Genomic DNA, 72,089 nt, shown 5'->3' on the forward strand with positions numbered 1-72,089 from the left:
GGGATCCGTCGCGACTAAGCTTCGGGAACCCTTTTTTCCGTCTTCGCAAATCGTCGGAGATTAAGCCAGAAGAGCTCACACCTTCTCGCCAATATTTTTTGTGGTTTAACCGCGGGTAAATTGCTGTGATACAAAGTGTTTTGTTGGGATCGTACTCTTTAAAAAGATTTAAAATAGAGATATGTTTTTTAATTCATTCATGTTTTAGTTTTAAATTTTTCTAGTATCATTGTTTAGTTTAGCAGACTAGGCAATTGAATAAGACACTTATTACCAAGTACTAACTTAGTCCATACAAAACAAGAAGTAAGTAAAGGACAGGCCTTCGATTAAATTAATCAAGGTCGATAATAATCTACTATAAGATCTAAGAATATCTTTATGTCCTTTGGTCCTGTAATTATAAAACATAATATATAAAGTAATTCAAATGATTAAGGATGTATTCTTTATAACAGAATAATTATTTAAGCACGTGACAAAAAGCAGAAGTGATTTAAAAACGTGTTAAAAAAAACCGCACAATCGTAGTATTGACGACATTTCGCGCGAAGTGAAAAAATTGCATTGTAAACATTTAGAGAAAATCTTTTTACACGCGGCGAGAAGAACGTTAAAGTTTGTTCGTTTCAAATTCAATATATTATGGCGAGCGTGCTCTCGCTCAGCCGACACCGAAACTCACTCGAGCGTTGCTCACAGAAAATTTATTGTTTTTCTAAGAAAATTTTCTTCGCACAATACTACATCCTCACTGAGCCCTCGGGAAAAAGTCGGAAAAGCTTAATGACATCAGTGTTTCCATAGTATTTGATAGTCAAGAGCTATAAGAGAAGATAAAGAATTCATAGACAGGAATACATTATTATTTTAGTTTGAGTTGTGGGTTATAAAAACAAATGTTGTATAAATAATTGAGCATACGAATGATGAGGTTGAGACAATATTATTGGTAATGAATTAATGTACAATAAATTTAGAGTACAGATACGATTGTTCAAATATTTTCTCGTTATAAAGCTAATCTCTACAAAGGTTAAACATTCAATAAATAGAACATCATGTATACTCACAAAAAGGGTCCATACGCCAACGGCACAGTTTCCAGATAAAGTCTTTTATCGGACACATAATAACGTTCTGTGAAAAATCGTTAGCCCGTGCTCACGTCGCGGGGACACGTGCGCGCAGGGCACTCCTGAGACTGATCCCTCCATGTGCTTAGATTAAATTTGTTCCTATAAAAATGTGTCCTCTAGTCGATAACGTCGAAAATGTGCAGATGTCGCCGGGCAGTGTATGAAGTTCGCGATAGGGTACACGACGTGCCGTGCCTACTGACTCACGGGTCCTATCCCAAACATTGCTGGTTGAATAGGAGAAATAAAATAGACTTGCTGAATCTTTGTTCATTCGATTACGGGAAAATATGCCTCGGAGGCTATTACGATGTCACGTTGCTTTCACTAGGTTAATATTATCTTAATTGAAATTCCGTAAATACATTAATATTAATTTATTAACTTTTTCATCAGACAATGATAAAGCAAGAAAGTAGATAGATGAGGTACATTTATCGCATTAAAAAGAATTAAGCAAAGTGCTCCGACAAAAACTTTTATTTTGTGATCGCGAAAAGAAACTTGCACATTTAGGTATGAAAAAATGCGAATCACTCTCTGAAAGCAAATCAATATTCAAACATAAAAAGTTTGAAGCAGGCTTCTTAGGAAAGAAATTGTTTAAGATTTTTTTATATAAATTTATTACATTGAAATAAAATTCAGTAAAGTAAATAGCTAAGTAATAGATTGTGAAATATGGTCCGCCGGCTGTTAATGACTACATCTCGTAAGAATAAGCGTAATCCACCACGCTACTATACAGTGGATTGACGAATATATGTACATTTGTTAGATTACTTTGTTAGATTACTTTGTTAGATTTTTTTTATATTAAACGTATTTAACTTATGCATTTATTATATAACCGGCAGAAGAACCGAGATGGATGGATAAAACCCATCAATGTTAAATGAATTTAAATCCATGTGGTTGTATTGTTAATATTTCTGAGGAAATATCATGAGATCAATGACATATGTTTATGTCACCATCTTGGAGTAGAACAGCGTTGATTATATTATTCTTAAGGAGCGTCCAATAGTGGAACATTTATAAGTTGCTTTGTACATAACGTATAACTTCAAACTAATTTGATAGTTTGTTGATTGTATATTGCAATAAGTTGTAAATTCAATTTTTTTCAATGTATTGGGTTACTACATATCAGTGTAGAGTAAGCACGCAACTTTGACGTTTGTGTCAGAATATGAAATATTTTTACTCTATTGAATATATTAATATGTAAACTGCAAATATGTCATACATATAAATAACGCATGTATTACGAATACAATGCACAAATATATATATTTTAAATAAATATATTATTTTAAATTTCAAGAAATATCATTTCTAAAAGTCTTAAACATCTAGAAAGTATTTTAATTCAACAATCTGTTTAGAATTGCGCGATTGTTATTTTCAATGAAAATATTCTTTCCACGAACTAATAATAATTAGATCAGAATAGATTTTCTACGGCGTCTATTGTTTGGTTTTGAAAGTAGGCGCGGAGGCGGCGAAGGCATTGCGGAGGCACAATGCCTTCGTCCGATAATGCTTGCAGCTCGAACGATCAATCTTTGGGCTATTACGATGTTTTAGCGCCTTGATGTATTGTTTCAACTTCAATAAAGTTTTGATGAATTTTCTCGTGTTCTCCTCAGGCCTTTGTTAAATGTAGGCCTGAGATATTGATCAATAATTTGACGGCTACGTAATGTTGACGTAATTATTTCATATCTTTAATCTTGTGAAATAAAGCGTTTTAATCTTGTTCGATAAATATACTCTGGATAATTTTGGTTAGGTAATGACTTATGCGAGAATATTTTACAGGATTATTACAATTACAATGACATAGCAGAAGTAAGCTAATAGCTTACAACTGAACAAATAATTTTCTCCTATTAATTTTATTTCATGAGATGCAGGTTTAATCGGAATGTTTTTCTTTATCGCTTACTTCAAGATAAACTTACTACTGTTAGGACAAATGAAGTACTGATCAGTTTTATTCGTGTGAATTTGAAGGTGTGAAGTTCCATGAAGGTTCCATGTTCCATGTTTCACTGGACCATTCCAGAAATTATTATTAAAAAAAATCATATTATATTATCGCAGTATTAGTAAGTCGACACACAACGGGAAGAATGAAGCAATAACATTACTTTGATGACTATTGAAATATTATATTTGAAAAAATATGCTAAGCAATCACTGTAAATATACCTAAACAGTTCTAAAATATTTGGCTGCAACCTACCTCGCTATGTTTTATAAATTGATTCACGATAGTATTTATTTAACAAAATTTTACCATTACTATTTAATTTATTTTAATGAGGACTATAAATTATTGCGTATGGTATAAATTGGTCTTCGTTATCTTTCTGATTGGGATGAAATTCAATTAATTTTTTTCAGAACGTACAGTACGTTTTGAATGATATCAGTTAAATTCCCCTTCACATATAATCAATACCAATAAATATATGAAAATATTTGACGAAGAAACAAATTTAGCTAAACTTCTTGTTAATAGGAGAGGATGTCTAAGCTTAATAGGACATTAAAAGGCTGTTTATCTTAACCATTCGCTTATAAAAATAAAATAATCAGATCTTTTCTGTATAATAAGCTACCTTTTTTAAAATAAACAACATAGAAATATACCGTAAAGCCTCCGACCGTAAGTAAAAACTAACATTATGTAAAATTAACATGTTAATTGGATTTCTTGAATTTTTTTTATGAATCCATTATAAAACAAACAAAACTCACTTCTTTGTAGTAATAGTAAAAATATTATGATTCGATTAGCATAATATTAAGAATTGTAATATAAAACAGAGCTAGAACAAAATTACTTAGTTTTCGTCGAATAAATACATTAATTATTAGAAGTTATTAGATATTATTAGAAGATTGAATAAAATATACGTTTATTACGTTTGAAACATAAACATATAATATTTAGACATAAGCACCATCGAAAGCAAATGGCAACAATTGTAATACCATTCGTTTCTGTAGACAGCCTTTCTCTTCAAATTTTCTTATATAAAACGGCGAGGTAATATGCGTTTTATTGGCCCGTTTTTCTTTTGAAATAAAATGGAATTGTTGTTATATGAAAATGTATTTTCACAACAAGCTGCTAGCCGACGATAATAGCTTTTGCGTAATTTAAATACAATACCTGACGGTGACCTTAAAGTAAAAGTCATGCGAGTTCATGAAATAAAATTGGGTTCTATTGGTATTTGTATTGGAAAATAAAAAAATATTTTCATTATTATTTTAAATATTTTAAGCGTTATTGTACTTATAAGAGAAAAACCCAAAATTTCAAGCGTATATATATGGTCTAAAATTATATATTAGCGGAAGCATAGCTACTTATATCATAATATTATAACATACTAAAATGTTTTTCGTACCACATGGTACAGGACCATCTTCTGAAAGTTTTGTGAACTACTACAGTTTTTTAGTTGAGAATTAAAAATAAAATCTCATTGATTAATATAAATGGAAGATAAATGTTATACGATTTATATAATATATTTTATTGCATAGTATTTATATTTATTAATATTTATAATATTTACTGACGCAGCTATATTGCATACATAATAAAAGTAAATCGGATTGAATGTATGAACTATTGGACATCCTTACCCCAGCACTTAATAAAAAAAACAAACATCGCATTTTTACGTTACAGCAGGACAAAGAGCAATTTTCCATTTCATATTACAAACCAATCGATATGACGAATGAAGATTCGGAATGTCAGAGGCTTTTCGTTTCCCGTGGTTTTCCTATTTTCTCTTAGCATACCCGAATTGATAGATCACAACTTGTAGAATAGTGTTACGGAAAAAAGTAGAATAAAATCACAGTGAACGGTGCAGGGTTTCGTTTCCAACCTACGTTTCGCTTTACGCTGTGGTTGTGAGCCCCTGACAGATCCATGAATCGTGTGGCCGAACACACGATAGACTTTTCAATAGAGCCTTCTGTTTCCGAAAGAAACAAATTTTTATATTTATGAAAAGAAAAGCTAGCGGTAAATTGTGTTGCCGTTAGCCTAGTATTCAAAAGCTTATTCTATTTCAATATTTTCAATAGACAAAAATTTTTACTAATAATAATATATCTTATATATGTAGCAGCTATGGTCCAGTGGATTGAATACGTGACCTTAACCGATAATTCTTGGTTCAAACCACTGAATTGTCATATGCCTTAATTTGATCTTATAATCTCATAAAATCTAATGCTCGGTGATCGTGAAAGAAAACATCATTTTAAAATCTGCTACGTTTGTTTTCAACCTGCACTAGAGCAGCGTGGTGGATTAAGCTCAAAACGTTCTCATTAAAACGAGAGCAAGCGTTAGCTCAGCAGTGGGACGTTTACAGGTGTTTTTTTTAAACATGTTCATTGTGCATACAATTACAATTTACAAATATTTAATGTTAGTAATTGACCATAATTTAGCTGACATAGTCCAGTGGTTAGACCGCGTGCATCTTAACCGATGATTGCGGGTTCAAACCCAGGCAACCACCACTGAATTTCATGTGCTTAATTTGTGTTTATAATTGATCTCGTGCTCGGCGGTGAAGGAAAACATCGTGAGGAAACCTGCATGTGTCTAATTTTAACGAAATTATGCCACTTGTGTATTCCACCAACCCGCATTGGCCCAGCAGTGGCTGTTAATGTAAAAATGTATGTATGTATGACCATAATTTTATTATTATAATAAAGAAAACCTTGCGATGTAATCTGTACGATTCAAAATCAACTATAAATATATCAGTCAATAGATATATATTTCACTTTATGCATCATGAAAACGATAGTCCTGTATTTGGATTACAAAAAAGTGAAGTTGAAGTTAAAACACTATTTGGATAAAATATCTTTCAAAATATTGTAATAAATTCAATTGCTGCTTCCAACTTAACCAGCATTAGCATTTTTTTTAGCATTAGCAGCCTGTAAATTTCTCACTGCTGGGCTAAAGGCCTACTCTCCCTTTGAGGAGAAGGTTTGGAGCATATTCCACCACGCTGCTCCAATGCGGGTTGGCGGAATACACATGTGGCAGAATTTCGTTGAAATTACACATGTAGGTTTCCTCACGATGTTTTCCTTCACCGCCGAGCACGAGATGAATTATAAACACAAATTAAGTAAATGAAAATTCAGTGGTGCCTGCCTGGGTTTGAACCCGAAATAATCGGTTAAGATGTATGCGTTCTAACCACTGGGCCATCTCGGCTCAACCTAATCCTTAATCCTTAACCAGCATTATATTATTATTGTTATTCTATATTTTTAAAAAAGAATGGTAAGTACAAATCATAAACATTGTTGTTGAAAGACGACTAATTAGATTTAAAAACAAATAGAACGTCTTTTTTTACGCATTATAATACTTACTACGTATTAAAATAATAATTGCCCTCTCATTCCAAATTATCATGAATATTTAAGCTAAATTTAGTTAGTTACCGTATCTAACATTATTTCGTTTCGATTTTTTTCTATATCGGCTGTTTAAATAAATTGAATATTCTTCGATGCATTAGCAAAAAACATAGCAAAGTTTTTCATTTTTAGTACCTACGTGTCGCTAAAACCAAATATGAAAATGAAAATCCAGCAAAGTCGTAAAATTCACATGGAACATAGATGAAAAATATGAGCTTCGGGCGTGATAAAATAATAGGTATCGCGAACGTGCGACTTGAAGAACGGCTAACAAATGCTTCTGACAATTGCTGTATTAATAAAAATTTGGTACTCAAATAACTTTACACTCAGCATGTCTACTTTAGTTAGTTGTTATTTATTAGATTTGTGATTAAGTTTAGTATAATGAGTTATGTGTATACATCCGTACATTAAAAATGAGTACTGTGTTTTAGTTTTCCATTTAATATTATTACATTAGCAGCCTGTAAATTTCCCACAGCTGGGCTAAGACCTCCTCTCCCTTTGAGGAGTAGGTTTGGAGCATAACATTACTATTGAGCTGTAAATCCTTTTCAGCGGCGCTACCTCATGTAATAAAATATTAAGCTTTTATTTTTAAAATTAACGGGTTCGATAATGTTGTCTTAGATTTTCGCGATTATTACACATTGAAATAAAAACTGCCGAAGCGAGTACTCGCTTCGGCAGTACATATACTAAAATTGGAACGATACAGAGAAGATTAGCATGGCCCCTGCGCAAGGATGACACGCAAAATCGTGAAGCGTTCCACATTTTTGGGATGTTAAAATAATTAATATACGCGATTAAATCCGTTAAAAACTAGTTTTATAACGGGTTCGATTCCTGAATGATTAAATCTGATGGTTAATTTATTTATATTACAGTTGTATACATTAAGGACTTGTAACTTTAATGGTGTTTGTTTTACTTCTAGTCTTGACTAGTGAATCGTTTTATTTGTATTTTTCTCGATACCGTACTTTCAGAATCGTATTTTTTTTATATTTGTCGTCGCAAAACTTAAACGAATACTTGATTTTTTTTTCAATTGAAATTTTTCTTATCGGCAGTAATGTCGCCTGAATAGTTTAGTCTATATACAACTTCTGAATATTTTTTTCAATTTGACAAAATGTATATTTATATCATTAGCTTCTCGCATGTGTGTTCATAGCCACGTCATTTAAATACACTCATATTTTTTCATAGACGATAAGTATGGTTGTAATAATACGTAAATTGTAAACCGAATTTTTATCAAAATCTCTCTAAGGTATATAACGTAAAAAAACTATGAATTAATACCAGTCAAGTCTACTTTTTTAGAATTTTAATATAATCGTATTATGGAAACAAGGGTTAAATATGTACTATCTGTAATTTTTTTCCCTGTAAAATATTGCGAACGCAAAATCAACCTCTATAATCCGCAATAAAAGTAACAGTAAGCAATACACGAATTACAAAATGACGCCCGATATTTTGTGAACGGTACAATGCACGCGAATTGAAATACCGCGTTCGCTTTGAAAATGTCGAGATAAAGACATCAATCACTTACCTGAGAACATTCAATTCCCCACCGACTACAACTGAAAAAGAAATAAAACTCTTTAATAAATGGCATAATCGTATCGATAGCAGTATTTACATATACGTAAACATTTGTTTGCATTTATTCTTTTTTCGTTTCCGTTCGAGCGTGAAACGAGTATAATTATTAATAAGGTGGAAAAAAATCGAATTTTCTGCAAGGTAAATTTTTGCGTAAAGTAGCACACGTTCAGTTTATTTCACACGTCATTAATATCGAGATTGATTTCGACGCAATCCCTAACGATACATGAAATATTCTCACTCATTAAATCACGTGGCACGGGAATGGAGAGTTCGCGAGGGCTCTCATGCAATCACGACCCAATAAATATATGATGCTCAACATTTAATAATTAATACAACTTTCAGGCTTGATAAACAAAACGCATTCAACGCAAACATCCGGTTATACTTTATAGTTCGCCAAATTGGTTAGCCGATGTATCATAATGTATTGTATTTTGAAATTACAGATATATACATAATAATCAGAAATAAACACAATAATTTAATTTAATTTAAGATACTTGAGTTTAGTATTTTATAGCAAACTTTTACAAGAGTCTCAGACATGAAATTTACAATTCAATAGAAACTGCACAAGGCTTTGCATGCCAATACGTCCATTTGGGGCACACACGATCGACTTCCCAATTGAAAGATGAATGAAATCATTCAAATAGGATATTCCATTCAATTTGGAGAGGAACTATTTGTTTATATAATGAGAATTTCTGATACAATTTTTAAGTACACGTTTATAAGTCTAATGTGTATTGAAGTGTTTTATTAGGTTAGGTTTAGGCAACATAAGGAATATTTTATTCATGACTTCCAAATTATACGACTACATTTTGTGGTAGAAAAATTAACTCTTCAGCTTACACCAGTTTCTTCACTATTGCAATAAAAATATGTCACAAATATTAACTATAATATACAATTTTAATGATTTGAAATACATTAGATAATTAAACGTTTCCATTTAATAACTTTAAATTAAAATACATTGAATCGCTTGCTAACGTTTTTTGTTAAGAATGATAGCCAGCCTAAATGAAAGGATGGGCAAAAACGCAAATGCCATATGACCATTATTCAATCGAAATGATGTGTCTCGATCGTAGCTTCGAACTGGAGCGTAGCGATAGCTGGCTCTGCAAAAGTTGGCACGACTGGCGTACCAGACCACTGCCAATTTCCATTAGCCATCATCCAAAACGAAAAAATGCATAGACGATCACTTTTTCATTCAATTAAAATTGGCTTCCAACCAAAACGGTTACACATTTTGAGGGATAAGCATGACTGAGTTTTAGAATACGTTTAATTGTGTTTCACGTGTGAAGCTTGGCAGGTGTATTTTATTTTACGATTTCGAAACCGTGAGATATCGTAACGATTCCTATTTTCGATCATTGATTACAACCAAATTGTTGCTGGGAACATTGAAAATCCATAAGCTTTCAATATTGCGAAGTTAACTGGGGTTTTGTTCTCAGTGGTTGCTCGATCTGAATATCAAAAATGTGAAAGCAGTCGTCAGTAATCGAGACACGTATATTGGGACCCTATCACTTCGCTCTTTACTTACTTACTGGGCGCCATCTGCACATTCTACGTAATTCAGCTACAAATTTGATTATGTAACAATATAGCCTTGGTTTTTCATACTTGAATACGATTTGTTAGGACAATACAATACTGAAAGTAACCGTATAATATTTGTAGATGATAATAGGCAAAGAATCCGATTAACATCTAAAAAGGTTAATATATTATTTATTTTATATTTTATTATTTTATAATATTTTATGTTTAGAATAAGACAAAAGTATCGTTATTGTAAAAGTTAGGTGTGGTACTCAGGAAGATGGGCACGCTGGAGGGCGTTTTAATGGCCTCTCGACAGGATCTCGCCGAGTGCTCCACGTCACTTCGTTGATCTGATTGTACAGGCTGTTATGTGCACAATGAATAATCTAATATGGTCTGTAAATCTTATGTTCTCGTTTTACATATATAAAGATAAATTTAAATGTATTATTCGTGCATAAAAATATTTTCCCAGAGTTTTAGTAGTAATGTCTATATTTTTACAAGGAATATTTTTTTTAAGTAAGCGTCGAAATGTGGGCTGCCTATTTAACGACAAAGTGTGGAGCCGGGTGAGGGCGACCATTTAACTTGATTCAGGAAAATACTTTAAGGCCATTAATTTACTTAAAATGCCTGTGGATCTTTCCTTGTATCGACATCAACCATAATGCTTTCTTGCCACTTAAGCGCTTAAAGTGGCTTTGTGTGTGCAATGTATTTTAGATGTAAAACAATTTAACAGATTGCCGTTATTATCAGATAAATGATTACGTAAAATGTATACCAGTTTTTCATATGTAATTGTAAATACAGGATGTGAAAAGGGAAATTAAAGTAATATCAATTACAAAATCGAAATATTGATTCAATATTTTTCATGCAATAGCAAACGCCTGGCATTCGTTACAAAGCCGTTTTATTTATTTTTTTAAACAAATATCGAATACAAATCGAGCGCTTCCTATTGTTCATTGATGGTACTATACCTGAAACCTTCATGCAAGAATCAACAACAATTTTACATAGTTTCAACTCAATTGGATGAATGATTTAGGAACGCATACAATGCAAATCACTTTGAAATAAGGTTTGTCTGCTATCACGGTAACCTAATTATCAAAACCATGGACAATTAATTTGGATTAAATGAGCTCTATAACATTCGCTTATAGCTAGCTGTTATGGCTGTTGTGTAGCTTAGTCATTATGTCGGGCTCGCGTTAACCGCCTCGCTCGTAAACAATATCGAGACCTATCGAACAATGTTATATTAATTTAGCTAGCACTAATATCGTAAACACACTAAAACACATAATTTTATTAAAATTTTATACATTGTTTACAAAGAGCTTACCGGTGTTATGTCGTTTAATCAAAACACATTAATATTTGCGATAGTGCAATATAGTCCGGTTCCGTTTAAATTTTAATACAGGAGATAAATTTCCGTGATTCTGTTACAGATTTCTGCGTTTGAAGTTTTGGGGTTATATTTCTATGTATAAACAGTATGTTAGCGCTATAATGGTTTCCCTTTAAATAAACTCACACAAGGTTAATTAGAATTATGTTTTCGGATTTGGGTTTCAAAATTAATTCTCAATTTAATTAGAAGAACATAGTGTACTTGATGAAACTTATTATACTAGGTTTGTTTTATTACAACTTACAAAGTTTTATGTTAATATCAGTCAAGTTAACAACAAAATTATATATACATATGAATTAGAAACTCCACCTTTTTTGAAGTTACTAAAAATAACATAAAACTTTGTAAGAAATAATAAGTATAAGTAATGTTATATTATGTATGTTTGGATGATTAACATCCAAACATATAGATATATTTAGCGGCTTTGATGAGCAATTTCATTTGTTTTGGGCAATGGATATATATATTTATTTGAAGAGCACTTCCAGCTATTTTTTGAATTTCGTTTTAATTGTATATATTTTTTTTAAATAAAATATATCCAAAGTAAAATGTCGTTATCAGTAGCAACGTGAAATTTACTATTAAATAAGTTGCATTGCGTTTTGTAAGGCGGAATTGGTTTCGTGATTGTAGTGCACAAAACTCGAAACTCGGGTCGTTTATTAAGAAAGTTTTTTAAAATGATAATAAGTTCGTTTGTTACCTAGCAACTTTGACTGATAAATAGGTATGTTTATAATAAACTACGACAAGATCCCGAAGTTTACAACATTCGATCGTTAATGTTATAAACTTATAATGAAGCAAAATAAGTTTAGGTTTCAATTGCAATTCTATTTCGATAAATTAATCTTTAACACAAATATCAAATAACTAAACAATAAATGAGGAAACAGTATTATTTTAATATCAAACTGTTTATAGTATATTCTCGATTTAGAATATATAAAGAATCATAAATAATATAAAACATTTATTGTCATTTAATTGTTTAGTTTTACCTCCATAAAATATATTTATTAATAGTTCAATATGTAAAAAAAAACACTCCATGCTATATTTTCACGATTGTTTTTCTCAATATATCAATGGATAATTAAAAAATATCCATGACATAACATATACAAAGGACATGTCATATAATGTTATAATAGCATAGAATTTCATAGCATTCATATATACGATTTTAATACATCGTGATGATCAACTAGAAAATTAGAATTATCATACGAAATCATCATTTCCGTGTAATGTGATATATGTGCGAAATAGGTTGCTTTAAAATTAGAACCGTAATTATAACGTAACCTAATTTATACAAACACGTTAAACTCAACATAACATATCATAAAAACATTTTTCGGATTTGTAAATTATATTCTTTTAAATGAACATTCAAGTTAAAATTAACACGATGAATATTCTTCACAGCGAATGGAATTTCCCGGCGTAATGTTGGTGTACGAATGAAATTGCGCATGGTTTTACGCGTAATTAGAACATAGCTGCGTTTCAATCGAACAGCCTTACTATCTATACAAAAGTAGCGTTCCGATGTAAATTGCCCAGCCAATGGGCGCAGCAATGGGTGCTCGTATCTCAATGGCCCATAAACAACACGACCGTGAATACAAATCGCATATTAGAGCATTCACTGTATAGACAGGCCTCGCAATATTATCACTATTATCGACTTAGGAATGAGTGATTATTGCCATTGGATCACATGCGACGTTTGTATGCCTTGGCTCTACCCACCGTCCCATAAACTTTATCACTCGTCGAGGTAACAAATGTTCGCAATTATGTACTCAACCGCTGTGTGTTATCTGAGCAGATTGCTTACTGTGTAAGCTAACTACAAACTACATGAATCATTAAAACGTACAGAGAGAGAGATTGATTCGAAATATGTTCAAAAGTCAAATATTATTCAACAATATACGTTTCTTGCTATTACTCGTATTTTGCGTCGAAATATATTAATAGACATATAATAAAATTAAACTTATATTGGAAGTGTACTTTATAATTCTGGACTAAATGGGTGCAGTCATTCCACATTATTATAATCTAGTGGTACGGAAAGCAGGCGCAGGTCGCACATCATATTACTTTGGAGGGAAAACAGATGGCTGGATTTCATTACAATATCTCAACGGTGCGGAAGGCGAATCGCAGCCGGCACTTGTAATGTTCCTAGATTATACAAGACGTATGGATTTGATAATGTGGACTTAGTTGGATATATATTTTTCAAGCAAATAATATTTCGCGCGTCCCTTACTTGACTTTATTCTCTCTATATACACTTTATCGGTCGTCTGTATCTTGGGTATTACGTTTGATAAAAAAAATCTCCAAAGTATTCAGTAGATCGACATCAACCTTATCAAAATACTTTTACATCGTGTCTATTTATGTCGGTTTTATATATTTTCCATTAAAGTGTTTTTGGCGAAAACAACATAATCATGGAAATAAAGAAACGTGATATTATAGAGCCATGGCCCGATTAGCAATTCCCCGATGTTTTTAAATGTCACCATGCTATTTAGTGCTTTTATCTTTGTAGGTTATGTTACTTAGAGTATTTATTTTAGTCAAATTTTACCTTTCAGAATCAAACGAAACGAACTTACTGTATTCATTATCAAGTTGAAATTATAGTCATTAACTAACGAGAAAATGAGCAGAGCCTCTCAATACGCCTTCAGTTTTAAAGACAAGGTTTAATGTTTCCAACACTTTGAGTAAATAGAAACTCAAAAATTTAATCTAAGCGTTTAAATACACACTTTGGAAAGAACGAGTTACTGTATTTAAGTACAAAAAATATTTTTTATATAATTAAAGTCTTAATTCACTGGTTCGCTCATTCGTAATTGGATACGCAATTAATATAAAGTAATTACTATTAGTGATATTAATAAAAATGTATCAAATCGTGTTTTTAGCTCAGTAGTGTCGCTTAAATGCTTAAACTATTTAAAAATGTCAACAAAAAACTGTTTTCAAATCAATTAGTTTGAAAATAAGCTAAGACTATAACAAATGTAAACTTCAATAAAATGCTCTGTTTACTATGGCTCGTACAGCCATATAATAAAAATTGAATAATGGCAACCTTTAATAAAGTAATGTACGCATGTATCACTATAAAAGCCAATATCGAAGAATCAATTGCGTAATTTATCTCACAGCCTGTGCTATACGTAACATCATTCGGGTAATCTATCTTTTAGCCTGTGTTTCACGTATTACCTATTTTAATCGCGTAGTGACATACTAACCACGCAATTTGCCCTACAAAGCTGTTTAAATTGAATCTGTTAACACTGAAAGTGGTGAGTTTAGCAGTTTTTGTCAGCCTCAAATTTGTTCATTAGCATACACAGCGATATGAATATGAGGCGAAAGGTCCACGGCCAGTAACGCATGACAATATCGCTGCCGTTATTTATGTAAACTACGGAATGTAAATGAGTTTATCTTAAAACACCTTTTCAGTATTTAAAACGTGACGTATCCAATTTAAGTTAATGCATGCATTGGTTTTAAACGGATGGTGTTGAAGAACCTCAAAAATAATAGAATATTTAAAAATGGGAGATTGTAATTATTTTTTGAAATTCTAACAAAAATCCATTTTAATGTAGTAACCTGGTTTTTTTTATTCGAAAATATATTAGTCATATCACTGGGCTGAAGTTGGATAGCTTAAGGGTTTTATCTAAGGATAAAAGAGTTTTGAAACTTTTAAATGTTACTTTCTTTGTTTAAATTCTTTTGCTTAGGGGTATAAAAATCTTGGTAATCTGTTGCTCGTGACTTCTCTCAGGTTTCTCTCAGCTGCTAAGCCTTTGGCTGACTCATCTTTAAACCAACCTTTCTCCTTGCTATAAAATATTTATGAATAAAAAAAAAAACTTTGTGTTATTTGCAATTTCTGCTGCAATTTTTTTTTGCCAAAGAAATTAACTCTATATTGTAAAAATTGGAAATGTTTTCACAGTTACAACTTGTGTTTGTTTAGCGGTATTGGGTAAGTTTAATTGATTTAGTTATGAATAGTACGCACTATTATTATATGATTTGTCAAAAATAAAATATATAAAATACCATTTGGTATGAGTCTCCAAAAATGAATCGAGCTGACATTAAACGGCTATTTCCAAACTTTGCTAATATGTGCCCAACCTCTGTCATCTCATGAAATAATGGAGGTAATATTTGAAAACTTTCCCGAGGTAACCCCGTTCTAACGCCTACCGCAAAGAATTTCGTTTTCCACAATAAAATCCGAAGTTTCTAAATCATTGCCCTCCGCATAGTAAATTATATTTTGTTATTACATTTACAACGTTATACTTGCTTTGTACGTAAGTCTCATTACAGTTCAGAACAAGGAAAGAGTAAATAACTTTTTGATTTATACGCAGGGAGTCATAAATATTTGTATATAAAATGTAAGATAATTCTCTCTTTATAAACCACTGTGCAATATAATTAAATAAATTCTACAAATGAATACTGTTCTAGCTAGAATATAAAATGAAAGATTGTCATAGGAATCGGCGGGGCGTAATAAAGTCGGATTCAGGCAGCGGTGTTAATAAGCGCGATCATTTTTTATCAAGCTGCCGAGTGAGGTTTCGCAAAGCCAAAACAATAAATCACTAAGGCGGGTTGTGGCTTATTATTTCTGGCCACACAGTACCGTTCCTTCCCACTAACTAACCTACGTTACGATATTTTTCTTTCACGTCGTTTCCGACTATTGAACCTCCCCGGTTATTATTAATTAACTCTCTTGGACGTAGTTCTTACTTCACCTGTACCTATGTAGTTAGTCAGTACGGAAGTTGAATCCCGAGAGATAAGATCGTTATTTTATGCAAAGGTGATAAATATATAATACTTATGAGTAAAATTAATAACATTATTTTAATAGTAGATCTTGTAGTTTAGCTATATATATATTTTTTCATTGATTTCCTCAATAAAAAGTTTGATTGTTTATGTCATATTTTTGGAATTTATATGAATAAATTTGATAAGTAAATGAATAACGACGAATACGTAAATATATATTAATAACGACGCGTACAATTTCGTCGTCTACATAATTTGGTTAATGAGGTCGTTATACAACGGTGCTGAGGTGGTCATATTTTAACGTTTATTATATTTAATTCGTTAGGAATTCGATTCTTTTGATGGTCGGAGTGGAGAGGAACAAAACCAATATATTTTCCGACACTTGAGCTCCCAGGTAATTGTGGCAGAAAGTTTTGGAACGTGCGCGCAATATTGATGAGGAACGCCGCAGCTTGCGGTTGGTGGTGTAGCTGACTTACTCTCCACTACTTGTTCGTTATGTTCTAATAGAAATATCAGAAATTGGGATAACCAACTGAATGATATCGTTTTTAAAAATATTCCCTCAATTTTATATATACATTATACCGCTTAGATGAATCTTTATGTATTGTATACAATGAAATAACATTCACGCAAAGTCAATGTGATTTGATGCGTATTGCAGTAGATTAATAGTGTTTGATATTTATATTTTTTGTTATGAAAGAAAAAAATATATTTTATTATATATTATTTAATATTTTTAATACACATTTTTATATTATTTAGTATATTGTGCCATTTAATTATGATGAATGAATAATCCTGAACAGTCCCTTGACTTTAATGAAACACTATTAATTTATTTTGCAGTGGTCGTGATTCCATATGTGTTCACCTGATTCCGCAAGATTTGCACATAAATTAAGCATGGAGCCTATACGAAAGGTCGAAGTAATTTATATTATTCCCCGTACAATTCCATTTTCCTATCAGAAATTACTGACGGTTAAGGTTTCGCATAACTTGCGAAAATTGCGCGTCTCTAAATTTACGGTCGTTTTGTTTCAAAACCGTTACCTAGTGTACGTGAGAGGTCATAAAAAATCTGATATATTTTACCAATTTTTTTTTTGTATTCATTTATTGTTAATAGGCTTGCTTCAAAATTAAATGGCTCTTAAATGCATTAAAACAAGGACAAAAATGCTGTAAAAACGTGCTAAAGTATTACTGACATCCTAGTGAAGTAGTGTAACCGCGTTAAATGTCCCACTATTTGGTATATGAGGAAAATAATTGGAGATTATTTCACCATGGAGCACGCTCCAGTGCGGGTTGGTGGTATATGGCAGATGTGGATGTGGTATCTCTGGAAACTGCATGAGTTTCCTCAAGAGGTTCGTTATTAAAAATACAAATTTTAAATGGAAAAATACCATTATTGCGCGGATTTTTACCCTGCAATTCACACTTGGGCATTTATTTTTATTTCGCCTTATTCGCCTATTTGTAATTATAAAAGTGTTAGCCCCGTGGATTATTTACGTGTAACTCTATGTCTTATATAAATCTAAATCTTATTTTGGCTGAACTGAACAGTACTTGTCCATTTCTAATTTTCCAAAATTTCACAACACACTTAAGTCTTGAAATCGTGTACCGATAACAGAGTTATAAAATTCTTATAATCAGTTTATAAACGTTATAAAATACTGTTAATACTATTTCTTATTTCTTATATTTGAACACGTTTGAAGTGTAATCAATAAAAGGATAAAAGTTTTAACACGAACAAAATCTTTTGGACCTATTTTAGTAATTCCAAGACCCAAAGCTAAGTTAAAAAGCCCGTTGGCATACACGGAATAAAAAGCTTGTTTTCAACTTTACGACATCCCTTTTCTTATCTTAATACTGCGATAGGTGCCGAATGAACGATGTTTAGGTGGAGGACGGATTACGACGGATAAAAACAACAGCAAGTCGCAGATTTCGTAAACAAAAAACTTAAGAACAAAACAAAGCAAAGAATCAAGAATCAAGAATTGTAAACAATTTTTTGACATTAAAGTTCAGTAAGCAACTTTTCTAATCGAGTTTTTTTTTCAATAAAGTTTTCCAAAAAGTTACTAAAATAACGTTTTCTAATATTATTCATATACAGCGAATAACTATTGTATATTTTTAATTAGTTATTGCCTGCGGCTTTGTTCGCGTTTTAAGGGTTGGTTGTCAAGTATTTCTAACCGGTATAAGAAGTAGCCCCTTGTGGAATTCAAGATTACTAAATATATTATATCATCAAATTCAGTTAGGTATTTAGCAAAAAAAGAGCAATAGACAACGAAAAGTAACTCTGTAGTTACTTTCGCATTTATAATATTAGTAAAGATAAATACAAGTTATCGGTAATAAATAACATTGCGTTACATTAACATAATACTCTTAAAAATCGTGACAAAAACAATTTAATAAAACTAAATAACCTTGATATACTTAGATTACATCTAAATTCTAATTAAGACAACGAAGGCTATCATATATATATTTGTTTGCTTGAGTGTTATACTTAACAAACTTATTAAAAAATTTACAAAGTTTAATTAACAGTAAGAAATAATTCAACAAAAAATTGTAAAACAAAATTAAAAATTATCTCTCACGTTTTGTTATTCATATCGTAATTCTTAGAACGTATTTTAATATATCGTATTCCTTTTTTATTGTAATGTTTATGATAATAAATTACTCCTATAAGGCGTTTACGTTGGGACATTTAACGATACACAAAAATTTAAAAATGAGTAAAACAAAATGAAAGTGAATTTATTGTTCGAAAAACCAATACATGTACGCATTTCCCACGAATAATTTTACTTAAACACAAGTTGTTTTCCGCAAAGGGCATCTGGTACAAAATCGCCCCCGGGCGCTACAAATCACACGAGAACCTGTTGTAGGTAATTTCTGAACCCGTGATCTCTAACGCGCAAGATAGCTGCGCTTACAAATTGCGTTCGATCTTAACCGGCAATATTTCATCGGTTTATTTATTGCCGGTATCTTTATTCACGTTTTCTGATCTGCTAAACACATTTCAATACCCGGAGGTACTTTGGTGGTTAATATTTGTTTTCGTTTTTCTAATGACAGTAATTCTTGTGGCGAGCTATAATTTCTTTTTCAACGAGGTACTCGTATAATAATAACGACCATTTTTAAAGCACAAAATGTTGTCTTAAATTGAAATTTAAGAATTTTTATCAATACAACTAATTCAATTGAATTCAATTGAAAAAAACAAAATTAACATACCAACAACTTCCTTTTATCGACTTTTCTAGATCTCTATTGTTTAATGTAGATCGCACGCGCTTGTAATCTTTTAATACGTACAATGTACATGTTTAATAATCTATAAACTGGCCATCTTGAGAAAAAGTATGAATGAAGAATAATAAAGATCTATAATTTAATTGGATAAATATATACTTAGTTTATTATATGTTTATTTATTTCTTGGCGTCTGACAACATGTTAATATGTTAAATAATAATAACTTAAATAAGTTTTATTCATAAGTCAATTCATTAAGTGAATACTTTATACTTGATAATTCTGTTAATACATTTTACCTGATGTGTTTTTTTCAAATATTCATTTAAATAATGTTCATTGATAAAATATAATTCATTCGTACGTCTAATTTATAGGTAACGTTTTTATTCTCAGAAATTTCAAATTAAGAATCTGTAGCGAACACTAACGTTTAGAACAAATATCTAAAGGTATTTACACACCGAGCAATACGGCGTAGGCTTAACCATTTTATCTCGGGATTAGTACATATCCTAGCCAATTTACGTGACTCTGTGTTACATGATGAGTCCTTGTTTGCAGAATCAGGTGCGAATTTTTTGTTTGTGGAAAAAGTATTTTGATTACTATTGCGGCCGACGATAATACAACGACCTATGCTCATAATGTAGTCGGAATATTGTTTCTTTTGATTAAACTGGTAATTTTTCGTATAGATAATCTTATATCATCAATAATTATTTGACTAATAAATCCAAATTATATTTAAATATTAGAATTATTTTAGGTTAAAATTTAGTACATATAAAACGTGCTCGTGAAATTTCATTTTTATTCTATTTTCTCTTTATGTCACGCTCTATTGTGTAAGAGCTGTTAACTGCCATATGCATGGCGGAGGCAATGTATTGCGGCCCACATATCGGATAAGCGCCACCCTTTTTAAACTCGCCTCCATTTTTTTGCTTTACCATTTTGTGCACTCATTTGTGGGCTTAGATGCTTATTATATTATTTTTAACAAAAGTCAGTCATATTCTTTTCCATTCCTTCTTGCTTGCTGACTTTGCTTATTAAGACTAACAACAGCCACTCTCTTTTTTTTAAAAAAGCGGACTGTAAAATTGCAGCGCACGATGACTTTGCTTTTTAGTTTTTTGTTCAAATTGCAATTAGTGAGGAGTTTGCGAATCCTCGGCGTAGTGTCAGAGATTGATGACAATGGAAATTTTATACATCGTTAGTCAGGACCACGTTAGGTGAGTGCGCTCTTTTTTCAGTAATCCTAGCTGTTCAAGAACACCTTCACTTGCCACGGAACTTAAATGAATTTCTTACTACTCAGAATAGTCAGAAAACGATGCCTTCGTATGGCGCAGAACGACGTGACAATTTTTAGTTTTATATTTCGTTAAATACCGGCTATTATTTTTACGCATTATTGTGATTGCCAATTAATGCGCAGCTAATAGCCAATAAATTTTGTCACCGCAACAATATATAACGAAAATCGAAAGCGATTATTCATTTTTGAGAAACGCTTGATTTTAAACAATAAAAACGGAAAAACCACCTATTCGATTGCGCGCGACAATCAATTTTTATCCTGTGGATGGGTATTATTTCGTTGGACTGTGTACCCGAACTCATTCGTTTGTGTTTATCAGGGAAACCGATAACCCTCATTCCGCTCGGTCTGACGCAATGCAGAGATTAAAGGCTTTCACTCGTAGTGCCGTACCGGTGGATATGGTGCTGGCTGGATCTAACATAAGTCCATCCTGACGTACTCTTGACACTCTCATATTAAAATCTAATCATATCGTTAAATATATTTAATAAACGCAGATCACCGACAAATACATTTTATTTATTTTTATTATAGGTAATTAACAATTTGACTAATTGCTTTTAAACAAGAAGGATTGTATCTGATAAAATACAGTGTAGATAACATTTCTTTGTGCTTGGAAAATAAAGAGGAATCCTTTTAAAGAATGAAAACAAAGGCGTAAATCTTTGTTGGTCGACTGGTTGACATACTGTTACAGGCAGTTAATCCGATGATCCGACTAAGGTCTTGGCTCAGCTGACATCGGAACGTTCCTTTGTGTCACGCGGCGTTAAGTCGCCCTATCATAGGGACATTTCAATCATAGCTTTAGCTTTATTGAAAAAAAAAAATCGGTGTATATCTATGATATTTTATCAATATAGATCTACGCTTCAAAATACAATTTTTCTTAATACAGCTAATTATATTCTTAAAATTCTTTACTATGTTTGTTTATATTAAGAAACTAAAATCGCGTATATCTTGTATAGACGACATCAAAATAAAAGAAAAACTAATGTACATATTTTACGATGGCCTGTATTGTTACTGGTAATATTTGTCTTATAAAGAAAATAATACACGACGGTCAGATCGTATATTGATGAGATAAACAAACGTTTCAATATTGGTTCATTTTATCATCCCGCTACGAATATTTGTAATTTATTGGCATTGATACTGTCAGTGTTCCAGAATCCGCATAATAAGTTAAATCTCCCGTCGAGGCCAGGCTATGGCATGATTAAGTATCTACTAAAACATTCAGTTAAGATAACGCTGTAAAAATGTCGGACAAGGTACTTACGTTTATGAACACGACTAAGTAGGAATTAAGTAAATCACAAAAATTAGAATAGTTAAAGTGTAACAAAAGCGCATGAATGATTGCTGAAGTGGTCGAGACGTTTCGATAAGTGCTCGGACAATCTTTTAATTTAGTTAATTGCTAGTCACATTGGAGGGCTTCAAGTTGTTCTTGAGAGATCACGAATGTCTTTATCCAATTTATTTAACGATGGAAGCGCTCTCATTAGAGATCGTAGTGGACGAGCCCGGGGCGTCTCGACCGTCGAATGTTGGCTGCCTTCGCTTCGCTAACATCTTCTTCGTTAGTGCCGAAGACGAGTGCTTGGTATCTAAAATACCTACCGTACCTTGACATCCGACTAATCCACTCAGATCATTACCGTTTGCCGATCAAATAATGAGCTACTAAATCAAAAGCTACTGTTATCAATACATGTAATAAATACATATATAAAAAAATTCAAAAAGTAATTGTTAATATCGTAACGATAAAAACTTTGAAAATACCGTAAGAGTTTGTTTACCACAAATCGTTTAATAGTATAAAGTTTTATTTATATTCATGGTTTTCCTCAAAATGTTATTTGAATAACACGAAACATCGTGAAACATTACAAAAATAAACTTTTATCTCAACGAATGTCTTTTGTCGCCACGTGCTCCTGACAATATGATATAGACAATGCCTTAGAAAAGGGTTGTGCTTTGTTTAAACGCACTACACCTACTGTCCAATATATTTTTCTTTAGTAGTATGGTTTTATCTACAAATCTGGAAGAAGCTGTATAGTCCAGTCTCTCGTAGTATGGGTGGTTGGTACGGTAAACGAGGCTTAAGAGAGTGTTTTTAGAAAATAGTAAGCTATATCGTCCTCACGTTCCTGAAATATGATTTCGATAAGTTGTAAGCTATTGGATATGGTACTCCTTTTTATAAAATAGTTTATGTCACATGTGATTTAAGAGAGAGAAAATTGTGTTGCGATGGCGTTTTCGTCCAGAATAAAGGGTCAGAAGTAATAGGTTACCGTATTATATTAAAAGTTACTTAGTTTTAGATTAAAAAATATATTTTGCTTATGCAGGACGTTATAAGTATATGAGAATGTAATTAGCTATTACGGATTTGGAATGTAAAAATTTCAAATATTTAAGTTTCGTTATGTAATAAGAAAAATAAATATACTACTTTTCTATCTACACTTCTATCGTCTACTGTTGTAGATCGTCCAACTTCTACCGATGATAAATTTATTATGTGGTTATTATTAAAAACATCAGTTAATTATACACTATATATGCATAATTTAAATAAAAATATATTATTAATAATATCAATAAAAAGCATACATGAAATAATTATCTGCCTTCAAGCGTTCTTACTGTACAACATAAAAACGCTATTAAAATATTTTATAATATTTTGTAGTAAAAAATATTGAATCATTTATGCAATACCTAATAAAAGGAAATGTTTGAATTTGTATTAGTAAACGAAACCGCACTTTCCTGATATTATAAATATTAATTAAATTTTTTTGTGCAAAACATTACCAACGTATTTAATACTGACTTTATTATAAATAGCTATTTCATCTTCCGTAAATATTGAAACGTATTTATATATTTGTTTTATGATTATATAAATGATAAAATAATCATAACTAATATTTTAATAAAAGGCAGAAATTATATAAAAACGTGACATAAGAACCATAAGGAATACGTTATTAATTACTCGATATGATGCCGAGAAAAATAATACCGTCACATGTTTCAGACACTCTGAGATTAACACGTCTATTCGTTAGTCGGTTCTCGCCTACGTTTGTGAAGCTATAGATAATAAGTACTTCAGCGCTAACTTGTGAAAGTATAAATAGAAAAATGTATTTTTTCTTTAGTATTTTGTTATATGTTTTTGTTAATAACGTAGAAAGCTTAAATATAGAAATTAACTATTATTATATTGTTAGCAATATCTACTACGACTTTGAGTACTAATAAGAACTACTATTAGTAAAAACCTTTTTAAAACGATTATTTGTATGTATACAAAATTTCGTAACTATGCTATTAATCGTTGAAGAGTCCCTTCATTAGGAGTTAATCCTGGTTGATATCATTCAGCTTACAAAAGTTAACCTAAACAAACTACCAAACAAACAATGCAAGTTAAATGAGCTTGTTAGATTTTTTTAATTAATAACATAATTTAACAAGCAATAACAACTATAGGGAAATATTAGTATCATTTTTATACACAAATATTTTAAAATAATAATTTACTAACACTAGCAAAAATAAAAATACATTACGTATCTCGTAGATGTTGACACTTCAGATCGCCACCAAAAGAGGCCGGTAAAATACTTACAAGGGGTATTTATACAAAAATTAAGTGTCAAAGTTGTCATATTACGTTTTTTAATTATGTTATTAAAAACTTTTTATCTTAAATAAATACTATACTGAAAAATAATATAATTTTAATAATAATATTAAGTCACAATAATTAATTATATTGATAATTTTATACAACTATCTATCAAGCTCGTAAAAATAGTTGTATTGTAGGAGCTTGGATTAAAATGAAGTCATAGGAATAGTTGATAATGTCTAACTGAATACAACATTTTAAAAATAAAGTAAATAAATCTAAGGCCTCAGAAGGTTAGGAATTTATTCAGATTGAATAGACGAAGGTTTCCTCATGATGTGTTCCTTCACCGCCGAGCAAGAGATCGATTATAACCATAAATTAGGTAAATGAATTCAGTGGTGGTCTTGTCTGAGTTTGAAATTGTCGGTAAAGATTCAACTGTTCCAACCACAGGGCCATCAGGGCTCAAGTAAACAAATAACAATACAAAATATAACTTTCTACTTTATCGATTAAAATTGGAAAAAGTTGAAATCGTACAAAAATGTATCGTAAAGAAATGTTCTTATTGTTAAATATTAAAGTTCAAACAACTTTATGTAATGGTTTTGAAAAATATTTTTTGAATATGTTTGGATTGCTTAGTTCTTCCCATTGATGATTAGGATTCAAATTTGGAATGACAACGAACATACTCATAATCTTGTCGAATTATGTCGATATGATAACCAATATGTATACATAATATGCTAGTGACGCGTATCAGATATCAATGCATTGGATATCCGCAAAGCATGAAGTTTAAATATTTAATTATAGTAGTAAAGGACGATTAGCGGATTACCGAGTATATTTGAAATATATATGAGATCTACATACGTACATTTTAGTAATTATGATATTACAATATGAACTCAATCAATATATACTGATAGAAGATTTCTCAGATATAAAAAGCCTACTTGACCGAATATTTCTTTATCCTAGTAGTGTAATTCTGTAAGTTTGCAATTCGTATCTTACTCGTGATTTATGGCGATGCACTATTTCCATATGTGTTTAATAAATAAAAATATGTCGCGCATCACATTCTGATATCTCACGCTCGTGTATTGCGGTGAATTTCGATTTTCTTCTTATAGAATACCTTTACCGAGTCTGTTAGATGATCTGCTATATTTTCATAATTAAACATGTGTTTCGATTGATTAAGCGGTCGGTTAAATTAAATGCATTTTGCGAATAATCATATAGGTTGCAATGTAACGTAAATCATGATTCAATTGTCTTATGGTATGTCTTCTGTGAAACATATCTATACAGTTTGCACAATAATTGAATTTAACTAAATGATGTAGGTTTCTTAGAACGTTTTAAAGCAATTCCATGAAATTTTCTCTGCGTAGCTTAAACGCCGATCAGAGCGTGCTCTAGAGGATTATGACTGCCATGAGGTTTGATCTCGGTCGCTGCATTAGTGTCTCTCATGTTGATGTTGTCTTAGATTTGCTTTGGTAATGCAAATATTGGGTCAAAAATAAATATTCCTTATTATATTGGTAATCGATTTTGGTGCAAATTTATAGTATAAAAAATTTGAAGAAACGAACACTGACCTTTAAAATCAGAACACAACAAAATTAATTGTTGTTTGGCGCCTACCATAAAACCCTTCTACAAATTATTGTTCAGTGTTCATATATAATGCTGTAATCATAAGTTATAACATTGCTATTTTTAAAGATCATACGTGTAAACTTTTAAATCATGAACCGTCCCTTAATGATGTCCTATTGGTTATGTCGGTCATACCACAAATGCTATTATAGAATTTCGTATTGAAGTGTAACTAGTTGATCTCTGCAGTCGAAAATACAAACTAAATGCAGCGCTTAACTCAAAATCTCTGTGGTTTACCACATACTGGTAATAATCTGGTTTTTGTTGGTTTAAGCAATCAAATGTTCGAAGCACGTGCAATGCTTTCATATGCTGATATATAGCGTGATACTCGTAGTTTATAATATTGTTTTTAATAAATGGGCTATTTAATAATAATAACAAGTAAATTTAATTCAAACAACAAATTTAGCTTTATGTATTAGGGTAGATTTTGTTAATACCTATCGATACACACTACCGCCAAACAGCAATGCATGTGTTGTGTTCTGGTTTTTAGGGTAAGTGAGCTAATGTAACTGGGATATGCACAAGCTCTCAAGGTTTGTGGCACATTGATAATGTAAGGAATGGTTATTATTTCTTACAGCACTACTGTCTATGGCCAGTGGTGACAACTTACCATCAGGTACCAATTCGTCCGCCCACCTACCTATATCATAAAAAACACCACTATATATATATATTAGATTATTAGGTATAGATTTCACACTACAGGATTGAGCACTCCACTACAGCTGTAATTTTGAACTTATGCAGAATCCGATACGACTTGGAAAATGGCGTACACATTTCTTAAAGGCCGGTAACGCACCTTCTATCTGCCCGGTTTTGAAATGTCCATGGAGGTGGTTGTTGGTGCACCTTCTGTTCGTTTACCACCTTAAAAAACTACAAACACACATACAAAAAAAAACTACCTATCACACCTCAATGGAGAGAGTTTACATGACTTCGTTCGAAGCCCCAAAGTACAGTATACATACAATAACAATAGTATATGGTTATTACAACATAACATTTGACAACGGTTCTAATTAATGGGATAGAATGGCAATATTTCAATAACATTGAAAAGGAAAGCTGTTAGTCTATCGGTCTCCGTGTTGTATTCCCATTGCATCGGATTATGACTGTTTATCTATATCAGTGTACATACTTTTGAACCATTATATACCTTATGCAGTTTGCTACTATCCGTTGAAAATAGCTGCCATTGCTGAAATTAGTCGGAAGAACATCGTATAGGATATAAAAAAATTTGAAGAAGTGGACGAAGAAGATGGAGATTGAAGCTATGTTGTATAATCTATGTTCAGTTCGCGCGAATATATAAACTGACGGATTTATGAGCTGCATCTTTGTTCAAGACGCCTTGAAATCAACATTTGAACCAAGTTTTAATACTTTTTATACAAATATAAATTGAATTCAGGATTATTATGATCTTGCTATGATTTTTAGACCGAAGCAAAAAAAAAACTGATACTATAAGTTTGTAATTAAAGAGTTCCTTTTCTTTTGACTAAACTTAAAAATTATATTAGCAAGAAAATTTGAGTTTACGTCGTAAAATCTTCTCATGTGTAATATATAATAATTAATTCGTCAAATATCTTTTTTTCTTAGATAAATAAAACTGTAAACAAAATATTTTTAAATTTCTGTACACATAAATAAATGATAATGACAATTTTTGTGTCAATCGAACTATAAAATACAAACGAAAGTGCTCGAATAAGCACTGAAATTTCGCTTTGAATGTCGCCTGTCAACAGACAGAATTTTACGCACCATCAAGTAATTATCTCGTTACCATTAAAACTGGAAACATGGGGTTACCAATTAACCATCGTAGACTATTTCACTGAAATTAAAATAAGTAAAAATAAAATATTTAAAAAATCACGACGCTTTGCTCAAAATACATCCTCTCTGACAGTTTTGACGATCGAACTATTAAACTATTTATAAAAGTATTAATATAATACGAAAAGTATTACTAAATCAGGAAAAAAATATGTTTCTACAAACTTTTAAAAGGTTTGTTTGTTAGTTTGTTTAGGTCGAATCTTGCAATCTGAGTACGATCACTTCCTCTTAGCCGACGGCGTTGAAATTTAACATGTTGGCTCAATTTCGAAGGCAATGTAATTTGAAGGTTACCTTAACCTGATTCTTTAACTAGGTTAGGCTCTAGACGAAGGAACTCCTTATCGATCACATTTTTTTTTATATGAAATAATAAGGCGGACGGGCAAATGGGCCACCTATGTTAGGTCACCATTGGATGCCTAGGCATCCAATGGTGACCTAACATAGGTGGATGGCTGTATCTAGATATTGGAGCCGTAAGAGGTATTAACAATTCCTTAAAAATCCAAATGCCCCACCAACCTTGAGAACTAAGATGCTATATTCCTTGTGCCTGTAGTTACACTGTCAAAGTCATCCTTCAAACTGGAACACAATAATATTGAATATGTGCTGAGTGTGGGTACCTTACCAGACGGGTTTACACAAAGCCCACCAAGTACTAACCAAGCCTACACGAAATTTTGTATACATAATATATAAGTATGTTTTTAAATGTTGTTTATTATTTTAAATTTAGAATATCATATAATGAATGCTTTTAGAGCATTATATTTAATTTCTTAAATGATTTACATTATTTAAACTGTGTTATGTTTGTCAAAATCACTTATTTTTATCAATCTTTTCTATAACTATTAGCTGAAATATGTTTACCCAATATTTAACCATCTAACCATCTAAGTGTAGATAATATGTACGTATACATACATAAGTGAGAATGCAAAAAAGTCAACGAATTTGTAATTACAGTTTCAAATAAACATGTATGTATATATTTTTGTATAACGATCCAAAACCATAATCACTGGGCATCACCCTTCCGTATAATTAAAGCTACAGTATTATAGCTACAAGATACAGGAGTGACTATTAATAATGTGCGTACACATATTATGTATAATTTTAACATATTATTATGTATTTTAGTTAGAAGAATACAATTATCCTACAAAGTTTGTTCAATCAATCAACAGATTACGTGGAGCATAAAAATAAATGAGATAAGTTATGTGAAGATTAGTTTCTTGAACGGATGTTAGGTTTGTTACTCCAAAGTGAGTTTGAAACGGAAGGACTTCAAATGGCGTGTGCAACGTCCTCACTTAGTCTATAAGATTGAAACTTTTATTAAACTAGTGATATTAGGTAAGCTTATAGGTTGCATATACAAACTCTTTTAAAACTATGCTATGTCTCTTTTTTTAATCGCCTCCATATACGTAGTACTCGGCGTCTATTTTATATTTTGTTTATTATTTGATTTACGTTGTTTTTATTGCCAGACAAATTATAGGACTGAAAATTGAAGACAATTAGCGCCAATGGCGCTTTGGTTTAAGGGCCGCTTGGCGATGTAATAGTAGCAGGATCCATCCTGACCCTTGGGCTATTGTCATCTCCACTGAAGTTTAAAGCTTAAATGGAAAGCTAAATAGGAAAAATAGTAATCCTTATCATTATAAGGAATTACTATGTATGTGTGTAATTATGCCCAAATGGGGCATTGCTACTATTTTTTAATAAAATAAGAATGTCGTAATTCATAATATTATACATGTTATAGATGATGAACCAGTAGTAAGAATAAATAACAAAAGGTCGCGAGTTCAGATCCGGGGTAGTTCTACTGAAATTCTCGCGCGCGGCGTTGAAAGGGAAAATTGTGAGTAAACCTGTTTGCATCGGATAGTAATATGCAACGTGTTCATCTACCAATTTCGCATTGGAGTAGCGTGGTGAAATACGATCCAAACATTTTCAAGAAGAAGAGACCTTAACTAAGAATCGGAGACATTTACAGACTTTACTTTCTTACTTTACTGTTTGAAGGATGAAGTTTATCTTTAATTATTTTTGGATTCATATTTTAAAAAAAGAATGAAGAAAATTGCCAAGAAAGGCCTTATTATTTTTATCCTATAAGTCGAGTAGCGTATGGTGCTCCAACATCTTCATTTATATAATATTTATGTATCCTACCTATGTATAGTTATACATTTATCGCCATTGATAAAGTCGTACAGACAACAGTATTATTTAAGGAGGAGTGGGTGTAATACCCTTCGGATTATATGATGGTCTAGGTTACTTTATGTAAAGGTTACGTTATTATACAAGTTAAGCTAGTTAGGTATTAAAGCAATCGTAGAAAATAATAACATAGTAAATAAGCCGTTTACTTTGTTATTATCTTGTATTTATTTCAATTAATTGTTTTTTTGTAGCTATAAATGTAATGAAGTTCTTTACAATATATTTAAAAATGAATAAATTTGAATATCGTAGTTTAATTATTATTTGTACCGAAAGTAATTGTAAAATTTGAGGTTGATTTGATTGGTGCAACTGGCTTCAAATACAATGCTAGGTCGGACCCATACTGATATATTGTCGTTCCAATCGATTAGGTTCACGGCAGGAATTTGAGGATATGTCTACCAAGTTTGTAACAAAAAATATAGTGAAAGATAGATGCATTCTCTGTTTCCTCACTTTCCAAAGCCGATGGGACGACATTTATGGTAAACATGGACTGATTCCATCAGGACTGGCTCCAGGTGAAAAATTCCTCAACAATTAACAGCACTTCAAGAGATTTAATTCCAAAGATGTTTATTTAATATTAATTTTTACCTTTTCGACATACGTTTGTATAGTTATTTTTAATATTGAAAAAATACTTTTTCTTTTACAGTAAAATCGAGTTATTTAACTTGTATCTTAGATACGTTAATGTAACACAAAATATACTTAATTTATTCAGAGAAGCTCTTAATGAATGGAAATGTATGATCAAAAAAGGTTGTAAATGTATTTGCAATAAGGTAACTGTAATGCGTTAAATAACATTTTTATAAACGAGCAACAACAATTTTATAACAACGAAGGCGGCACAAAACTGCAGCAGTTCGGCTAGCGGCCACTTCAAGACTTGTTTGAAATTTGAAATTCGGCACGTTTATAGCTTTTTGACCTTTTGGCCATTCGTCGTTTTAGAAGCCTGTTTCTGCCAAAAACAATAACAAAAATTCAGCAGTTTACTTTTTATAGTTAGTGCTTATACTCATTCTATATTTAAATTTACAAATCGAAAATTAATGAATTCGTTCTCTATACTTTTTCTTTGTCTGTATAAGAACCCATTGAATTAATGTACCTATATCAATACATTCATATCATCTTTATGATTTATTTTTAATATATAGAGTATCTACAACTCACTGTCTGTTGGGGTGTCTCTAGTCCCTCGTAGTTATATTAGCTGAATCATAGTGACGTTACATAAATTATTCAGGCAAGATCTTTTAGGTCACACTAGTGATAGGGTTCCGTTTCAATCAAATTATATACAACAATATTATTAGTGGGGTGACTACCTAAGTAAGCAATTTCTTCCAAGTGCCCATTTGGTCCGATGACTAGCTTATAAGGTCTGCAGATCTCAATATCCTGGTAACAGAACTCGGCCCGGAACCACTAAAAAGTTATTGGGTTTTTTTGTCAGTAACTTTTCAAATTCAACGTACTATACTTTGAATTTAAAAAGTTGACCATGTTAAATTGTCGTGTCACAGAAAGTATATAAGTAATCCTGGTCGTGTTGGAACACCGTCAATTCGGATTAAGGGAATGAGGAAATAATAAGTGCACCTGTGTTTGTACATCTACAAACAAAAGGTTTTTAATTTTTTTGTTCTATGAAAAGTTTATAAATATGAATTATTTAAATATATCAAACTATAAGGATGGACGAGTTGAGTACTAAAAGTTAATTAACTAACGAAATATTTAATGATCCAATCCACGCACTTATACCCTTATACCTCACAAACATGAATAATATAATAGATCCAAGACGTGGGTTTTGGATTACGGAACTCTAAAAACCAATCGATTAAATGGAAACATGTAAATGATTTCCATTTTTCCGCAATAATAAATTATGTTTATTTTGCGCTAGCGTAAAAAAAAGTAACAATTTGTATTGAATGAAGAGGATAGCAACATTTATTTCTGTATTGTGGTCAGCGAAACTATAACTGTTTCAGAAACAACGATCATATGAACTGCCGAACCGTCGAAGCGTGTTTATTGTTTTCATGCGAACAACTCGCTGGAAACTAAAAGAGTAGTCAATAAGTTCTACTACAAAATATATACAATAAAAATGATGTCTGTAAAACCTACGATAGTTCGAAATATGGATGAAGTCAGTAACGTAGTAATTAAATATTTCGTAAAAGTAAATATTTTTATCAATTTGTATACTATCTATTTTATAAATATATGTATATATTTTTGGCAACTTTTATGAAAAACAGCCATACTGTAAATTATAATGATATGCCATGTCCAAATAAATAAAATTCTGGCTATTTTGGAGTTGCATAGAAACTAACATAAAAAAATTCTACAACGAAATGAGAACCTCATTCTTCCAAAGACGGTTAAAAACAGAAGTTAAAATACTTTTATATAAAAATAATATTAAGAACAGTAAGCAAAATAAAAGCCATCAGAAAAATGAATTCTATACAGGGATAAAGAGTACCTATATTAGCTTATTTGTCGGAATTTATAATAATAATTTACATAATGCGAGAGACCACCCCACAAGAAAACACAAACGATGAGAATTTTATTTTCATACTCACATTTGCGCAATTTGTATACAGAATGTAAATTAGAAAGCGCCTTATTTCAGCCAACGGCGTCAGGTTATTTAGCTTAGTGTCGCGCTGGCGCTTGACGAATAAAAATATACTTAGACGAATAAGCTCCTCAGTCACATTCGTTACTTTTCAAATTGCGTCAGCCAAATGAAATGTTGCCTTGATAAATTTCATTGTTATTAACGGGTTTCCGAAATCTTATTCAATGTATTTATTTTCCAATTCAATTGTCTCTTCTTATACAATCTATTTTTTCTTTTCTTTGAATACGATTTTATTTACTATGAATGAATTTATTAAAATATCTTTCATCATTATTTGAAATCAGATAATATTGTACGAGTAAGACATTTTCGATCACTTCGCAGTGCGATTTTAATTTTATTCTACACACATGCTAATGCTGTTTGTGGAATATTTCATTTATAAGAAAAAGGCTTATTATATAAATAATTATTTTTTCTCAAAACAGTAAAATATGCGACAACTTAAAATGCCTGAATAAAGAAGTATTAAAAAACTCTAATACGTATCAAACCATATATACCATTAATTTTTTTAAATAGAAATTTGAATTTATACTTCTTATCTGTTGAACTTTAAAACGTATTTTATAGCATAAATGAATCGCATAAGTAAGATAAACCGAGCGGTTTGGTTTGTAATGTGGGCATCTGTAGGGTGGAGCTGAATACGTTTGAATAATAAAGCGATCAGGAAACCGACTTTCGTTGTTTTAATATTTTTTCGACTTGTATTCGCGAGTTTTCTAAAATGTTTTACCGCACACTGTTTAATTAAACTTCTCGCAAAAAGAACACAACGCGGAAATATTTTTGGTTTTCCAACGACACTCGATTTGTTGTGTGAAAATGGTATATAGTCGGCGACATTGTATTGAATGTACAAAATGGATTCCGCATTCCCAGCGGGGTGAATGGAAAAAAATGTTTTGTAGTGAACGCGTCCCTGTTGCGCTGTCCAGTGAAAGATTTACAACGTTCCGTTTGTGCTATATACTACACGCGTTTTAGACTATCAAACTGATATTTCGAGATATTTTGACAATTTGATTTAAGTATACGAACTCCGTAAGTAGCTCCGTGAACACAAATATTTTCTTTCCTCGCTCGTTAATTAGGAGTTTCAGACTTGGATGGAAGATTTAATGGAAAGTTTATAATAGAATGGGTATTATTTAAGGCAGTTGAGAAAAGGATCTTAATTTGAGGCATATATTACGATATACGGGATTTATCTTAGATATTTTTTATATTCAATTAATCTTCTATAATATTAAACCTGTAACAAATTATACCATAAAATAACCCATAAAAGTATTAGGAATATCATTTAAATGAAACGTGAACGTTTGTGAGTTATTTTTTTATAATTATATTTAAAACGTAATGCATAAAAGATTAGACGTATAATGTGTGGAATATTTTATGTCATGGAAAAATCCGTTCTTAATCTTTAGTGCAGATGAAAGTAAATATACATTTAACATAACTTCCATAGTAAAGAACTTTGTGATCCGTTAACGATGACGACATGTAACCCAATATGTGACGAATTTGAAATTCAAACGTAACGAGGACGTAAAGCAAGCATAACGTTAATGCCACATATATTTAACGTGACGTAACAGGTAATGTCAACGTCAACGTCGATTTGTGGAGGAGAAATTAAAATTAAACATGTTCTTTCTTTGTTTTTAAATAAAGATAACCATATTAACGTAATATGCTAATTAAAAATGTTATTCATTTGTTATTACATTATACTTATTAGACTTGTAAAGCAACGTTCTATTTCCAGTTTTGATTAGAAATTAAATTGCATTTTAAAATAAATAAAGGCGTTTGTTTCGAAATATTGATTCATTGGGTAAAAAATAGGAGTAGTTTTATATAATTAAATATCGATCATGCAACGAATATTGTATTTCTTGAGAAGAAAAAAGAACTCACTCTGTTTAACTATAATTCTTAAAATTTTCAGGTAATCAACTGAATTTCCTTAGATGAAAATCCTGGTGATTACCAGGACGCAGTAATCATCCGTGTCGCTTACGAATTGCTTCGGTTACGATTGTAAGCTATTTGGTCCGAGAATTTTAGGTAATATGTATTTTGTTTATTCAAACAACGACGAACGGGTTTTATTCGTGACCTCTTTATCTATGACAGAGGTAAGTTCGATAAACATTATTTGACTGTCCTATGATATTCCATGATTTTCTGGATTTATAAATAAAATAACCATCTAATAAAACTTATAATATTATAGATTCATTGCAATTTTCCGATACTTCAATTTGGCAGTACAACAAAATCTTATATTGTGTTTGGTAGTTGCCAATTTTATAAAAATGACCCAGTCAGAATTATTATAATAGGCAAACCTTTTATTTTATATGACATTTCAAATAAACTATGATCGAACAAGTATATGTCACGCCAAATAAACAATATAACGGATCGTAAACAAGAAATACTCTGTGTAAAAATAAACCGAGACGAGTTTGATTTGTCGAGGAATGTTGGAAAATAAGAGGCGAAGCAGCCATATCTTGACTGTTCTTCGAAAATATCCTCGGATACGGCTCACTGCGAAGCTTATAATAACTTCAACTAGTTCCGTCATTTCTTTTTGAAGTCAAGACTTTAATTTTGAAGTAATTACGATAAACTTTTCTCGTTGCTGGAAATAGTATAACTTATATAGATAACTACGGTCAATCTAACAGTAACTATTAACTTCAAAAATTAATTTTTATTTTGGTTCTAGTAGTTATGTAATTTATTATAAGCCATTATATATAGTTATAATTTATAAATTATAATTATACATTTTAAAAATATAAAGCTATCACAACACCTTCGACCACCTATTTCCACTAGTATCCTGTTTAGGTCTTCGTTTACCTACCGTTGTGAAAGTCTTGCTATTATGAAACGTCTATTAATTCTTAGACAACCGTGGTGCAAGTTTATTAAAAAATATATTGTCTACAAAGTTATATATTAGGGTACTATAATAATCATAAAGAATTCCTAACCTATATTATTAAGGCAGGTAGATTTTATAAGAAATCTTAGTACTTACGTATTAACGCCACCGCAGCAAAACAAAAATGCGCCATATATTAGTTGGGTTAGGTTTTATTTTATATTTATTTATTATTATTATTATTGTATATATAAATAAAGCCTAACCTAAGTATCCTATATTGTCTCATTAGTAGATGTTTTTTTTGTGCTGCGGTTTCGTTAATACGTAGGTATGTACCGAAATCTTTTGTTATAAACTAAATGAGCTAAAGATATTTTTTTACAATGTTACATAATATGATTTCTCTTTTAAAAATATATTTACTATATATGAAGTATCAAATTTTTTGTAGAATTTTTAGAAATTATAAACCAATACTATTCAATACTAAATCTTAAAGCATTTGTAATAGTTATATTTTTGATTGAATTCGGAAACATATTGAGCAAACAAAATGTTATCTAATAAAAAAAATGTATTATGTTTTTCCATTTTACAAATTATATAATATTATAATATTTTTTGACCTAGGTTACTTTTAAAGAATAAGCTAATTTTCTAAGTAGTGACTACAAATTTTATAGAAAACGTAGTTATTCTATGTCTAACTGATTGTGTAGGCTACTCACGAAGCCAACTCGTTTGTAAAGGTAACAATGTTGAGAGGAAAAGAGTTAAAAGGCTACGCCCCGCGCGGCTTCAAGTGTGCCTCGGGTTTCGGTTTCGGATCATTAAACTTATTTCATTTGCGGAAAACTTCTTTTACAAGTTTTTTTATGTTGGCTTTAGTTTTTCTTCAAAATATGTTTTGTCTTTAGATGCTTGATAAAAATGATCAACTGATATTACACTATTATTTATGATTGAGACAAGAGCCGAGATAGCCCAGCGGTCTTAACCGATGATTGCGGGTTCAAACCCAGGCAAGCACTACTGATTCTGGTGCTTCATCTCGTGCATTCTTTCGAATACAGCGTGACATTTTGTTTATTAATAAATTACGAGTACCTCACAAGTTTTTCAGTATAATCCTTATTTTACCTTTTAAAAATTTCAAATTCAGCGTTATAATAATTTTAACAAAAGTATATAAATACTTCCCATATAAGTTTCACTCACCACACGCAATCACTGCTCCATTTCAACTTATCAATTAAAAGTTGACGAACATAAATAAATTTCAACACATTTGACATTTGCAGATTTTCTTATTAAATTTTCCTATACTATAGCATTTAAAAGGATAAAAATATTTAAAAAAATCCTCAAAGCGTAATCTTACACTACGTCCAATTTCGCAAAGGTAATTGTTTCCACAGGACCATTATAACTCAACGCTTGCAGCTATTTTCTTACTAGTAAATATCCTCAATAATACATGTACTATTATCAAATTAGTAGCAATATTGCATTACAATGGAGCATAAAATATCGAAGCAAAGGCCAAACGTCAACTTATTCATTCAGCGTTTGTCGCCGGAAGGTAAACACAAATGGAAATGGTCGCAACTAAATCGCATCGCAGGTACACAGAGGTAAACAATTGAAGCTTATGGAAATCAGGGTCCGTAGTATTTTACCGGATTAAATATACTAGCAATTAGTGCCACCCCGCCTGCTCTCCCGGCTAGTTATTTATCGCAAGGTCTTAGACTTAATTAAAACATCTTACTTTGAAACTCAAAACTATATCTATTTATACCTTCTCTTTTAAGCTAAATTAAATTAGGACTGTTTAGAGGCTGATATGCTTGTGTCTCGGCGGCACTGCAGTGCAGGCGCAACTCTATTTAATTAAAGTATCTTATTAGTCTCTTGAATTTTAATTCACATATATATATTTTTTTTTATTTACATGGTTTGAATTTTATTTGTAATTAAATTATGGTTCGTAATATTATTTATTCAAATATATCGCAATAAATTATTATACTTTAAGATATTTTTTTATTGAATAAATATAAAAATCTAAATAAAAAAAATTAAAAGAAGAATAAGCTTAGCTTTAATTACTATCGAGTGAGGCCGGATCTCACCGGCATTTGAATGTGCAGCTCCGAAGAACTTAAACGGTATGCAAACCTGAATTAAAACTCACTTTCTAAAGACTGCTCGGAGGATTAGAACGAGTTTGGATAGCTCATCTCTTAAATTAATTAACTAATTTTTCGCTTCACGACACAGTTCTCTCATCGAATATGCAAAATTTCAATTAAGTCTATCGAAACTCTGAAATTTCCACAATTATAATTTCGACAAACATTTGTACAAAACATTTTAGGCGACTGGGAATAAGATGTATAAACGAGTATATATTTTAAATATTATCACAGTCCAAACATGCTAAAGATAAAATTTTCCATATTATCCCGCGGGAATTTAAAGGGTACACAATGATGATGTTATTCGAATTAAATAGAGGTTGGCACGCTTATTTAAGCGTAAGTACGCGTGGGGCAATTCAGCGTACAGCCTATAAACAATTAAACAGTCTGCTTAACTGCGTGGCTGTGTGTAAGCACGAAATGTACGTATTTGGTAATTGTGGCGGTAATATAACGAAGAGCCGCACGTGACTGTAATACGGTCGAAACGAAAGTGCCTGTTTTGTTCTATTATAATTTATGACGAATCCGAAGCTTGTAAAGCCTTAGATATTGCCTATGACTTAAACGAATTTCAGAGGGAGATTCTTGGGTTGTATTTATATAATAGCAGTTAGTTGTAATAACTTTAACGCAAATACATTTTTGGTTTTACATGTTATACATTTTTGCCTTGAGAAAAGTATTAATCAAATTCCTGTTGCTGTTTGTTTGTGTTATAAAAACTAGATAAATGTGCAAAAAACAATAATGGTTTTACTTAAAAAGTATGTGATAACAAAAAGTTTTTACATGACAATTTACGTATACTAGTACGATAAAATTAAAGCTAAGGTCATACAGTGTCGTGTCCATACATTTCATTGAAATATGCTGATTGAAATAAATGTTTTTGGTGATTAATATAAAGAAATAAAACCTTTTTTTCTGGGAAGAAAGTAACAATACAGACCTGGCATTGAGCCAAAGCTAAATTAGATAATGGAGTTTGCGTGCAAAAATATAGGAAACCGAGAACAAAGACAAATGGGGTCGACTTTGACTCTGAAATGGTGAAATAAAATAACAGGAGATTTCGGTTAAGCCAAACCGCTAGGTCCTCATGTCGTCACGCTTTGACGTGCGGTTTCACTCACACATATATTAATGCCTCTAATGGGAGATTACGTTCGAAGATTAACGAAATAATTACCCATATATTCATATGCATTACTAATTTGTACGAATACGTTAAGTAATCGTATCATTAGCGTCATTATCGAAAAACAAAACATAATGTGTTTAGATATTATTATTAGAAATTAATTTTATTACATATGTATAAGGGCTGCAGAAGATTTTAATTAAGCGTGTTATAGGTTTTTAGGTAAAATCAATTTTGACAAAATTTTACAGATTATTAAACAACTTTTAATTAGTTTTGAAGTATAATGATTTTTGTATTATTAACTTCTTTTATCTTTTAAACACCATTTATTAAATAGATATTATGTTATAAATTATCAACTATTTGTCAGAAATCAATTTGAAAATTTGAACAATTTCCATATATCAACTCATGTTTAATTCAATTATTGAATATTAATATTATTAACATTCCATTAGCGAGCTTTAATAACATTCTCATAAATTTATAATCCTCGGTTAGTAGGGAGATGTTATACTTTATATGTGGCAAAAATCAGCCGGACTAAATAATAAGGCCGTGATGTTGGCAACAATGATTTATTATATCGCTTTTCTCGGCCACCCGTATGAACCGCATGAAAAATGATCCCAGTTATTGCTAACAGCAACTCTGCAGTTGACGCTTTGTTTAAGCACAAATGACTCACACTGTGGAGTTGTTATTTGGACTTATGTTTTTACTGGGATAGAAACCGCGTCCGTAGCCGTCGTCGATGACAAATCGTCGTTTCGATCTTGGGACGGACTCATTCATCCTACTATCGCTATGCTTCGTTTTAATAACGTGTACGATTTAGTCCAAAAGTACGATCATGGTTTATTCAAAATAATAATTTTACATTGGTGGTTATTTTTTTTTTACTTCACCTACGAAATATTATTTTGAGAATTAATTTTCCTGTTAGCTAGTTGATGATATTTTATATGTTTTACTAGGTGGTAAGGCTTTGTGCAAGCCCATCCGGGTCATACTTAGTAATTTTGTGTTCCGATTCGAAGGGTAAGTCTAACAGTGTACCTATAGGCATAAGGGGCATGACATCTTACTTACCAAGGTTGATGGTGCATTTGTTATGTAAGAAGTGGTTCAAATTTACGACCACTTACCATCAGATGGTCCATTTGGCTGTCCGACTACCGACGCCATAAAAAATGCTATCGGTGAAGTGTACGATTTTTAGTCAAAAACGAGAGCCGCATTTTTAACGGACGAATTCGCAGCATACTTTTAATTTGATTAACATGTCGGTAGGCTGGCCCTGTTGTGGTCATGAGCACACTGAATACGCTCGGCGGTAAATAGGGAAATGATCCGCGAAAAATTTATTATAAGGATAAACTTTTAAAGGGTTTTTAACGAAAATAAACAACTTTCATTTATTTTAAATTATACCACATGAGTGGAGTTTGTATTTTGGAGGCGTCATGTTTAGTTAATTTAATTACCTTATTAAATTAATTTAAATACATTTTAATGTTATATTATATATTTTTTTTTGCTATGAAATATTAAATTTAATTCAATGGAATATTAATATATTCACACTCAAAATGTAAAATTTATGCGTTTTAATCGTTAAAGTCCGGATCAGAGCATTTCAATGTGCAGCTCCACTACGAAGAACTCAAACGGAATGCATATCTGAATTAAAACTCACTTTCTAAAGAATCCTCGTTGGATTAGAAAAAGTTTGGATAGCTCTTCTCTCGAATTAATTAACCAATTTTTTGCTTCACATCACTGTTATCTTCGTAGAGATATATATTTTAAATTGAATGTTTATTATAATTCATTGATTTCTTTACCTATTATACTAGTTCTATCCTACGGGCTTAACCCTGAATACATGCCTTTTTAATACACAATGAGTCTTTGCCTACAGCTTGTCTGATTGGTTGAAGTTACTGCTTCGCTTCTTAGGATCTTAGGTAATTAGCAAGAAACTACCTTTATAAACGTCAGTGGTGGTAGTGCTTGAATATAATAGAGTTATATACATGATAACATAAGTATAATATTTTACTATTCTTTACTGATTAATGCTATAACTACCTATATAAATACATTATATCATTAGTTAACTATATATATATATATATAGGAAGTATTTTTGTTAATTCACAATTTGTTTATTTATTTCGCCTGATTAGATTGGAAATTTCGGTAGCCTTCAAAAGAAGCCTTCAAAAATTACACTTTGCGTTATAGAAAAAATAACTTGCGCATTGGAATGTCAGTTGTGTTACTATATACATAACCGGAAAAGTAAAATAAACTTAAATTGAAATGAAGTGTTATCAAGTGATAAAAATCTTAAGAATTGACTTGATAAGAACTTATGTTATCTTTATAATAAATTCTATATTTTAAAATGACGATTCAGAGCATACTCAAATACAGTATGTACATATATTGTTATTTTGATAAATTGACTTTTAGATTTGACTACAGATAAAGAATACAGATTCCACTGTAATATATACATTTGATATAGAAATTACTTTATTAAAATATATATTTTTTTTTGTTATAAATTTATCGGATAAGCTTTCATTAAAAAAACGTAAACAACTCCTGGAAGATAGCGTCTGTTCCTTTGAACACAAGTCGTACGGAGAAGTTTAGAAGTATCTCTTATATTATTTACATACGAGTATCGCTGATGCATCGTATTACACTTTTTGTTAATTAATTAAAACCTAATTTGCATTGCTTGTTTTAAAGTAAAATCATACATGAGATAAAAAAATGGCTTCGCTCATATTAAATAACAGCAGGCGAATAATTACCGTGTTTCTTATTTTTAAATTTAGATCCCTACCTAAATATAAATAATAAATTAAAAATGAAACGTTGTAAATTGAGAATTTTCGTTAATTTAATTCTCAGTTTTTGCAAGTAATTGTAATTAATGTTGAGAGTAGTAGAGTGCTGACTCTACTAGTTTCAACCTTAATAACTGATTGTACTGATTTGTTTGTTATTCCATTGCCAAAAAAAATAAAAATCTTATGAAATAAATCTTCAATTAAGTACGAATTCGATCGACCCAATTTGATTGGATTGATGTATATATTTATTTTATATACGACTGCGTACGAATTGGAGACTTGAACCGTGTCATCAGATGGTGCTCACATTGGAGAGTTCAATACCATACCGCACGGTTGCAAAGTGAAAAACTTGTCGTTGAATATTACAGATGTGAAAGTAACTCTGTTTGTTACATTTTTACGCTTAAATCGCTGAACGAATTTGGATTTAATTTGCTATGGAGATAGTTTGAGGCCCGGGGATGGGTATAGGCTACTTTTTTTTTATTTAGCCCTGGCGGGAGTAAAATCAGGGGTGACGGTTTGTGTACTATATTTAACGTTTAATAAATTTCACGTGGGTAAAGCCTCAGGTTTAGCTAGTTTTATATAAAGTGAAAGATCTTTTCAGAGACTAATTAAATCATTAATAATTTACAATATTCAGAATAGTCGTCTTATAGTCTTTAATTAACTATATTTATACTTAATTATTAATTTAATTATTTGTTTTATGTAGGTAGGTAGACGGGCAAATTGGCTACCATAGACATTGACGTTGTAAGAAATAATATCCGTTCCTTACATTACACCAATGCGCCATCAACCTTGGGAGCTAAGATCTTATGTCCCTTGAAAACAAACTGTATAGATGTTTTAGAATATACTTTTCTTATTTTAATTAAGCTGTTTATTTACTAAGTAATATTTAGTAATTAATTTTCTGAATAAAAATTAGCTTATCAATCAGATCAGATATCAATATTTCTTTATTAAAATAAGAACATGGAATTCATCAAAACTGTGAATAATATAATTTATTAAAATCGTCTCCGAAATGAATTGCATGTAGTGTAAGATGTATATTGGTGCAGTAGGATTTTGTCGGTTTGAAATTAAAAAAAAACAGTCCTTATTTATTCTTTACATTTTTAGTATCTTTTTTTGATTGGATTTATATATAAGGTTTTTGTTAACTGCCTGGAGGTAATTTTAGGATTTTTTTATGGTTCAACTTTAACAAATATTAATTATAAAGCAATTACCATAATTAATAAGTACTTATTGTTATTATTACACACATAATTTATTTTTAACCCATAGAAGAAATATATTTTATTGTATGCCCTCTGAAAAGACCTTACCCATGGTTCTTAGTGAATATGCCAGTGTACTAGGGCGCAATAGGCGTCCTGGGCTCCGGTGAGTCCCACATATCTCGTGAAAAAAGGATTCTATCGTATATGAACCGATTTGGATAAATATTTTTATGTTTGCGTATAGAATATCATATAAATTTTAGTAAAAACTTCTACCCTTAAGTGTGAAAAAATACGGGATAAAATTTAATTTAGTTCAAATTTTATTTATAATTTCATTTCTTCGGTCGGCTCAACGCTGTTCTTTTTTGTATTTTTTATTTCTTATTGTCTATCAAAACGAAATCACGTTCTTTGCGAAACCAACTATCTCACCGCCACAGCCGGTAATATTTCTGATTGAAACTTTTCCATTTCACCAGAAATTTTCTAACAATAATTTTAGTTTTTGTTGGCAACGCTGTTTCTTTTAAGCATAGTAAAACATATAAATCGACTAGGCATATGTGATACTAACCAAACCTGCGGTTTTACCTGCGCGAAATTTATAAAACTACCTATATCCCCTCGAGGGGTGAATTAAAAAAGTACGAGTATCCCCTTCAAACAATTTCAATAAGAAGTTTCATCTAAATCGGTTCAGCTATACAGGCGTAAAGAGGTAACAGAGTTAATTTCGCATTCATATCATACATATGTTATATCGGAGATAAATATTGTAAAGGCTACATAACTTCCAACATTGTACCAGTACGAGTATATCAGTTATTACTGAATAGTACTTCAACTACGTTAACAAAATAAGCTATATCTGAAAAAATAAACAATAAAATGTAAAATTGTAATTAAAAAGTTACCTGATATTTTAGTAGAAAGTGGGTCAGCTATAATGAATAAAATGCAGGCTTTCTAACATTTTTAGAAAAAATATTGTTTGGGCAATATATATTAAGGCAATTTATTCAAAGCCATTATCCATCAAATATCAAATATCTAGAATAGATCTATGGTAAATAAACATTTAAAAATTTAACTTAGTAAATAGATTTAAAACTAGAACATATAACTAGTGTGCTATAAAGCTTATACTTTTATCTGTACTAGTATATATATATATATATATAGGCTAATAAATAAGAGGTTGATATAAGTTCAGGAAGCTTTCTCGTCACAAATTGAATTTCTCGTGATTAAAGCCGTGGCTTCAGATATAGGTATAGTAATAAATAAATTTAAAAACTAACTCATCCCGTAAACTTCCTGTACGACCAAGGCCAGACAATCTTTATCTCTGCTAAAGTCAAAGTGCGCATATAATTATAAACATGGTATATCTAAGTTATAAAAATACGTTCGAAAATAAATAGAATTTATGTAAGCAGTCACAGTGTTCTTGACAGAAATATATTGTATTCTTGAGAGCATTAATCTAAGTAGTACCCGCTTCAGGTCTGTATATGAAATACCTACTTTAAGAAAATATTAATTTGCTTGGAACATAGGTATTGATTGATAGATGTGAAAATGCAATTTATTTAAGTTTAACCATTAACTTTACCAGGTCCGGGTTATCCAGACTCAGAGCCAGGTCTCAAAGCCGTCTGAAGCTGGGACTGGAGACAGTGCGTCAAAACTACACCGAAGTCTAATCTTCCAGATTCGTTCACCTCTAATTTGCTGATTCGTTTAAGTGTTTTGATGCGAGAGTACGTGGACTTGAATGTGAGCTACGTTCGAGCTTGCTAGCTAGCGAACAGATCAGTTGCGAGACAATACGCTCCCGGCAATTCGCTTGTTGGAGTTATTTCGTACGCCGCACAACACGGTGTTAAACATGACAACAGATACGTTTATTTCGATTCAATATTTAGTAAAAAAAGACCAACACCATATTATTAGATAGGTAGTGGTATAAAAAAATATTAAGTGACACGTTGTAAAGTAGCATAATCTTATGTTTTATTATACAACAAACACATAAAAGGACATATTTGTTTTTACTTTTAATAATCAATAAGTAAATTATTCAACATTGTGGAATTTATCAACTAACATATATCACAGTTTCATAAAAATGTTGAATATAAGTGTCGATTAAATTAGCATTGTGTTGTTCATTGTTTCATTTCTGAGATTCAAAATAGTTTTCTTATAGATTATAAAAATGCTGTTAAATTATAAAGGCTTTGCGCTGTCTCTAATTACGAAATATTTTTCTAAGCTGTTTGATAAAATGTTAAATTCAGAGAATTATTTTTAGTCACTTAGTAAATAATCGCATGATAAATAAATTTATAAGCTATTTATTAGTTAACTTTATTAAAAGGCCTAAGGATATTTATTATTTTCTGTTAAATACTTAAATGGGACAAAACCTCTCAATTATATGATTTAAGATAGTATTGAAAATATTAACGGCATTAATTATAATAATCTTATCATCCAAATCAATCTGCCAGTTTACTTTTGCTAGTTTAACATGAATCTTATCATAATCAGTTCTATAGTAACATAGTTTGACACGAGAAGGAAGTTTTGGTTTAATCGTGATTTATTTAAAATTTATATTTAGGGTATGTATGTTGAGAGTCTTCGGATCTTAATAGATTCATCATGAAAAACAGCTAATCTAATTTTTATTTCAATATAATATAGAATTTGATTTAATTATTACATACAATTATTATTGTCATGATGATTTAGTAATTCTTATATGGAAGTTATGAAGTTTTCTTAAGATATTAAGAACCTGGGATATTTATATAAAACTTATATATTTATAAATCTTAACGATAAAAACATAATTTACTCGAATTGATACACATATTTAAAAAAATTAAATCATTTTTTTTTGTATGTTGTTCGGAACGTATTGAAATGAAGACAGATGTCATTATTAACAATAATGCACAAATTAAACGTAAATATAGCATACTATTAATATTGATTTACGTAATGTTTTTTTTTTAAACCTTCATTAAATTCGTCTTATCAAACGATTGAATTGACTTTCGATTATATTAAACACAAAAAAAACTAATTTCAAAAGTAAAATAAATAATTAACAAACTAAAAAACAATTTAAGAATTTAATAAATAATTGACAACTTGAAAACGTGAGTGCAAACCAGAAAGATTACGTTTACCTTGAATATTATAAGGCTTTATTTTAAGTAGAAGACAATTATTTAAATATTTATAATTTGGTTTTGTTTCCCGAAACTCCCACGTTACAAGCCTTAAATTTTTCAATTATCGAAGGAATGACGAAATGTTTTTTACGAGTTATTTTTAGATTATTATACGCTTTGTTACGAGTCTGTATTTTCAACATCGGCTTTTGTTTTTACTATTGGAATTATTCTTAACAGCAACTCTTATTGCAAAATTTGAGCCAATCTGCGGTTTTGAAGAGTTGCTTTTTCTGCCAATACTTTAAATCATTGTATTTTTTGAGCCCCAATTCGTATTCGTGCATTAGTTATCATTAAATCTTTGATATAAAAAGTTGAAAAGCAAAATACTCTTTTTGCCTAAATTTAATTCGAAACATTCTTAATAACTCAGACCATTGGTGATGGAATATACGTCTCAATAACTCTGGAGATTTTTTATTTTACATATATTCTAATAGGTATCTATCCTTTCTACGTAAGCCTCTCGATCAAATCGTGGTAAGTGCAGTGGACATCGCTTCGCATTACGCTTTTTGCTCAAATGCAATGAACTTTAAATCAATTTTTGTTTTTACCTTAAATAATTCTAATTGGTTGAATTCTGGTGTGTAGTTCATAACATTTTTTTATAAATGGTCACGTCATTCCGTGAAACCAAAATAAAACAGCTACCACCAACATTTCATAATTTTATTATTTTAGCATAATTGTATTCTATACGAGTATAGTGCTACGAACTATATAGTAAAATTCAATAGCGTGCGACCGATAGATATGAAAGTTTGTGCTGGTAGGGCACAGATTATTTCGCTAAAGTCACGTGCAATGGAGAAGAACTAATACATTAAATTTTTCATATAAAATATTACTAACACTCCCATTGTAACTTATTGCATGACGGCTCTGCAGCACATCGACTTCTAAACCTATCAACTGATCGTCATGACAGTTGGTCTATATACAGAGACAGGGCAACGTCTGTTGGATTTAACTTGTATATCATAAGCTAAAACGGTATCGACATATTCTTGAAATGAAATGTTACTTATGTGTGCCAATAAATAATATTAAGCTATAAAATCACAACATCACGCCGATTATAGGAACAGCATTGGAATAATAGATTGGAACTGCCGTTATTCAGCTAAATCACAAAAAAAAAAGATGTACTAATATCGACAGTGTATAGTGGGTGTTTTTAAAATATATTTATGATAATATATTATACAGAAGAATATATAAAAATATTTCATAAAAGTAATATAGGCACATATTTTGATACAATATATAAAAATAATCTTGTAATTGCATACTGTATAGAGGACGTTTTGGGCAATACAATTTTATAAATATAATGATATTGGTATATGCGTATACCATTATATTTATAAAAATATTGTGAATCTGTGTATTTGAAAATAGCAACTATGCGAGTTTCTTTCCTTTCTTCTCGCTACAGATTCCAAACTGGTAGTAGAGTTGAAATATTGGCGATTTAAAAATACTTTTTGTAAAGTGTACTTGAATAAAATACAATTGATTTGATTTGATTTAACGCATTAATGCAATTAACATCATTTATTGACATTTGAATCAAATGGAATTAAGTGAATCATTCTTATGGCCACTTCCAAAAGAGAGTACGAACGGCTAGTGATAAGGGTTTTCTTTTTCTACTCGCCAACGGAAATTAATTGTCACCGAACGGAAAATAGGGTGAAAGTCCAATTAATTATTAGTCACTTCATTTATTTAATCCAAGGGCCTCAGGGTTCTTTTTGATATTAATGCTTAAAGTGCCAGACTAATCGCAATTGTATTTTACCAGTACTTTATTACTTTTTTAACGTTCTTAAAGAACTCAAGTATTTTATTGTATCAATTAACTGCATTTTTTAAAACTTTTATTTAATTTGCAATGTCTGGTTTGTTAGTTTTTATGTTTCGGTTAAATTCACAAGCTGTATTATTATTTTTCGTGTCGTAATCATATATTTAACATGTTTTTTTAGTTTCGATGTCATTCCACCCAGGATTGGCTCCATATGGAACTCCTAACCGATCAACGGTTATGATAGTAAGTTTAGTATGTCTTGGTTTAAGTGTATTTTAATAAATTCTTATTATTAAAGAAGTTTTATTTTTATCCTTAAATTATGAGATTTTTGGTAAAAAAAGTAACCTAATAATTATTCGATTTAAATTAATTAAACAATTGAAATTAAACATTTTAGTCAATGTCAGGTAGACAAATGTTTAAACGTTTAAAGGTCACCCCCACCCAAGGAACTCACACTGTGAGAAAGATAAGCTATTCTTAAACTGTCAATACGCCACCCACCGCCTACGTCCCTTGTACCAATTATTACAATAACAGGCGCTTCAAATCAGAACACAGAAATACCAAGCTCAATACATAACATTATTTCAGTGTTGCGGTTTATAATGATTTTAGTATAGATTAAATAATAATGAATGGGTAGTACGAACCTTTATCATAATTAGTAAAAAAGTATTTATTTGAAACCTATTTATCAATTGAGGCAGCTGCTTAAATATGTTAAGTTTTTAAAAGATATCTTTATAATTAAACTTGATTATAAAAGTACCATTACCGTAACAACATTATATTTAGTTTTAAGCCACATTTTCAAATAATATGAATAGATTTAAGATGACATTGTTCAATCACAACTATTATTATAGCAGTTCAATTATTTATTTGTTTTACAAGTCATAACAATCTTAATGGTATTAATTAAAATATTTTATATTATTTAATGAACAAGTAAATATGATAGAGAGATTTCTACTTTAAAAATGCATTTTCTAAAAATAAAATTGTATTGATTATCAAATAATAATAACAATAAGGTATACATTCCATATCCGATATTTTAAAATATAATTCTTCTTTCATACGTGTAAAATAAAAAAGAAATATAAAATGTTGCAAGGATATTATTATATTGTTCAAATTTACAAAGTCATTTCCTTAACAAAAACGTCTAAACTTTGTATGTTAACAAATGTTTTGTTTAAAATTGGAAAAAGTTGAAATGAACAGACTTAGCTCGTACCGTTAAATGCCGTCAGCTGCGGTGATCCCATCGCTTCTGATGTTAGCTGATAAAAATAACAATCAGACATGATATGATCATATCAGTTTGACATGAAATGCGCATATCAAAATCAATGCTATGGACTGCGTTTTCTTTTCTATTTTTATTCGATTCGTCTCGACGTTTTAAGCACTTATTTATTTAATAATAAGGTATTTTATTTCTGATGGATTCCTTGATTTTATTGTCCTTTTGATGCTAGCTATTATATTGAAACTTGTAAATTTATTCAGGTGAAAGTTAAGGATGGGGTTTAAACAATTCATCTTATATGATTCATAGGTACTTAGGTAGTAAAATAATATCTTATTTAGTTTGAATACCTATCTAATATATGGAACTAGCTAGTCATCCTAACTTGCACTAGTAAGATAAGGTTTGAGCGCCGAGATATTTTGAAGCTGTAAGGTATACATAAAGATATAATCAGTCGCAATTAATCTGATAGTTCGAATTTCAAACTTGTTTGCATAAAATGTTCAAAATTAATATATTATGATATTGATAGGGACTCGTGGCACAATTTAGATATATGACTGACTTTTCTGTACCTATTTAGTATCTATACCCAAATGTTATTAATATTACTAAGTTTTCTTTCCAAATTCTCGTTTGCTTTAAAAGCGCCTGGAACGAACGACCGTTTTCTTTCCAAATTCGGCAGCATAATAATCTGTCTCAAAAAAAAGTAACATATTAACATACTCTGTTTACTACAACACCCTGAAACTACAAACTAAAATAAGTAAGTAATACTACACAAATTTAGATACGAATTTAAAACATTCTTCTATTTTGAAATTACCTAAATGTAATTTAAGAAGACGTAGTAAATTATCAACATCATTATCAGCCCATATTTGTCCACTGCTGGACATAGGCCTCTCAAATTGCACGCCAGTGTAGTCTTTCTTCGGCAAAAGATTTTTTTTTCTTTCTTAGTAAATTATGTTATTAGTAAATTAGGAATAAATCCAAGTTGACGCAACATTTAAATTATATTTAGTAAATGTTAATAATGTTACTGGCCTAAACTAAAACTTGTCACAAAAGGGTAATAAAAGTAGTTGACTGCGTCACATAAATCAAACTAAAACTACAAAAACTAAGTCTAAATAATAGGTATGTTGTAGCAAGTATTTAAACTACTTATATTTACTTCGGTTTCAAAGTAAATTTAAATTAAATCTCTAACGTTTAGGATTATGATGGAATAAAATTAGGATAACGATGCTTAGTCGTAAATGTAAGGTAACATTAAATTGAGGAAAGCAAAATAACAATCAAAAGATTTGCCCCGAGGCTTATAAAACGATATTCGTTTTTTAAAATCAAGTTTATTTAATTAGAAATGATGTCAGAATGATCGTAAATAAAAAAAGGCAACTTTATTTACGGGCGCCGAGAATTCCTGTGTTTTGACCAAGACGTCTGGAAAGTTAACAAACAAACGATGTTAGCATTGCTTAATCGACGTCATGGGAGCCGTGCGCTGCAAACTCGACAAGCTATTTTGCATTCAGATTCCTCTCATTCAACATACTTTAATCATGAATTTAAAATATATATTATAAGAATTTTACTTCCTTTATATTAAGTTTTTAAAGCTTAGTTACAGTGGAATTACTAGTATTTTATTCCGTTGTACAATAAAAAAATATGTCAGTGTTTTTGTAACGACGTTAATAAGCTATTGTATTACCCAGTATGTCTTCTTATTATATTGTAAAAATATGAAATGTTTGGCCAATATTCAATCACGGACTCTAAGTGGCTTCTGTACTTGTAATAAGTACATGGGGTGATCTGCATTTTACCTCGAAACATATGTATAAGAAATAGTGATTAGCGATAAAATGATAGGTGATGTCTAGTCACCTTTACAATGTCTGTAAATATTTTAAAATGTGACTACCATTCGAAAAGCGTGCATTAAAAATACAGAACCACTGAATTTCTTTAATGGTTCTGTATTACAATTTCTCTTAAGCTCGTTAATGACAAGAAATATCCATTTTTGTACGAAAGAGGAGAAATGAGCGAAACATTAGAATATTATCGAAATTGACTTTATTATTGTTCCTGTATACAGAGGGTTAATAAAAGTGTTCGGTTTATATTACGATTGTTATGCGTTGTTGTTAAATAGAACATATATATCTCAATGACAGATTTAAATCTGGGTAAGCACCAATGCCCTAACTCATCTCATACTCGACGGTGTCAAAAAGTATTTGATACCCATAAAATATTAAACGTGCACCGCACAACTGATAAGTTACAAACGTTATTTTTAACATGAGAGAATGGCATTCCCAGCATCGGGACTTCTAAGAACTATTGCTGCACATGTTATAAACAATATTCTCCACCCTCGTTAAAGGATACGTGCACTTTTAAATATAAAGCTTATTAAAATTTCACAGCAAAGATTGTTTTAAATGAAGGCAATGAGACCGCAGCTCCGTACTGCAGTTGCTCCAGTTTATTGGAGTAAAGGAAACATTTATAACATGTTAAGAGCCTCTTTATGTCTATACGGCTGCCAAGGATCTAATGGGTACAAACGAACATGGAGTAACCTTTCTTTTAAAATATTGTTAGTTTATCGAGCAAAGTAAAATAGAGGTTTTAGGATAAGTATTATTAATAATTCAGTAAATATATTTCAGTATTCATTGACAATTGTGAAAGTTAGTAATATAATTAAATAAAATTCTGTGGTGAAAGACTGTTCGATAAAATGACATAAAAATATAAGCTTTTTCAATTTGATTGAATTTCTTTTGATAAGACGAAAAGTATTGCTAACTTAGAATTATTTATTTTATTAAATTACGAATGAAATGATGTCTCGAAAAGGAAAGGAAGCTTTACACATATAATATTATGATGGTCCTAACGAAAGTAATGTTTGGAAAACAGCTATATCGATGAATTTTATTTTGCATGGCTTTAATACTTTAGGGAAATTTGTCCCCTTCAGGAATATCTTCCGTTTCCCCTACTATTATTGGATTCTCCCATCTGCGTTACAAACTTTGTTTACGTATCAAAAGTTAGAGATTTAAGCGCCCCTTTTCTTTGATAACGTTTTTCTTATTCAAATTTTTATTTTAATAGAATGGTATAGAGCCTAGAGTAGGGTGCATAAATATAATACAATACTACTAGGCTTATTTTGGTAAAAATATAGTATTCATTATATGCAAAAAAAACAGTTGAACAATTTGAGAATAAGTATTAATTTTTATAGTATAAGCTATTCTTTTTTCAAATAGCCAGGCTATTCTTCTTTTTATCTATATTTATATATAAAATATTTTTATTATAATTTACCTTATATGGTCAATATTATCTACTTTTTTTTTTGGAAAAATTTTCAATTATACAACACGTCTCTGTAGACACAGAGTCGTAGCAAGGTAGTAGAGTCAGTTCAATAGATTTTTGCCATCATCATGACCTATTAGATCCAGTTTACTAAGCGCAGGAACATTAATGAACGCAAGAATTATTGTGTTAGGGTATAGCAAGGCACGGGAGGGTGAACGGATGCGAATGTTAAAACGATTTTGCGGCCGCAGGATGGTCATCGCATCCGTTTTAGAAGGTAAATATCCCATATAACCGTCCCTTTAGAAGATTTTCTCTACGAAAAATAGTGAAAATAATTAACTTAAAATTATTAAATGTTGTTGAATCCAATGTTCAAGTTTTTGACCTAGCTCGCAACGAAGAGCATTTCAATAAATTCGCTACAATCGCCCTCAATATTTTAATTTTAGACATTTAGAAATGCTTTTATGAAACTATATTCTAAAATCAAGTAATTTTCATTCAAGCTATGGTGAAAATTATAAACCAAGTTAAGTCATATTAATGACATAATTTATTATGTCGCAATCAAGATAATGTCAAAAGAATAACAAATTAAATATAAATTAATCTATTTACGTAAATTGAAATGTCAAAATTAAATATGCATACAGAATTAAAAAAAAAATACATTCATACAGAATTTATTATATGAATATGTTAAAAATTATAGAATTGATTCTTAACAGATAGTCGGTGTTGAAAGGGAAACACAAAATATAATCTATGATCCTCGTATTTACCGAGTTTAAAGTTTTTTGCAATTTTGAGGTTTTTCTATCTATTATATCTCACGGCGTACTATAAAAGCGTGTATTATTAAAGCACTGGCACTAGTTTGACGGTTATGGCTCTGGTCTGACACAGACCGAGTACAGTTTGTATTACGCTACATTCTTATCCTCAACACTCGATAATTAATTTCACCATCGAATATATTGTTAATACCTCTCCAATAGATTAAGTAATTTAAATATTAATTGTTGATATTTAAATACTGTTCTAAATGTCTGATTATAGATTATGTTACGCTTACGCTCTTAGTTGTAGTGTTGATATATGCATTTCAGACCAAAAATACCTCGGGACTTATAAGATTAAACATCACAAAATCCTTGGAAGAAGAAATAATTGAGAAATTATATGATTCACGAGTATAACACTTCTATATAATATCAGTCAGTACGTTCAAATACATTAATTTATAACTTACCAATTAAAACAACGATCATTTGAAGTTTTCGTTGAGAACGTAAATTACGGTAATATCACGTTGTAATTTCTACACAAAATTACAATACATAAGCATTGTAATATCAAGTTAGATTACGCGGAAGCGTTTGGAAACCGATATATTTATCACGTTTCACGGTGAAGTCAGTTGTTGCGGCTGGATATTTTAGGTGTAATAGGAAAATCGGCGGCATCCCCCTGCGGTTCGGTCTTGCGCCTCGGGCAGGGCGTTTCCGACAAGCTATAAATAGGGTGGCAGGCACCCACTCCGATTAATCACGACCACCACCTGCGCTCGCTCCACCTGTGAGCAACACCAAGGAAATGCAGGCAAAAACATTACACCACATTAGTAACGTCACAAAACTAATCTTTCCCCGCTTTTTTGTTTTACGCTCCTCTATTCGTATCACCCGAAAAGCCACGTGGAAAACGCACGTTAAGCTGGGATTTCGTTTACTTTTTGTCGTTCTATCTATTTTGGTTTTAATCGGTGCAATTTAACTTCTTGGCAATTTTCGTTTATAGCGCAGTAAAATATTTTATACGTGGACTATTCGACTATTCATACTTCTGTTTTTTAATAAGTAATTACTTAGGCTTCTTGAAGTACCGTGAAACCTATAAATCTCCCACCGTTGGGCAAAAGCCTCTCAACGCGCTTCTTCCATGTGTTTTTTTAGATGCAAATAATGCAGTAAACATAGAAACATTTATTATTTGGATTATGTTACTGATGTAATTTCAATTAATTTAACGATGTGTTGATATATCTCGACTGTATAAATGTAATCTCGAATTACAAAAGACTAATCGTGTGGTCAAGTGGGTGATCAATCACGTCTGTTTGGATCGTGACCGTTTAATAATGTACAATTACAGTTCCTCACTGTAGACTCAAGCGGTATCGATTTTATATGGTCAATTAAATTATTTAAAGCCTCAGTTTATCGTACATTGAAACTCGGGATTGGTTATTTACAAATATTATTTCATAGAACGTTATGATTTTGCTTTAAATAAATAGTAGGTTAGACGATTAAAGTGGGATAAAATAAATCATCCATAAAAAACAATATATTATATTAATAGTAATTAATAAAATAATGAATTATTTTATTAATTACTATTACTTTAAGAATAATATTTTGTCTCATAACATTTAACAAGGCAGTAATGACATTTAGTATTTAAAAAAAACGGGCCGTTTATCGGTCTAGTGGCTAAATATATATGTATATGAGGCCGCAGATCCCGAAGGCCCGATTTCAAACCCCAGGTCGGGCCGATAAAAAATTATTGGTTTTTCTATCGAAATATTCTCAGAAACAAAACGGGGTTTTGAACTTTGAAGTATTACACTCTCGTTCTGTAAAACAGTTGGTCCTGCTCCTAAACTTTTTCTGGTCGTGTCGAATTTGCCGGCAAACTCAAAAAACTCAAATTCCTTTATTAAATATAGAAGCATTACTTATTGATTGTCAAACTGAACACCCGATCCAGGAAAGAAAATCCCTTACATAAAAAGAATCGGTAAAAGAAACTCAGCGGGTCTTTTTTTTGTCAATACTATTATTTACATATATTCAATACGAATAGGAATAGCCAGGAGGCGATCGTTTTATTCCCAAGGTTTGCTAAATCATTAATTGTATAATAACCTTTCGCACACAAGCGTTCTATAACAAAAATTTTAAATTTGGCTACAGAGATATTTTAAACGCTTTCTAGGATCCTGTTATAGAACCGTATACATTGCCCCACAAAGGATTTACTGACTCTATGCAGTCGAGTAACAGGGGTAACAAGTTTGTGTCTGTTCCTTGTACCAATGCTATGAGTATCACATTTTTTCATAAAATATTTTTTATTTAATATTTTTTAGTACATTCATAACATTACAGAATATATATTAAGAAGCAACAGTCAATATCTTGATGTCTTTAAATTTACCTTAATGATTCTGTAGTTCCCATGTAATAGATTGCGGGAATAGCCCATTGGATTATGAGAGTCCTCACTCTCATTCACTCGAGTACAGAGTGCACCTATTTTTGCGTTGCACAATAATACAAGACACATTTGTCTTGCGTCGTTGGCATGTTTCTTTTGAGGTTAGTCGCCATGGCCGAAATCGGTCTGGACGATATCGTCATCTCTTTTAATACATATTTGTTCAGTTAATGTAAGGAATAATAAATAGCGTATCGAAATTTCATTAGCAGCTAAAAATATAAATTTAAGCATCCAATTTCTTAATTTAGGACCAGTCGTATCAGATCTACAATTAGATTAAAAAGCACGGCGCGTGTCATGATTACGCGAATAAACGAATAAATGCGTTTTATAATTATTCATTACTTTGCATAATTTAGGAGATTTAACTTTACATTCATTATAGGCTTTTGAAATTTTATATTAAAATTTGAATGTCAGTCAAATAAATATGTACCTATATATTGTAATATTAATTGAATTTTCATTTATTATCCATATTTCAAGCTTTTGTCAAGAGGATAATTTAAATATTTGTATTTGCTTTGTCCGCGAGATTTGAGAAGATCAAATTACAATAGCTTCATATAAATTGTTTTATTTTTCTCTATTTATTTCTTTGTTTATTCTATTGCTATGTATGTTTGTAACTTGCATATTATGTTTATAATTTCAGAAAGGAGTTATTTACTAGGAATATTTATAATATATTATATAATATACATTTTGCATATTTTTTGAGACATAGCTTATGTTAAATAAGTGTCTTATTATACAAAACGTCAATATTAACATTTTTTTTTGCTTTGGGAGGCAAGGGATTATAAAGATTAATGTACTCTGTATTCTCCGACGTACGGGTATATTTATATTAGTAAAATTTATTATTTTGTCTTATACGTCTCGATGAAAAAATGCGCGTCCGTTAGCGTTGGTGCAAGCAAGATAGGTTGATCTCGATCGCAACCACGCGGGCGGTGATCTATCAACGAAAGCTATAAAAATAGAACACTCAAAATGGGATATTGAAATTCCTTTAGAAGACCATTTTATAAAATTTTTAAGAAACTCTCATCGAATACAAGTAGAAAGTCATGAGTAGATATTTATAAATATATGGTTAATAGTTTTTCAACAAAAAACTCCGTTTTATTTATTTAGTCAATGAGTAATTATTTTATGGATTTTGATTAGTTGTAACAAAAATATTGATCAGTTTAGATAGACTGTAATCGTTTGATAAACATAAGTAATTGATATTTAAAATACATTTAATTTTTAAATTGTGCAACTGACAAGGGTCGAGTATTTTATAATTAACTCATATACAATTTATAGTATAGTCCAATCGAATAGAAAAAAAAATAGTACCTGCTTCTTTTCTAAATCGTAGTAGTAATTAGTAAAACAGCAATTTGTTTATAATTAAATTTGTATTTACTACTTCATTGATTTTAATTATAATTAAAATAAACTGTACGTTAAAAAAAGAATTCCCGTTTTGATATGGCAACATCACAAGCATTAACTGATAAACTTTATATTTTTATGAGTTGTCTGTATTCTTAACGGAAAAATTGCATTAGCTATAAATATTTACGCTGTATATTTTTTTGCTTTTTCATATTGTCGTTGAAGGAAGAATGAATACTCCTAATGATTGTGCTTTTTGGGAGAGAAGGCTTTTAATTTTTTGTGCTTAACATGGTTTTTTTTTTAAACATTAACAAATAATTTATTTACAATTGCGGAAGTAGTGGTAATATAAATCTTCTTCAGTTTTCAATACTTTGCTGTCAGTGAAGAATATTAATAAGAAGATAATTAAATCTAAATAAAATTATTTGCGATCCTTATTAAAAATATAACTTTGTCAAACTTGAAATATAGCTTAATTTATTATCAGAACAAACGTTGCTACAATATTATACCATGATATTTACAAAGGTTTACTAGATACCATAAATATACTGAAAACTATTTATATTAACATTGTAAAGGAAAATGATTTGTAACAATTTAAATTAAAATATGTACGGATACATTGGTATTTAGCGATTGAACAACAGCAGATACATAGAAATAGGCAAATATTTTGCGAACTTTCAACGGAAATGCAGTTAGTTAGATAGTTTATTGTTACATTGTGGCGTTGTTTTTGACTTGTTAAAATATACCAAAATAAATTCTCTTGGAAGTACTTGGGAACCCACTAAATATAAACAAATAACTTTAGTGGTATAACTGCAGTTTAAATTAGCAAATTAAATTTTGTAACGATTATTTTTTATTATAAAATAATAATCCTTTGCCTTTCATTTGGTAGTTATCAGACAAATTACGTGAATTTAATCAAGGTAAAATAATCTAAATTAAAAATAGTTTGATTATTCATGTTTTTTATATACTTTGGGTTTTGAGGTTCCTAATATTGTCTAAATAACTGATGTATCAGTTATGTATAGTTAAAAAATCAGCATGAAAAATATGTAATAAGGCCAAGGAAAGGGTTAAATAACTTTCGAAATAATATAGTTATCTGAAATAGTGTGTATGGTTATTTATTTAGTAAGTCATTTTCAGTCAAGGTGCATTATTTTATTATTTAACCGACCCAGGCCCAAGAAACGTCGAAATATCGTCGATAGAGCGTCAAAACTATTTTTACATTACATTACATTAGTAGCCTGTAAATTTCCCACTGCTGGGCTAAGGCCTCCTTTCCCTTTGAGGAGAAGGTTTGGAGCATATTCCCCCACGCTGCTCCAATGCAGATTGGTGGAATACACATGTGGCAGAATTTCGTTGAAATTAGACACATGCAGGTTTCTTCACGATGTTTTCCTTGACCGCCGAGCACGAGATGAATTATAAACACAAATTAAGCACATGAAAATTCAGTGGTGCCTGCATGAGTTTGAACAAGAAATTATCGGTTAAGATGCACACGTTCTAACCACTGGGCCATCTCGGCTATTTTTTTCTCAATGCTTTTTTTTTTTAAAGATTATATATTTTCTCTTCTACCTTTGTTAATATATTTCGCTACTATGGGATTTAGGAAGGTATTTTCATGTGACAGCATATTATTTAATAATTAATCATAACTTAATCTGTTCAACTAAAAGTCAAATATGAAAAATTTGGTATATTAATAAAAATATTCGGTGGATTTTGCAAGCTCATCTATATTAAAGTATGAATCACTCATCAGATAATCTAACACCAAACACTTACTACAATACTTATTATTGTTGTGTTTCGGTTTGAAGGACGACTGAGCCAGTGTCACCACAGGCACAGGCGACATCTTAGCTCCCATGATAAGCATATGATTATTGAATGGTACACATTTCTTATCCAATATATATGAGCGGTTGTGACCACTTACCATAAGGTGGCCCGTTTGGCCTCTAATATAAAAAACAAAGGTTAGGACTACTAAATCTTATTTTTAAGAAATTGATACAGCAGCTACTGCTGCTACCCTCTTTCAAAAAAAAAATGAAAAATAAAGTGGCCATTAATTTTTTGTTTTTTTATGGCTTTGGTTGGCGGACGATCATATGGGCCACCTGATGGTAAGTGGTCACCACCGCCCCTAGACAAAGGCGCTGTAAGAAATATTAACCATTCCTTACATCACCTATGCGCCACCAACCTTGGGAACTAAGATGTTATGTCCCTTGTGCCTGTGATTACACTGGCTCACTCACCCTTCCAACCGGAACACAACAATACAGAGTACTGTTATTTGGCGGTAGAATATCTGATGAATAATAATAATGTATTTAATCTTCATCACTTTTATTTTTTTGCTTAATAGTTTGAAAGAAGTTATTTTGTGCTGATCTATAAAATTATTCTTTGAATAAATCCTCTTTCTATATAAACAGATGCGTATGACGTCTAAGGTTTGTACACATACAACCAAACTTGTCAAACATGGTTAGTGATATGGCTATGCAATGGTATAGATAGCATAGACGCGTATTGAAAAGTATATTAAAATTCAAATCAAAATAAACTCTATCCTGGTTAGTATACAAGCGTTTATGCATTGTCATTTTAGATTAATGAAATCTGAAAAACAATGGGTTTAAAACTTTATTTCAGTGATTTTAGTGAACTACAAATAGAACAAATCACTTTAAAGTTAATTGCTCATTGAATTTTAACCACTTGAAACAAAGAGATTTAAAGCTGTATCTTAAATAAAAACGTTTTATTTCCGTTCGTAACCGAAAACGAACTATTTTATTAACCTAAGAACCAGTGGTGAATAAAGATTTATTTATTTATTTTATTTAAAGACTTTATTGATCACCACATAGTAAATAGAACAAAAGGTGGACGTAATTACTGAAGGCATTCTCTGTCAGTAAACTTTTAAGTCTAACAGTAAACCATAAAGGCGGTAATTAAATATTGACAATACATAAAAATTGACATATTTGTTTAAGCTATAGAAATATATATATACATACATACACATATAGTATCTACAACATTCATATCAATTTATACTATCTATGATAAAACATGAATGATAAATAATAGTGCAATATAAATTTCATGAGAACTAGGGGCTTAGTATACAATAAGTTACTATAATTTGAGCTTAGTACTCCCATTGTGGCATTTTCATTATAAATGAGATTAGAATATAGAAATGAGTAGAGAAAAAAACCTGAAGATAAAAAGGTACGTTATTTATCGCTAAAAGATGATATTGTTTTTAAATATATTAAATGTCGAAGCACCAAAAGTCAAGTACTTTATATTTTAAAATACAATTTCGAAATTATTTTAATCTAGCATTGAATTATGTATGTAAGCTTATATAAGACACGGAAAACATGACCGACGCCCTAAGCGATACATCAGTACTGGTAACATTAAAAATTTTTTATGCTAAGAATTAGAATATTAAAATTATCGACATAATAAAGGAGTTTTTTTTTTTCAAAGAATATTATATTGAAGTTAGATTTATATTATTTATAACCAGAAGTATGTCATTTCGAAAATGCTAAGTAACTCACAAGATTGTAATATTTTTTTAGCGTTGTTATAATTTAAAAAATAAAACTAAGAAATATTATTTACTTAGTTTTTATTTGTGACTATAGTTTTATCGACATGACATAAAATCATTTTATAAGAACCGTTACCAGTAACTCAAAAACAATGCGATCCTGTTGTAAAATAATGTTTCGGTAAATATAGAAACTAAGCTAAGATAATTTTGTTTAGGGCATACATCAACAACGACGTTTGTATGCTTCAACGTTTCATATTGATTGATGAAAATGATGTCCTCCTGATTATTCCCTTATATTTATAACATTATACGACCACAATCTTGTTCTCCAGTCAGGGCTCCGCTTAAAACCTCTCCAGTATCGAAATACTGGAAATGTTTCAAGCGGAGGATCAACGGAAGAGTACCAATGTCTCAACTTCGGGCTGCTACTGCGAATTTATTAAATGAAAGGTAACGATGAGCTTAGAAGAAACATACCGTAACTTATTTTGAATAGCTTACCCGGGGTTTCAGTTCAGGTCTTCGGAATTTGTAACCATAGATAATTGAACTATTAGTTTATAAAAAAGGTAAAAATTAATATTTATAAATAATAACATCATACAGAAAAATATAAAGTGCATTAAAATGTTTAAGAATTATATAATTTATTAAAAAAAATATAGCTAGATTCCGTTTTCCCAAATGAATACGGTCAAACTGATCGAGCTTAACAAATATACATACATACGACGTATTCGTACAACGTGTACAAACAAATAGCCTTCTGAGGCCAATTAATCACGCGAGCCACCTGCGATTGCACTTTACTGCCAAGGGACTCGAGGAATGTCAAGCCAATAAGATCTTATTGGTGGTGAGATTGTTCGCAATTCGTTTGCTGTAGACTCCTTATAATATGAAAAAATACTTTCGCTTTATCGCCTGAAACACTTAGATTTGTGAAGATATACTTCATATAAATAAAGGGAACATTAAGGGTTATATAAAAATATCCAGTGATATCAATGCATGCAAATACAATATCAGAAAGTGTGCAAGTTTTGACATATTCCTTATTCTTATTTAAATGCTACCATTATTTGAATTTAATAGTTAAAAAGTATGCCTTGAAAATATTAAATAGGTTCAATATTTACATTAAAATTTTAAATTCAATATAAAAAATAAAGTTAATTGATCTTTTTACTTTCATGAGCTTATAAAATCAACAACAGAAATCGAATCACGCGTGAAAATATAATTACTCGGACGCTTGAACTGTTTTCCCCTTTTGTTTCTACTGAAATGGATTACACCTTTGAAATTATTATTTACTTTATTTGTCATACAATTTTATTTTAACCGTGTGATAATTACCTTTATATAAAATAAAACTGTAACGATTTTAATTATTATTTTGCCGGTTCTTTTCGGATCTCCGGTGAAATCATATTTATATAAATTTTTGATATATCACGAAGCAAAATTTAATTTTCTTTGTTGTAGAGTATTGAATAAAGATTTTGACTGTTACATAAAAAAAAATATAAACAAATCTTGCTATAAGCAGTAAGGACTCTATTGGCATACTTTGAAGACACGTTTTGTATAAGCAGAAATGTCTTGCAATAAATATCGTTTGTTTTTTTGAAAAGAGAATATATTTAGAATAGATTCTCAGAAAACAAACCTTTGAATAATAAGCAGGTGCGACCTCAATTAGTGAGAGTCAGGTGAAACTAATCAAATAACTATTTGGGAAACTTCAATGATTAAGACTTTATTTGTTGAAACAATATGAAATGAATCGAATCTAAAGGGATATTATCGCCTAGAGGAAAAGCTATTTAGTGTCAATTATTAATATGTTGTTTTGATTTCTAAACTGGAGTGGTACTATAGTATAATTACACGAAGAAGTGATAATTGTATGCGTAAGGAGTTGATTTCTACTAATTCATTTGGTGATCGCTGTGGAGTAAGGTGACACCTACAGTAGAGCTATTCTGTAAGAAGATTCGAAACTTTTGTCTGCCTACATAAAATAAAAAAAAACTCGTACATAATTATTATATATATTTTTCTTAAATTAAAATATAATTATGTGCATGAACTTCGGAGAAGCACACAAATTGCTTCAATTTCTGTAAATTGGCTAAAATAGTCAATGAATAAATGAGAAATTCAAGAACATTTCCGAAAGATACCTAGTTAAGATTTAAAGTGTAAGTAGGTTGTAGCGGGATGTCCATCTGCATTTCTGCAACGAGAGCGCAGACGCTCGTAAATAATCCTTTGGACCTGAAAAACGTTTCAGTGAATCCAATAAAATACGTATCCGCAGAGACTACGCCGCAGTGAGCTCGTTACCACGCCTAGACGATTTATTGAGATTTGAAGGCTGAAATATTGTAGGTATTCCATTTTAAAAATCTTTTATGAAATACTGCATCTGTATTCCCCCTTGTTTCAATTTCAAGATGTTTCTATCCGCCCTTTGTGAAAATTTTTACACGTGGAAGAACAACGTAACGGAATAAAATTGGAGGTAACAACTGGATGATATTCTTAACGCAAAAAATAAAGTGTAATCTCAGCTAATGGAATAACACTGTCGTTGGGTAAAAGACATAAAAATATAGAACGTGATTGGATTTTACTCTTTGTTATCGATCAGAAATTTTCAAAGCCATATTTAGTAATTGCATTACATGAAATATTCAACTGGATACTGATTATGTTAAGGAATCGCCTAGTAGGTCATTTCGTGGATGGTTGCTGTGGCTTCGAAGAACACTTTGAACGACTAGTTCCAGGATCTAGAAGGTAGCGATTACCATGCCAACACTGCTGACAATTCTCTCAGGATAGGGAGGAAATTCGCCGTTTCTATGCAGATACTGTGCGATCGATGGCTGTCTAGGGGCACCCGTTTGGACCTCGACTGTCGGTCGTCCGCTGCTTTAGAACGAAGTTATAGAATTTACAGTGCAGTTTGGTCATCTATTAGTGCGGGGTTATTTGATGATATACTACCCGACACATTACTTTAGGCACTTTTCACCCTTGCATATACTAGTGGATATGGAAATGAGAGTCCGTAATTTGAACCATTTTCTTTAGTTAGATTATTTTTATTTAAGAAGGACACGGTTGGGCCCATTTTCCCAACCGTCTATTTATTGCCACTTGATGGTAATCAATCAGCGCCCATAGACATTGTCCCTACAATATATGTACTTATATGAGGGATCATTTACATCAAAATTGCGAACAAAAATTGTCAACCTTGTGAACAAAAATGTACCCATGTACCTGCAATTAAACTGGCTATGTCACCCTTCAACAATATCGGAAAATAATAATACTTCTTGGTGTTAGAAGGTATGACGAGTGGGTGGAATCTACCCAGATTGGCTTGCACCAAGCCTCCCTATGAAGTAGAATGACGAAAACATGGCATTGGATGAAGATCACTCTGCTTTCCCTCTGCTTTAAGGAGTGCTCCATTGCTGCTAATGCAGTGGGAACAGATACGTATGTTAAAAAGATTTGGCAGCACTTCGTGGTGAGGATGACTGTGGCAGGGATTTTAGGTGATACAATTCCTAAATTATCTTTTCCTAGATCCAACATTCCTGTGCCTTAGAAAGCACAAAAACGCTCTAGTCTTGTTTATTTTCGATTCAAATTTATTATTTTTAGTGTTTATTGTACCGCGATCAATTTATTGCAATAATAAGTATAATATCCTTAGTGTTTGTAGCGAATGTAAACAAATTATCAGTTAAAATATATAGTAGACGCAATGAAGTTGGAATTGGCCGGACTAAAGTTAATCACCAGAGGTAGCGTAGAAAAAGTTTATTGAAAGAAAATTAAGGGATCGAGAACCATAATTAAATAATTAATCGATTACTGTTTTATTTAATTTATGACTCGAGGGTTTTTAATTGAATTTATTTTAGTATATTTGTATGTGATCGAAATAATGTAATAGGTATTTCTTATATAAAAAGATTTTAAAAACTAATAATATTGGCCTTTTAATATAATACTCACTATGCGTTTGTGTAAAGCATAAGAGTTATTACAAAAAATATGACTTAAGTGAAGTGAATTCTTTAAAAAAACCTCAGTTACCTTATTCAAAAGGATAATTTATTATTTGGAAAAGTAAATTAACATTTATAAAAATCGTAAAAGAAATGTATGTAAAAACAAAAAAATAAAATATTGATGTACAAAGCAACTTTAGAAATAGCAATTTTAGGCAGTATCAAGTATAATGAATCATTGTAAACAATCACGCAATAACTACTGATCCTATTTTTATCCTAGTTTTTAAATTAATTTCTATTACTAAAAATATCAATATCTACTTTAAATTCATTGTAATGAAGCCTATTTGTTATTCCGAATAAAAAACTTATCAATTTTAAACATGTAACGTAGATAAAAATTATTCTTTGCAACTTTTTCGTCTTTCGTCTTTTCCATTTTGCAATTTTTAACGATACGTTATATATAGTTCAGATCGTTTGGGGAATGTTTATATATCTCAAAGTTAAAAATTAGCGTGGAATAAAAAAAATAGGCGTACAAAAGCTTAAAAAAATAAATTGGATATTTCTATTATTATTCGATGCCCCAACATGGCTCACTACTAGGACTAACTTAACGTTGGACAATTTAGTTTGTACGAATTATTCAATAAAGATGGCCAATTATAACGGTAATGAGATAATATGTTTTTATGTGCGTCTTAAAAAAAACGTTAACAAATCTATAAATACCGCAATTTTCAAGAGAAGTATTCTCAGTTCATTTCATTTCACATGCTGGTGTACGAATTTTTTCTCGTATTATTCGTAGCTATGACTTTCTACAATGCTGAGCACTATATGAATTATAAACATTTTCTCTGTTCCAGAAAAATGAAGTAATTGTCCCAATTTTCTATCCATTTCTAGCGAGTTCTATCCACTGTGTCATATCTATACAATATTTTTTATTCAACATTTTATACTTTAAATGTAATATTATGACGACAATAAAACAAATTTATACATATACAAACTGTAACAGAACCTTATCGGTACATGAAATATATTTTGGGAAGATTAATTGCAATGACATTACTGTCGATAACAGGGCCCAAGAAAACATTTATTCAAAAATATTATGACTATGTGAAGATCTGTACATGCAAAAATGAATTTTAATTTTACCCAAATAAGGCTCCATTCGTGGATGTTTTTTTATAGATTTTCTAGGGAGACGCGAAAACTTTATTTCCATATCCAAAACATGTCGCATACACACCGGCTCGACAAAATTAATTATTTTAAACTTTAATTATAATTATTTAACAAATCTATATTAAAATTTGTAAAGCTAAAATATGTATAAAATCTGAGTAAAAACATATTTAACAAGTATACAAACAGGATCATAATTTTCGGGTTTTGCTAGTAAGTTATAAACGTGTAATACGATCATTTTTCACAAGAATTCATTCGCTTTAATTCTATTTTTCTGTGCGGTTTGAATTTTAAAATACCTTCTTGAGATTGCTTCTTGAGTTGGTAGTGAGCCTAAGTTTTGATGATGTCAATGAATGTAAAAACACATGACTATTCACTCATTCTTAGTCTCTCATGGGATTGTCATTCTGACAGCTTCATTTTGCTCTACCGGAAACCACGCGGCTGCTAATTGACCAAGCTATAACTAATAATTATTTAAGTATATCATTAATATACAACATAAGCTGCCTTATCGCACATTTTTTATTAATGAAATTGCTTATACTAAGTAAGTACACATATTTGTATTATACTACATAAAGGTACTGGAAAAAAATCCTAAGTTACACGTACCTACTTTTACTATATTTTGACAGGTTCCATTACCCTAACAAAGTGTGTTTTTTTTTTTATTTTTATTTAAATGTAACTTATAATATTAGCCACTTATTTGTTGCGGTTTGAACTGACGAATTGAATTGATGCTATTAGAAATAATAACGGCTTAATTACTTTAAGATCGTACAATTCGTTTCCATTGAGATATAACTATACAAAGGAACAGCTAAATAATCTTGTTAATCTTTGTGAATATGAAATATTTTCATAGCCCCAGGCTCGCGTTCGTATGACATGGGACACAATGTAGTAAAGATAAGGTGTTCCCTTCCAAGCCAGTGACTCTATTGTAAGTCTCTTACGCAGAGCGGTATGTCGAAAGGAGCGATTGGCATGATTGTTACAAAGCCCGTATTAAGGCCAACACATTATAATTACTATGGGTATGGTACAACCGTAGAGGTCGCCGCATGTACGTCACATAGTTTACGTAGCATTCAGTGTTGCAAGTCCAAAATTAGTTACATATTTTTTAAATTCAATTTAATATATCGTGCGTGAAACGTAAAAATGATTTAGGAATTTGATACTTCCTCGAAAGCGATAAAATGATAAGCGGAATAAATTTTAGACAGTTTAGTTCTCCTTTAGTGAAAATGGCTTCCTTTAGATAGAGAAAACGTATAATGGAATGCAATAACTCTTGACCGGGTGTGCGAAGAAATAACAGTGTGTCATATTTCACAACCCTCCAACATTTTTATAAAAGCGGACCATCTGCTTTTGACCCCTCATTCTTTTTGTTTTACGAATTATTTCTATATTAGTAATATATATCTTTAATCGAAATGCAAGCAAACTGTGTTACTGTATGTATCAGTTTGAATGAAACATTTGCTAGACGTATAAAATACTTTCAAGAAAGCTCAAGTAATATTAGTGGGATACCGAGGTTAGTTTCGATTAACAACTAGAAGATACGTTTTCAAATGGTTTTTTTTTTTAAATTTAATTCTATACTTCTACTATTTCATCCGTTTTAGTCACAATAATTCCGCTAAATACAATATTAGTAATATGAGTATATTATTAATATTTCTATACTATTTCATAAACTTGAACTTTCATATCCTTTTTTTTTCTTCCTAACAAACATAGTCCACAGGATGCTTTATTATAAAACTTGTAATATTTTACACGTAAATTCTATATTACCGGCTCAAAGGGATTTATGTTGTCCAAAAAAATCTTAATAGAGGGGTGAGTGTTCGTTTCGTCCATAAAAACTTTGGGGAGTGAACGTGTAAGGAATAAACGTCACCAGACCGGGGTGACTGCGGTCATTTCGCTAAACGAAGATCAGAATCGCAAGCTGTTAGCATAGAGATTGCGATCGAATGAAAGCCGCCCGAAGTATTCCATCGCTGAATCTAGGGGCATGGAATATTGCGGTTCTGAAACAACGCAATCCTGACTCCACTAATATTCTCCCTTTGTATTAAGTCAATTTTCCTTATATGTATATTATATAAAATGTAGGATAAATCTAGGTTTTTGATAAGCCGCCTTCAAATTTCAACAGTCACACCAATTAATACGTTTAATTTAGCCTATCATTACAAATGAAGATTTAAAAAAAAAAACATTCAAATTTTAGTCACTAATCAGACAAAAATATTAAATAGCACAAAAAGTAATGTTTAACATAAACATATAAAATATTTTGAACTGCATGTCGGTTAAGACAGAATTGATAAAATTAAAAAAATATAATCTTGGGTAGCAGTTTCTTGTATGATTTTTATATTTAGAACTTTTTTATTATTCCATGATCATTGTTTAGATATGATCTGGCTAAAAATACTTCTTTGCCTCAAACATTACGAAACATTGTGGGCAGATTGAACTCTGCTTTTAATAAAATATAAACATAAAAAATCATAAGATTTATATAAATTTTATTTTGGAAACGCAATTATAGATATTTATAATTTTTGGTTTATATATTTGTTTAATTGGTCACAAGAAAAACAAAATTAAATATAAGTATATAATAATAAAAAGACATGGATCGTAATTTCATCTTAATAATTGTATTAATTAGTAGGTAGAGTATCTCCTCCTACTTAAAGCTCAACCGCTAACTAGTACATAATCTATTAGACAAATAATTTATTTGTCGAGTAGTTGATTATTCTCGGGACTCTTAAAGGTTCGGATATTTTGTAGCGTTATCGTGAAATAACCAATGCCAATTAAAGATGTCAAAATCGAAGATCGAAATCAAAATGTTTTTATTCAAATTTGAATCTTCATATTTAATTTTTTATAATGTAAAGCTATTACAAGAAGTTATAATCTTTATGGATATGTCTTTTTTTATATACATACAAAAGAATGTAATATGTAAACAGACTATTTTTTACTTTTCAATAATTCTATTGAAAAGTAAAAAATAGTCAAATGAAAGAAGAAAAAACGTCCTGAGAAAATTTCGAACCCATCAATTGTTTTGTATTGAAGAAACTTTCTTTGTCATTTGATCGATTGCCCCTTGTCCATTAGGGCCTTTTAGAAGTTGCCCTTTTATTTATTGTATATTTTAGCAATCAATGTAAAGTTCGATAAAGAACTTTCTGTTTGATAATGGAAAAACAATAATATAGTATAATAAGTATTCCAAATGTGAAATTTTCGATTGAAAACCAATATATGTTGCAATTAAGCAGACATCACTAAAAATATTCTTGCATCTTTAAGGATCAAAAGTTGATATAATTTTTCTTTTTATTTCACTAATCAAAGCGAGATTGTAAATTTAAGTTGCGGACGAAGCATAGCGGGAGGCGGCTTGCTGAAGGTGCCAATATATTTCCTGACGCTTGAACGGTCAGGTAATTGTGGTTGAAAGTTATCTCGGAGAGCGAACGTGAGAAGAATACTAAACAGCCTGTGGTTCTTGTGCAAATTATGAATGTTCTCAATGTTTACCTTTCTTCTACAATTTGTTCGGGGAATTAACGTATGCCCTCGTGGATTTGAGTTGTGGTACCTAAATATGATAGATATTGCGGGAAATTTGGAGTCCACGTTTTCCATGTATTTTAGACTTATATTATTTGTCTATTATATGCCAAAATTTAATATTTACAAAAGGTAAGATAAATATATGATTATATATAAATACTCAATTGAAATTATTTTATTTTATTGGGAATATATAAATATGTAATATAATTTAAAGATCATTGCTCTGTTAGAAAATACAGTTTCATAATACAATTGTACTGTCTTGCTCTGAACACTTAAATACATTTCAGAATATTAATCCAACAATTTTAAAGAATTTTGCAACCGATATAGGAGGCTTACTTCATGCGACTGTCATTGGAGAAAAAAAAATGATGGCTGCCGACCACGAGGATTTCCAATACCCTCCAACGAACAACGATATTCCACTCTGTGGGTCGAATATGTAAAACGCCTCTTGTTTTTTTTTTTTTGATGATCGAGGTTAAACGTCCTTTATAAACTTTACTTTAAAAAATTAAACACAATTTTATTTAAGTTAGACCGAAACATAGAAATTCACATACGGGTCAATATACTATAAAATAGTTGGGTTTGCGCCAAGAATTGATATTTTTACTTTTTTTTCACAAACAGCCGGAGTCGCTGTTGGGTATCAAAGGTTGCTCGATCTCACTGACGTAGACTTTGTTTAAGTTATTTACTTTAGAGAGCGCTCATTAGCTAAATGACCGTGTCTTATTGAAACAGTAATCAAAAGAAGACCTAACTTTGTAATGTTACTGGCTTTCGAACAACTTATCACTATTAAATGTAGTTTGAATATGATAATATTTTTTGCCGTTTGATATATTTTTTGTTTTTTGATTAAAATTTATCTGCAGATTATAAATAACATTTGTATTTAGTTGACGCAGTTAAAAGTTTTATAGTACATAATTATTACAAAATATGTCAATTATTATAAAAATGACAGTTTAAAAAAAAATTAATATACAATAATAAATGCTAATTTTTCAACATAGTTCTGAAAGGTCCATTCTACTCTTTTCCTTTGTATTTTATATGCTTATGTATTTTCATTGGCCGCAACATTGCCTCAAAATTCATTTTCATGTGCCAATCCAAAAGAAATAGATGTGTTTCCTGTTTTTTGTAATAAATAATAATCTTAGAGGACAATGTTTTCTATAAAAGTTGTAGATTATGAGAAGATAGACTTTTTATTCAATACGTTTTTCGTGTAGAGCCAGTCGTTTCTCAGAAAAATGGGATAATGCTCCAATAACGCGATAGGTCACAGAAAACTGTCATAGAATCGAATAGGCCAACCCCAGCTCCACATAGTCTTGTCTGTCCTACCCCTAGAGTGTTTTTGTAAAGCCGAAGGCAAGGGAGGTGGCAGCCCCCGCCCGCTGTAATAGAGCCTAGGCACTAGCGGGAGCTGGAGCGAGTGAGACTCATATTCGTTATTAGCGCGTAAATACATAGCAATATGTACATACCAAAACTCTGATCAATAGGAAGCTTTTCGGAATTCCACCCGAGTTTTTGTAAATTAATAATAATTCAATATAATTTTGGTTATAATTTTGATTATATCATTTATTTCGACTCTAGCTGTCGCTGACTCGTAATTGTGAAATATGCCTACATAATAACATATTTTATATAGTATAAAGAAAAGACAATTAATGTGCATATATTATATCAATCATTTAGTTAATTTTAAAGTATTCATTTGTCTTATCTGATATCAAGTGGGCTCAAACTTCAACATTTTCCATTATTCAACAATATTGAGTTCAAAATATATTAAGTGATCATCTCACCAAGTAAGT

General features: G+C 30.7%; 1 non-coding gene across 1 annotated transcript; it reads left to right on the plus strand.

Moving 5' to 3' along the window:
- The first annotated feature begins 7,312 nt into the window (after positions 1-7,312).
- On the plus strand, positions 7,313-7,419 carry LOC125067559. The gene has a single exon (XR_007119734.1). It is a non-coding gene; the product is annotated as a U6 spliceosomal RNA (small nuclear RNA).
- Positions 7,420-72,089: the final 64,670 nt, after the last annotated feature.

Source organism: Vanessa atalanta, chromosome 11 (genome assembly GCF_905147765.1).
Source record: "Vanessa atalanta chromosome 11, ilVanAtal1.2, whole genome shotgun sequence".
In the NCBI taxonomy this organism is placed as follows: Eukaryota; Metazoa; Arthropoda; class Insecta; order Lepidoptera; family Nymphalidae; genus Vanessa; species Vanessa atalanta.